This window comes from Nomascus leucogenys, chromosome 12 (assembly GCF_006542625.1).
Source record: "Nomascus leucogenys isolate Asia chromosome 12, Asia_NLE_v1, whole genome shotgun sequence".
Classification (NCBI taxonomy): Eukaryota; Metazoa; Chordata; class Mammalia; order Primates; family Hylobatidae; genus Nomascus; species Nomascus leucogenys.
The window spans coordinates 42,867,079-42,939,167 of record NC_044392.1 but is presented as its reverse complement, the minus strand read 5'-3'; the positions used below and the strand labels follow the sequence as shown (position 1 = coordinate 42,939,167).

At 36.6% G+C, this 72,089-nt stretch overlaps 4 protein-coding genes and 1 pseudogene across 4 annotated transcripts; 3 read left to right on the top strand and 2 right to left on the bottom strand.

Moving 5' to 3' along the window:
* Window positions 1–1,935: 1,935 nt before the first annotated feature.
* LOC100587358 (olfactory receptor 10K2) lies at window positions 1,936–3,549 on the bottom strand. The gene is made up of 2 exons (XM_030825013.1): window positions 2,854–3,549; window positions 1,936–1,983 (listed from the first exon to the last, which is right to left on the bottom strand). Exons 1-2 carry the CDS (start codon window positions 3,547–3,549, stop codon window positions 1,936–1,938), a joined length of 744 nt encoding a protein of 247 aa, XP_030680873.1.
* Window positions 3,550–27,710: 24,161 nt separating this feature from the next.
* LOC100603143 (olfactory receptor 10T2-like) lies at window positions 27,711–28,655 on the bottom strand. The gene has a single exon (XM_030823208.1). It carries the CDS (start codon window positions 28,653–28,655, stop codon window positions 27,711–27,713), a length of 945 nt encoding a protein of 314 aa, XP_030679068.1.
* An 8,448-nt stretch (window positions 28,656–37,103) lies between these two features.
* Window positions 37,104–38,139, top strand: LOC105740582 (annotated as a pseudogene).
* A 10,241-nt stretch (window positions 38,140–48,380) lies between these two features.
* Window positions 48,381–49,441, top strand: LOC100603491 (olfactory receptor 10K1). Its single transcript, XM_003258667.2, has one exon. The coding sequence runs from the start codon at window positions 48,455–48,457 to the stop codon at window positions 49,394–49,396; it is 942 nt and encodes a 313-aa protein (XP_003258715.1). The 5' UTR covers window positions 48,381–48,454; the 3' UTR covers window positions 49,397–49,441.
* Window positions 49,442–64,954: 15,513 nt separating this feature from the next.
* Window positions 64,955–65,962, top strand: LOC100603835 (olfactory receptor 10R2). Its single transcript, XM_003258668.1, has one exon. The coding sequence runs from the start codon at window positions 64,955–64,957 to the stop codon at window positions 65,960–65,962; it is 1,008 nt and encodes a 335-aa protein (XP_003258716.1).
* The last annotated feature ends 6,127 nt before the right edge of the window (window positions 65,963–72,089 follow it).

The following is a 72,089-nucleotide window of genomic DNA, read 5'->3' as shown; positions in this document are numbered from 1 at the left end:
ACTGAAAACACCTATTACATGGGTTGCCTTCTGTTAGTGTAAATGTGTATTTGTCCTGGCACTTGGTGACAGCTGTCTTATGAGTTCGATTGTCATTGATCTGTTCAATGTTAAAGGATGTCTTAGAAAATCAGTTGAAAGCCAATCTCATAGGCTACAAATCTAGTTTTAGTGCTGTTATAATTTTTTTGTAGCCAAGGTAACAGAAATTCCATAATTCTAACTTGGTATAACTTTTTCTCTTCCCTATAATGTATTCAAAGACATATATACATAATAGACTATGATGAATGGGAACTCAAAACATCAATTTATTATTATTGGTTGAGTTTATGCTTAAAACTCAAGTGCAGATTTCTCTATAAGCTAAACAGGCATATGTGGCCTAGTTAGAAGGCCTAAGGGATTTTACTCTCTTGCTAAAGCCAACTACAAATCTAAAAATCTTACCACTCTCCTGCAAGTTACATATGACTGGACAATAGAGATATGTGTGTACGCACACGTGTGAAAAGAGGAACAGAGAGAGCAAGATGTTCAGTTTTAACACATGGGAGTGCAGGCCCACATGGAAAAAATAAGAGGAAGGATAAAATGCCAGGAGAGTCATTTTTTATATTCATGATCTTTTAACACAAAGTGATCCTGCCCACTTGTCAGTGTTGTGGTGTCAGACCCCAAAATAATAGTATCCACAGCTCTTGGAAAGGAACAAGGTTTAAAAGACTATTTATTTAACATCAAGAGTATATCTTCCCACAGATGACGCATGGCTTAATCTTCTATTGTTAAAGGTGAATACTTATACATTCTACTCCATTAATTTAAAAAATCACAGTCTTTTCAAGAGGTCATGTGAGAGCATTATAAAAGCATTAATAAAGAAAATAGATCATGTGGACTCAGTATTAATTCTTTTACTTATTAGTAGCAAGTCATTTTATTTGTTTGAGTGTCATTTTTCTCATCTACAAAATGTCGATTATAATATATACTTCCCAGGGGTGCTCTAAAGTTTAGATGAAGTAACAGTTTTAAACTGTAGCACACGATGCAGATATAAATAATTAACACATTAAACTTAACTCATTTACTTTTCATGAATCAACTTAATAGACTGGAGGCCTGGGGTGGGCAATATGACCAAGGAAGAGACAACTTGGGGGCCACTGAAATTAATTTTGCATCGATCTGTGATTTTCAACCCCCATCAGCAGCAAGTTTCAAGCTTCAAAGAAATGGAAGAAATGCAATTGACTTACATTCTTGGCAGACGTCCTACAATAAACAGGGCCTGTGAACAAAACATTCCACTTCCTTCCCTCCTGCTTCAACCCCTAAAAGGTATATGGCATTGATGAAGAGACTGGTGGAAGAAAAGGAAAAAAACTTAGAAACAAAATAAATCAATCAGGAGACTTGTATTGACAGGTGGAGCTTGAAAAGAGTTATAATGTGAGAAATCATCAATATTGTGAAACTTCCTTTTTGCTATCACTACTGCAAAAAGGGCAGAGAATGAAAATATCAAATTCAAGTTCTGGTCTCAAATGTACATGCAAACTCTTGAGTTGCATGGAGAACAGACTGATTGTTCCATAGGCAAAGCTTTCGAGTTGGTGAATATTTAGTGAAATTGACTTAAGCTTTAGCTTGCCTTGTCTGGTCATTTTGGGTGATTTTAGGTCTTGTCATTAATCCATTCCCCTGTGAATATCTTCAGGGTATGCTGACCAAATTTAGATGTGTGCCACTGCATGCAAAATTAGAAATGATCATATTTCATTAATACACTAGAAGCATGGAAATGGATAACTTTTCATAATTTTCTAACTTGAACATTATTTGGATATATCTTATGCATCAAATATTGTAATGGCACTTAACAGTATCTCATTTAACAATTGTGATCTGATGATTTTGGAAGACTGAGGTTCAGAAAACATCTAGAAAAATCCTAGAGATAGAAGCTTCCTGAGTCCCAGAACAGAGAGTTAGGGTTGTGCCACATTTTGCAGGGTTAGTTTTCAGCCTGGCTGAGATTGGGTGACAGTATTTACTAAAGCCTAAAATTCTGAACATATATATGCTTTCCTATAATAACCATCTGTTATTTTTCACTCAATTGAAAAAAAAAACCTTCAATAGGCAATAATTCATGTGAGTGTGGCAAGCAGTTGTATTTTTCTAAATTTTATATTTGGAAATGAAGGGAAATGATCTCTGTTCCTGAACATAATGTGCAATTGCTTGATCATTTGTATTATAACTTGTGCTTTACAGTTTGGAAACAGCAGAATCAAGATTTTTTTTTTTTGAGACAGTCTTACTCTGTCACCCAGGCTGGAGTGCAGTGACACAATCTCACTGCAACCTTCTGCCTCCTGGGTTCAAGCGGTTCTCCTGTCTCAGGCTCCTGAGTAGGTGAGATTACAGGAGCCCACCACGGCATCCGGTGAATTTGTGTATTTTTTGGTAGAGACAGGATTTCACTATGTTGGCCAGGCTGGTCTTGAACTCCTGACCTCAGATGATCCACCTGCCTCAGCCTTCCAAAATGCTGGGATTACAGTCGTGAGAAACAGCGCCTGGCCAGAATCAAGATTAATTTCACGACAGGGAAATTGTTCTTCTCACAATTTTATAAAGAGCTGATTTGAACTCTTTATTTCTCAAGCTATAAATCATTGGGTTGAACAATGGAGTTATAATAGTGTAGGATACTGATATTAGAGCATCCTGGCTTGAGGAGTAGTTGGACTGAGGCCTTAAGTAGATAAAGGAGGCACAGCCATAGTGGACAGTGACAATAATGAGGTGAGATACACAGGTGGAAAAAGCTTTGCACCTACCCAATGTGGAAGGAAACTGAAGTATGACAGAGAGGATGTGAACATAGGACACCAAGATCAACAATAAGGGGATAGCCAGGACCAATGTACAGAGCATGAAGATGACAATCTGACTAAAGTGGTTATGGTGAGATGCAAGCTTGAGGACAGGAGAGATGTCACAGAAGAAGTGATGTAGTTGATTGGAGGAATAAAACGGCAGGTGAAATACCAAGGATGTGATGATCTGTGCAACAGTGAAGCCACAGGCACAGGCAGCAGCCACTAGTCCCATACACATCCCATGTCCCATGAGCACTGAGTAGCGCAGTGGGTTACAGATGGCCACGTAACGATCATAACCCATGACTGCCAGCAGGAAGGAGTGAGAGCAGCCAAGGAAGAGGAAGGAAAACATTTGGATGGCACAGCCCAGGAAAGAAATGGTCTTCTTCTGGGACAGCAGGTCAACCAGCATCTTGGGTACAATGACGAAGGTGTAGCAAATCTCAGAGCAAGAGAGGATGGCAAGGAAGAAGTACATGGGGATATGAAGGGCCCTGTCCAGCACAATGGTGGAAATGATGATTGCATTGGTGCCCAGAGTGAACAGATAGAGGAGCAGGAAGATAACAAAGAGCAGCTGCTGCAGCCTGGCCAGGGTTGAGAAGCCGAGGAAGATGAACTCTCTCACCACAGTCTGATTGACCCGCTCCATGGAGCATACATCATCAGGAGACAATTCAGGAGAGAAGAGGTCAGCACCAAAAGAAATCTCTGAAAATTAGTAGATTCACAGAAAATTGATCATCAGCATGTGTTTTCAGATTTTGAGTTCTAAACTCATCTTTTCTCCTCCCTCTTGTTTTTCCAAGACATGATGTTGCTAAAATCAGGCAAGCTTTCATCAAACTTTGAGTCTCTATAGTAGTTCCAACACCATAGCCAAACAGTTCTTGAAATGTTTCAGATTCAAATAGCCCTTCACCTCCATTCCCATGATGAGGCTGTTACTCAGATTCTTAGCCTCTCACTCTTAGATTATCTTGCAAAGCTTGTCTTTCTGGCTTTCTTGTATCCATATTCTCTCATAAAAAAATCTTTCCTGCAGTTGCAAAGTAAACCATCTGAATATACCATAGTTATCTATAACTCAATGGTTCTTAATTGTCATTCTCCTTACACCTAAACCCCCACTCTTAGTTTTAATCTCTCCATAACTTAGATGCAAATTCTCTTCAACAGTGTTTTCCTTACCTCCTGGCAGGAATTGTCAGTTATACTTTTATTATGCTGGCTCTTTCTTCTGTAGCTTTATCCTGGTCCCAAAGTGGAAAAAAATGCTCTTCTTCTTTCTATTCATTAATTTCAAGATGGAATATGTCTATACCTCCTCCAATACCTATATCAGAGTCTTTCCTCTGTTAGGGAGGACGACAGTCTTTCTTCAGGATTCTGTCCATTTTCGTCACTTCCCTTAACTCGTTCTGAAGTCACATTTTGGCTCCTTTCCCATGGCCACTGTTACATCTCTGCAACCCATCTTTCCCCTGATGACAGCCTAATCTTTTAAAATATAAATTGTATTATATTGCTTCACTCTTCAAAAATTTTACTTATGGCTATAGTATAGAGTTCAAACTCTTCATTGTTTCCAAAAGTCTTTCCTCTGGGGAAATAAACTATGTTTCTATGCTCATTTTCAAACCTTTATGGGATATATCACTATTGCCCAAATATGTTCTGTACTTCCTTGCCTCTATTCCCTGCTCATATTCGTTTGTTATTCACTTTTATTTACAGATATTTTATGGTTCTCCTGAAGCCTCCATTAAAATCTACCTTTTTGAAAGCTTCCTTGCTACCTCCTGGTGAAAGGAGTTGTTTCTTCCTCAGAACTCACATAAGACATTGATTGCCAAAATTATGTGATATTTACTTAATTTTGAAATATTCTAATGAATTGTTCTTATATCTATTTTCTCTACCAGATTTTGTGCCTTTGAGGAAAAGACGTGAATTGTATGTATCTTTACCTGAGCTCTCCTCAGCATCTAGAACCATATTAAGTACTTAACACCTTCTCAATAAATGATTGTTATATAAATAAGAGAGTTAACTTGCCACATTATCTATTTTATTCATGGGCAGCACAGACTTCTTAGAACTCACAGAGTAAGAAAATTCTCAGTGTTATTTCATACTAGGCACAAGAATTGCTCAGTATCAAGAATGCTAAGAATGTCTGCACCACATAAAACTAAGTCTGGCCCATTTAAACCTGAAAGAGAAATCTCTGTTTACAATAGAAAACTGGCACTGAAGAGAGCATCTGGTCATCAGAATTCTGTGTACCTAAGATGACTCCCAATTCCTAGTACATTTGCTGCTCTTTAGAGCATATTAGAACTCAAATAAGTGAGAGAAAAATCATAAAGATAACCTTACAATTATCCCATTAAAAAGTATATTACTAAAATTACCTTAACTAATATTAACAACAAAATTAATAACAATGCATTTTTATGTTACCTAAGAACTACCAAATCAAGAGTGTCAGATAGTACACATGTATTAAGCAGTGTGATTATAACAATGTGTCAGCTACCGGGTCTGCAATGAAGATACACATTTAAATAAGACCCAGTCCTGAGCCTCTAGTTCGTTTCAAGGGTGAGACACATTCAGAAGAAGATGTTATTAAAAATGTGGTGATTGAGATGATAGATATGCATTTGAAATTATAGGAGCACTCAGGAGACAAATCTTGTATACATTCTTGAAAAATGATATGTATTTTTTATTTATTTCTGGGTTTCTTTATATATGTTATGAAAAGGCTGAACTAAGTGTACTTGGAGAAATATCATAACACAGGCACTGTTTAGTTTCTAAAACTTTTAATCTAAATATATAAATAGGGCAAGTAAGTACATTTGCTTCTCCTTGCTTCTGGAAGAGTACAAGGATGTTTTCTGCTTGCATATTCTACTTTATATCACTCCCTTCCTCAACCCCATGAAAGGGACAAATACCCTCCTCCTCCTCTCTCTTATTCCTCTGGTTCTTCACTCAATATCTAGCACAAGGTTTTTTCTTTTTTATTGCCTAGGTGGTTGGCATATTTATTACTAATATACTATTAACTTTCAAATTCTATATTCTATATTCTCTAGTTTTTAGTACTACTAATAAATTTCTATGTATAGAATCTGAAATTTTACTCTCACAAGCACATGTAAAGTTGAGTAATGTAGGAATAAAATAGGCTTTAAATTTAGACAGATGTAGGCTTTAATCCTGACTCTGGCAAGTTCTAGTGGTAAAACCTTAATAAATTCTCTAAGGCTTATTTTCTCATTTGTACGGTAAGAATAGTTCCTGCCTCCTGGGCTATCATGAGAATTAATTCAGGTAATATATATGAAAGAGATTTGTCCCATAAATAAGGAGTGCTTAGTAAGTACTTCTGTTTTATTACTTTATTGTTGTTCTATAGGTATTGGTATTAGAAATATTTTCATTAGTGAGGTAATAAGCATTTAACTCATGGCAAGTTATTGAAACTAATTTTTCTGTATTTTCCAAGGAAGAGAAAATTTAAGAGAAATTATTCTTCCCTTGAGGCTCTCCAAACCTGACTGAAAGTAACTTGGTTTTCCATGGAGTTCTGTTTTGCTCTTGGAGGGAGGCCATATATATTTAGGCACCAATCTCAACAATTTATTGAGTTCCTAAAGACTGGAGCAGATTGTCTAACAATTCTCATGTTTTACAATTTCATGATTTCTGCTACTATCTAAGCACTATAGATATAATTATGAATAAAATCATTGCCCTTTTCTCAGAGAAGAAAGACTCAAACACCTATTCATATTATAAAACAGCCTATAAACATTATAAAACAAGTATAAACAAAATGTCCTGAAAATCTGGAGGAAAAACCCAAAATTTTAGGGAAGGCTTTGAAGAACAAGTAGTATTTGAATTTCTCCTGTAAGAATTTTAATAAAAATACTGGCTGAGTCTAAATGACATTACTTATCTAGATATTTTGATTGAACTAACTAATCTTTTTTTAATGTCAATTGGCCTTTCAGAATTAAAATGTCAGTTTACAAAGGCCCATGAAACAAGAGACACTAATTATTCTCCCTGTTCTCTTCTGTTTCCTTACAATAAACTTCATGTTTCATGTTGAGGTCACAAACTCAAAAAACTAGCAAACAAGTAGACAAAAACAAAGAAAAAATAAACTCAATTATGTTTTTTTGGGAGCATTATTCCATTTTATCAGTCTATCAATATTGCTTTTGATGTTTCCAGGAAGAAAAAATAGAACACAATTATGGCATGAGTTTATTAATCAAAATTAAGAATTATCTTGTCATAATGTAAGGCAAGTTGACATTTATTACATGCTCTGTTTGTTCTAGATTTGGTGAAAATACTGTTACATATATGCTCTCATTTGGTCCTCACAACAACCTTATGAAGTATTTATTACTTTTAATATCTTCATTATAAAGATAAGAAATTTGAGAATCAGAGTTTGGGGACTCCTCTTAAGTTCACACAGCTGGTGGAACCAACACTAGACTACAGTACAATCTGTGTGTGTGTGTGTGTGTGTGTGTGGTGAGAAAGGGAAAGCAGTATTCAACACTCTCCTTCCAGATAAAGCCATTTAAAGGAAAAGACTTCTGCTACTGTTTTGTTATGGGCTCAGTTTTCAACTTTGCTGTGTATTAGCTATAGGACTTTGATGTGTCTGAATCAATTTTTTCATCTTTATAGTAGGGTTCATTTATTCTGATGTCAGCTAAACTAACTTTTAAGATTTCTTTAAAATGGATGAGACAATGCTTTTTTTAACAGTTGAGTGGTTTCCCAGATATTATTTATGTAAGTATAACTTGGAATTGAAAAGGGGCAGATAGCGCTGGTAGTTTTGAGAAGAACATACCTTTCATACTGCTTCCTGTACCTTTGTTGGTTTTGGGAGGGATTTAATAAAATAAAGATCATTTCACTTTTCAGGACTGGGAAAGGTATGTTGCAGTAGTTCTTGTTTCTTACTCAAGAGGTCTCCAGAAAGCCAGAGTCACAGTTACAGCTGTATATGGTCTTAAAGATCTAGCTTAGTAGTTTCATCGGACAGATGCAGAAATTGAGTTTCAGAGAGTGCTATGAAGTTTCTAAGACTAGAAAGCAACTGAGTGGATGTGTTAGCAACGGAACAGAGGTCTTTTCTCTTTCAGAAGAATGTGATTGCCACAGTATTATCCTGCCTTCTGAAGATATTTATTTCATCGATAATTACTTTCTCTTTATTGGCAGCAGTTACTTATGGTGTTCTTTTCCTAAGTCTACGTCCTTGTGCTAGTGTTTTTGCCTGTTTCTGTTTTTGGTTTCCCAGAGGGCAGGGTTTCTTAGTCTTTATATCTGTCAATTATAACTATTTTCAGAGCATTTATTAAGTTCTCAGCCATATATTAGGTATTATATCTTTGTGTAGATCCTATCTAATACAGTCCTTTCTACAAAAACGTCATTATTTAAAATTTTGTAATTAAAATATTGTTGAGTGTCCTGTCAAATTAAATCAGAACCAAAAGAGTGCGTATATAAATTTAGAAAGAAAAATGAATCAGTTAATTTAAAAATATATAAAATTTATATGCACAATTTTGCAGAAAAGCACTTTAAAACTTAAATAATCCTGATTAACATTATTTGATGTACTTTAGTTGTGAGTCTCTCTTTCTGTTACTGGTAGTGTACTTGCATGGGCTCATCACCCTTCTTCTCTTACCTGCAATGTGAGTCCTGCCGGAGAATAGATGTTTACTTTCATTTCCTGTCCATTGCCCAGTTTCTCAATGTTGTAGATGCTTAGTCCAAGCAAGATGGATGTCTATTATTCATAGAGTGCTTCTATTTTCCTCTGCCTCTCTCTAAGAGAAGCCAGGGACATAAAGGCTACAAGAGACAGAATTCAAGTTGACGTGTAGAACGGAAAAAGGCCAAAATGGGTCACAGGCTACTGATCTTTACTCAGAGGTAGAGATGTGATGATGGTCTAGGGTCTTAGACCCAGACTGAAGTCAAATGTTACCAGTCTCCTGTCATTTTATGTCAATTGACTAAAGATCACAAGCCACAGCTAACAGTCACCATTAAGCAGTAGGAATTTTCATTATATTTGTTGGCAGCAAGTGGTTCTTCTGTGGGTCTCCTGATGCCATAGCCATTGCCATGGAGACATTGCACTGGGTTTAATTAACTACTGAGTTGATTGTGGAAAATAGAGGCAAGTCACTAAATGCCCAATTGCTCAAAATGGGGCCCAGACATTAGGGCTTAGGGAGCAGAAGGCTCTAAGCCATCCTCAGATGCAGCAATTTTAGAAAATGTGACTAATTTTAAGCTTATTTCTCATTTTGTTATGTTATTGAAGAGACAAAAGAGAATTTTTATGCAGGCATTTTACAATAATAGGTGTATTGTAAAACATGTTGGTTTAACTGAAAATCTTTTTGTACTCATAATTGAAAGATAGTTCTTTGTTAGGCTGAGAAGGTAAACTGGGCAATGGCTTTTTAGAGTGAAGACTGTGCTCAGAATAAGCTGGAGGAAGATTCATTTCACCGTCTTAACCCCTGAGTTGATTTTTTCTACCTTTCTACTCCGTCATCCATAAATGAATATAGTGTGCTGTTATATGTATGAGACACTAAATAAACATGTGCTGAATGTTGCGTGAATAAATGGTTGTATTCAACAATACCCCAACTACATAAATCCCTCAGCTAAATAAAAATACCATCATTCATTTTCTAATCTCCAATATTTCTGGTTTCCACTTTCCTCATTGTTCAACTGGCAATTAATATAATTTCTTTTTTTTTATTATACATTGAGTTCCGGGATACATGTGCAGAACGTGCAGGTTTGATATATAGGTACACGTGTGCCATGGTGGTTTGCCTTACCCATCAACCCATCATCTACATTAGGTATTTCTCATAATGCTATCCCTCCCCTACCCCCCAACCCCTGACAGGCCTCAATGTGTGATGTTCCTCTCCCTATGTCCATGTGTTCTCGTTGTTCAACTCCCACTTATGAGTGAGAACATGCAGTGTTTGGTTTTCTGTTCCTGTATTAGTTTACTGAGAATGGTGGTTTCCAGTTTCATCCACGACCCTACAAAGGACATAAACTCATCTTTTTATGGCTGCATAGTATTCCATGGTGTATATATGCCACATTTTCTTTATCCAGTCTATCATTGATTAGCATTTGGGTTGGTTCCAAGTCTTTGCTATTGTGAATAGTGCTGCAATAAACATACATGTGTGTGTGTCTTAATAGTAGAATGATTCGTAATCCTTTGGACATATACCCAGCAATGGGATTGCTGGGTTAAATGGTATTTCTGGTTCTAGATCCTTGAGGAATTGCCACACCATCTTCCACAATGGTTGAACTAATTTACACTCCCACCAGCAATGTAAAAGTGTTCATATTTCTCCACATCATCTCCAGCATATGTTGTTTCCTGACTTTTTAATGATCGCCATTCTAACTGGCATGAGATGGTATCTCATTGTGGTTTTGATTTGCATTTCTCTAATGACCAGTGATGATGGGCTTTTTTTCATATGTTTGTTGGCCGCATAAATGTCTTCGTTTGAGAAGTGTCTGTTTATAACCTTTGGCCACTTTTTGACGGGATTGTTTGTTTTTTTCTTGTAAATCTGTTTAAGTTCTTTGTAGATTCTGGATATTAGCCCTTTGTAAGATGGATAGATTGCAAAAATTTTCTCCCATTTTGTAGGTTGCCTGTTCACTCTGATGATAGTTTCATTTGCTGTGCAGAAGCTCTTTAGTTTAATTAGATCCCATTTGTCAATTTTGGCTCTTGTTTCCATTGCATTTGGTGTTTTAGTCATGAAGCCTTTGCATATGCCTATGTCCTGAATGGTATTGCCTAGGTTTTCTTCCAGGTTTTAATGGTTTTAGGTCTTACATTTCAGTCTTTAATCCACCTTGAGTTAATTTTTGTATAAGGTGTAAGGAAGGGATCCAGTTTCAGTTTTCTGCATATGGCTAGCCAGTTTTCCCAACACCATTTATTAAATAGGGAATCCTTTCCCCATTGCTTGTTCTTGTCAGTTTTGTTAAAGATCAGATGGTTGTAGATGTGTGGTGTTATTTCCGAGGCCACTGTTCTGTTCCATTGGTCTATATATCTGTTTTGGTACCAGTACCACACTGTTTTGGTTACTGTAGCCTTGTAATACAGTTTGAAGTCAGCGTGATTCCTCTAGCTTTGTTCTTTTTGCTTAGGATTGTCTTGGCTATACGGGCTCTTTTTCAGTTCCATATGAAAGATCAAGTAGTTTTTTCTAATTCTGTGAAGAAAGTCAATGGTAGCTTGATGGGGATAGCATTGAATCTATAAATTACTTTGGGGAGTATGGCCATATTCACAATATTGATTCTTCCTATTGATGAACATGGAATGCTTTTTCATTTGTTTGTGTCCTCTGTTATTTCCTTGAGCAGTGGTTTGTAGTTCTCCTTGAAGAGGTCCTTCACATACCTTGTAAGTTGTATTCTTAGGTATTTTATTCTCTTTGCAGCAATTGTGAATGGGAGCTCATTTATGATTTGACTCTCTGTTTATTATTAGTGTATAGGAATGCTTGTGATTTTTGCACACTGATTTTGTATCCTGAGACTTTGCTGAAGTTTCTCATCAGTTTAAGGAGATTTTGGGCTAAGACAATTGGGTTTTCTAAATATACGATCATGTCACTTGTAAACAGAGACAATTTGACTCCCTATATTCCTATTTGAATATTCTTTATTTCTTTCTCTTGCCTGATTGCCCTGGCCAGAACTTCCAATACTATGTTGAATAGCAGTGGTGAGAGAGGGAATCCTTGTCTTGTGCCGGTTTTCAAAGGGAATGCTTCCAGTTTTGCCTATTCAGTATGATATTGTCTGTGGGTTTGTCATAAATAGCTCTTATTATTTTGAGATATGATCCATCAATACCTAGTTTATTGAGAGTTTTTAGCATGAAGCGGTGTTGAATTTTGTCAAAGGTCTTTTCTGCATCTATTGAGATAATCATATGGTTTTTGTCATTGATTCTGTTTATGTGATGAATTACGTTTATTGATTTGCATATGTTGAACCAGCTTTGTATACCAGAGATGAAGCCGACTTGATTGTGGTGGTTAAGCTTTTTGATGTGTTGCTGGATTTGGTTTTCCAATATTTTATCGAGGATTTTTGCATCAATGTTCATCAGGGATATTGGCCTGAAATTTTCTTTTTTTGTTGTGTCTCTGCCAGGTTTTGGTATCAGAATGATGCTGGCCTCATAAAATGAGTTAGGGAGAGTCCCTCTTTTTTCCGTTGTTTGGAATAGTGTCAGAAGGAATGGTACCATCTCCTCTTTCTACCTCTGGTAGAATTTTGCTATGAGTCTGTCTGGTCCTGGGCTTTTTTTGGTTGGTGGGCTATTAATGACTGCCTCAATTTCAGAACTTGTTATTGGTCTATTCAGGGATTCGACTTCTTCCTAGTTTAGTCTTGGGAGGGTGTATGTTTCCAGGAATTTATCCATTTTTTCTAGATTTTCTATTTTATTTGCATAGAAGTGTTTATAGTATTCTCTGATGGTAGTTTGAATTTCTGTGGGATTAGTGGTGATACTCTCTTCATCATTTGTATTGCGTCTATTTGATTCTTCTCTCTTTTCTTTATTAGTCTTGCTAGCGGTCTGTCAATTTTGTTGATCTTTTCAAAAATCCACCTCCTTGATTCATTGATTTTTAGAAGAATTTTTCATGTATCTATCTCCTTCAGTTCTGCTTTGATCTTAGTCATTTCTTGCCTTCTGCTAGTTTTTGAATTTGTTTGATCTTGCTTCTCTAGTTCTTTTAATTGTGATGTTAGGCTGTTGATTTTAGATCTTTCCCACTTTCTCCTGTAGACATTTAGTGCTATAAATTTTCCTTTAAACACCGCTTTAGCTGTGTCCCAGAAATTCTGGTACATTGTGTCTTTGTTCTCATTGGTTACAAAGAATGTATTTATTTCTGCCTTAATTTCATTATTTACCCAGTAGTCATTCAGGAACAGGTTGTTTAGTTTCCTTGTAGTTGTGTGGTTTTGCACGAGTTTCTTTATCCTGAGTTCTCTCTTGATTGCCCTGTGGTCTGAGAGACTGTTTGTTATGAAATCTGTTCTCTTGCATTTGCTGAGGAATATTTTACTTCCAATTACGTGGTCAATTTTAGAATAAGGGCGACATGGTGCTGAAAAGAATGTATATTCTGTTGATTTGGGGTGGAGAGTTCTGTAGATGTCTATTAGGTCTGCTTGGTCTAGAGCTGAGTTTAAGCCCTGAATATCCTTGTTTATTTTCTGTCTCGTTGATCTGTCTAATATTGACTGTGGGATGTTAAAGTCTCCCAGTATTATTGTGTTGGAGTCTAAGTCTTTTTGTAGGTCTCTAAGAACTTGCTTTATGAATCTGGGTGCTCCTGTATTGGGTGCATATATATTTAGGATAGTTAGCTCTTGTTGTTGCATTGATCCCTTTACCATTATGTAATGCCCTTCTTTGTCTTTTTTGTTCTTTGTTGGTTTAAAGTTTGTTTTATCAGAGACTACGATTGCAATCTCTGCTTTTTTAGCTTTCCATTTGCTTGGTAAATATTCTTCCATCCTTTTATTTTGAGCCTATGTGTGTCTTTGCACATGAGATGGGTCTCCTGAATACAGTACATCAATAATTCTTGACTCTTTATCCAATTTGCCAGTCTGTGTCTTTTAATTGAGGGTGCTTAGCCCATTTACATTTAAGGTAAATATTGTTTTATGTGAATTTGAGTCTGTCATTATGATGCTAGCTTTTTTTTTTTTTTTTTTTTTTTTTGCTCCTTAGTTGATGCAGTTTCTCTATAGTGCCAATGGACTTTACAATTTGGTATGTTGTTGCAGTGGCTGGCACCAGTTTTTCCTTTGAATATATATTGCTTCCTTCAGGTGCTCTTGTAAGGCAGGCCTGGTGGTGACAATATCTCTCAGCATTTGCTTGTCTGTAAAGGCTTTTACTTCTCCTTTGCTTAGGAAGCTTAGTTTGGTTGGATATAAAATTCTGGGTTGAAAATTCTTTTCTTTAAGAATGTTGAATATTGGCCCCCACTCTCTTCTGGCTTGTAGGGTTTCTGCTGAGAGATCTGCTGTTTGTCTGATGGGCCTCCCTTTGTGGGTAACCCGACCTTTCTCTCTGGCTGCCCTTTACATTTTTTCCTTCATTTCGACCTTAGTGAATCTGACAATTATGTGTCTTGGGGTTGCTCTTCTCGAGGAGTATCTTTGTGGTGTTCTCTGTATTTCCTGAATTTGAATGTTGGCCTGTCTTGCTAGGTTGGGGAAGTTCTCCTGGATAATATCCTCAAGAATGTTTTCCAGCTTGGTTCCCTTCACCCTGTCACTTTCAGGTACACCAGTGAAATGTAGATTTGGTCTTTTCACATAGTCCCAGATTTTTTGGAGATTTTGTTCATTCCTTTTCATTCTTTTTTCTCTAATCTTGTCTTCATGCTTTATTTCATTAAGTTGATCTTCAATCTCTGATATCCCTTCTTCCACTTGATCAATTCATCTATTGATATTTGTGTATGCTTCACAATGTTCTCCTGCTGTGTTTTCCAGCTCCATCAGGTCACTTATGTTCTTCTCAAAACTAGTTATTCTAGTTAGCAATTGCTCTAAGCTTCTTTCAAGATTCTTAGCTTCCTTGCATTGGGTTAGAACATGCTCCTTTAGCTCAGAGGAGTTTGTTGTTACCCACCTTCTAAAGCCTACTTCTGTCAATTTGTCAAACTCATTCTCTGTCCAGTTTTTTTCCTTTGCTGGCAGGGAGTTGTGATCCTTTAGAGGAGAAGAAGCATTCGGGTTTCTGGAATTTTCAGCCTTTTTGCACTGATTTTTCCACATCTTCGTGGGTTTATCTACTTTTGGTCTTTGATGTTGGTGTCCTTTGGATGGGGTTTCTGTGTGGATGTCCTTTTTGTTGATGTTGAAGCTATTCTTTTCTGTCTGTTAGTTTTCCTTCTAATAGTCAGGCCCCTCTGTCTCAGGTCTGCTGGAGTTTGCTGGAGGTTCACTCCAGACCCTGTTTGCCTGGGTGTCACCAGCAGAGTCTGCAAAACAGCAAAGATTGTTGCTTGTTCCTTCCTCTGGAAGCTTCATCCCAGAGGGGCACCAGATACCAGCCAGAGCTGTCCTGTATGAGGTGTCTGTCAACCCCTGCTGGGAGGTGTCTCCTAGTCAGGAGCTATGGGGGTCAGGGACCCACTTGAGGAGGCAGTCTGACTCTTAGCAGAGCTCAAGGGCTCTGCTGGGAGATCTGCTGCTCTCTTCAGAGCTGGCAGGCAGGAAGGTTTCTGTCTGCTGAAGCGGTGCCCACAGCTGCCCCTTCTCCCAAGTGCTCTGTGCCAGGGAGATGGGAGTTTTATCTATAACCCTTGACTGGGGCTGCTGACTTTCTTTCAGAGATGCCCTGCCCAGAAAGGAGGAATCTAGAGAGGCAGCCTTGCTACAGTGGCTTTGCCGAGCTGTAGTGGGCTCCACCCAGTTTGAACTTGCCAATGGCTTTGTTTACACTGTGAGGGGAAAACCACCTACTCAAACCTCAGTAATGGTGGACAACCCTCCCCCTACCAAGCTCAGGTGTCCCAGGTCGACTTCAGACTGCTGTGCTGGCAGCGAGAATTTCAAGCCAGTGGATCACAGCTTGCTGGACTCCGTGGAGGTGGGATCCCCTGAGCTAGACCACTTGGCTCACTGACTTCAGCCCTTTTTCCATGGGAGTGAACAGTTCTGTCTCACTGGTGTTCCCAGTGCAAATGGGGTATGAAAAAAACAAAAACAAAAAAACTCCTGCAGTTAGCTAGGTGTCTGCCCAAACAGCTGCCCAGTTTTGTGCTTGAAACCCAGGGCCCTGGTGGTGTAGGCACCTGAGGGAATCTCATGGTCTGTGGGTTGCGAAGACTGTGGGAAAAGCATAGTATCTGGGTGGGAATGCACCCTCCCTCATGGCACAGTCCCTCAGGGCTTCCCTTGCCTAGAGGAGGGAGCTCCCCAACCCCTTGCCCTTCCCAAGTGAGGCAATGCCCCACCCTGCTTTGGCTCACCCTCTGTGGACTGCACTCACTGTCTAACAAGTCCCAATGAGATGAGCCAGGTACCTCAGTTGGAAATGCAGAAATCACCCACCTTCTGTGCTGGTCACACTGGGAGCTGTAGACTGGAGCTGTTCCTATTCAGCCATCTTGCCAGCCACCTAATTAATAAAATTTCAACATCACTTTCCATCCCTCTGTCAGTGGATCATTAAGGACCTCTAACAATACTTTGGTGCATAGTGAGAGCTCACCAATAATCTGGTTGATGAAGAAATAATGATACCAAAAACAAAAATGTTACTGAGAGCAACAAATGATGCCCATAGAAGTAAGAAGCAAGAAGAGTGGCATTTAATATACCAAAATGCTGGACATTTGGTTTTCATTATTTATTCTCAAGGTTTACTACCACTACTTACTGTAATAGTGGCCTAACTTTATTTTGGTTTGTTTTGTCTCCAGTCTCGTCTAATTGCTTCATCCTAAAGTTTCTTAGAGCAATAGGTGCCATGCACTAACTCAGGTGGTCAGGACATTGGAGTTTCTTTGTTAACATATCAGGTTCAGGATGGGCGTATGCTCCGATTCTGGACAATCAGGAACAAAAAAATTCCATCTCATGATGCTTGTTTTAACATCTGATGAAACAAATTCTCTCTTCCTCTTGACTAGATTTTATAAGCTGAAAGTGTCGAGACTACTGTGTTTAGCCTAAAAATAGAACCAAGTCACAAGAAGCAGGGCTATGAGATGCATCCAGATAATAGTTTGAACTTGGAATCAAGCTGTACCTGAAACCATTATACCACTAGTTTTCTTAGCTTACATGGGACAATAGATTTATTGCTTGCTAGTGCCAGTTTGAACTGGATTATCTGTTATTTACAACCCAAAAATTCCTAAGTAATAAGAACATATCTCATTTCAGAAAGGATTTGAGATGATTTAAAATAGGTACTATTAAGGCAAGAATAAATATATTACATAGATATGTTAACAAATTAGGGCAAAGGTAAAGTAATGATGTACTAATAAGGTAAATTTTGGAGGAATCATGACATAGAAATATATTCCATGAGGCCCAACTTATTTATTAATTTTTAGACCAAAAATTAAACAGCAAATTTCACACTAGCTAATTCAATAGACAATATAAATATGTAAAAGTCATGTTGTTCGCAGGTATAAAGCATGTGAGGAATGTGATTTCTAATAGGGAAGTGTTGGCCATATTAATGAAACCCTAAGTAATTATTGGATATCTGAGTAGAACGGAAGAAGTACTATGAAATAATGTGGCTGTACCACACCTTAAATATCAGATTTATAGCCTAAGTGAAAAGCATAGGTTTATTTATCTTGCCTCAGCCCACCCAGATCTCTGGTTTATGTGAATCATTACTCTGGATGAAGATTGTCCAGACTTTCCCCAGTACAATTCCCACTCTCCAACCTCTTCAGGGCCTCAGGAGTTCGAGATGACAAATGACAAGCCATGAGGATTTACTATGACTTATTTCCAAACATCCCAGCCCATTTACCCATATTTCCTCTAACTTCCATAAAACAGACAAAAGAGTGTGGTTCTGCAGCCCTTGAACTGAATAACTTCAACTTCTGTTATTTTGCTCCAAAGAGCATTTCAAAATCACTTGACATTTCCATACCACCCACCTTATTTTTCTCTTCTCTTCTCAATAGTTCCTTCTTTTAAAATTATGCCTGGCATTCCTTCACATCTTTGCTTGTTCTTCTTTCTTGTGGTCTGAATTTCAGAGACCTATCTCACTTCCTTGCTCTACAGGCATCTCTCCAAGAAGAACTAAAAGGATGAAAGACAAATATCCCTCTTTTGCTCAGTTTTCCTCCTTCCACATCCTCTATATTCGTCCTCCTGCACAGTCAGGATAATAAGTCTCAGCCTGAAATGGGAATAGCTGAAAAGGAGAGGAGAGGAGAGGAGAGGAGGAAATAAGTAATTCATTCTAAGTATCAGATCTCTGAAGTTCAATTTTGTCTCTGGGCTGTGGACCAGATGGCTCATAGCCAGGCCCCCAGTGTGTTTTTAGGTTGGGGGCAGGTTGTGAAAAATAACAGAAATGCCTAATGTCAGCATGAAAATGGATATTGGTATAAGTTCATTTTTCAAAATAGGAAGTAACTGACACATGATAATCGATTATAAAAATAATCAAAATCATTTTAGAAATGTATTTATTCATTTATTTGTTAGATACTTTTGCTATAAACAGAAGGTTAAAAATTTCATTAAATATGTATTTACTGAATAACTACTCTATGACTCAGATTATTCTGATAGTTCCGGGGATGTAAAGATAAATGAGATACAGTTCTTGTCTTCATGGAGTTTTAATATATTTACAGAGTATGAAACAATTAGAAAATGATAGTATTCTGTATATTAAACTAAAAATTTATATCCATAAACTAGAAATTGTCCATTATTCCTTTGCCCTTGTATTTTCAACTTAGCCTTTCAATCTGATTTTTTCCTAAATTTTAAGAAACTTTTATTATAGTGCAACATACACAAAAGTACACAAATCAAAGTCTATACCTGGATTCACAAAGTGACACACACCAATCTACAATGAAATTTAGAAGTAGAACATTACCCACTTTCTTGCCTGAGAAACCATTATTCTGAACTTCTATGATCATATGTTGGTTTTTCCAGTTTTTGAAATTTATCAGGGTGGAATTACAGAGTATATAAGATTTTTGTTTAGTTTTCTTTCACTTAAATAATGTTTGTGAGATTTACCCATGTTAGTAAATATAATAGTAAAATTTTACTGTTGTACAAAAATAAATTATATGAGTGTACTTCAATTTATTTGTTCTACCATTGATGGATATTTAGGTTATTTCCAAGTTTGGGCTATAGTGAAAAGCAGTGCTGGGAACATACTTGTACGCTTTAAGTAACATATGACTCAATTTATTTGGTATCCACTAACAGTGAAACCACTGAGTCACAGCATATTGCTGTAGATTAAATTTTTAGCCACAATTCTTTATTCCCTTCTATGTCATTTGCTATATGACTTTGCAGTTTCTCTTATGAGATGCAGAGTGTAACTTCCTACCCCTAAACTTTGAGCTTTTATGGGATTTATATTAACCAATGAAATGTGGGCAGAAGTCATAGCCGGTTTCAAACCTTGGCCAAAAGAAACATTGCAAATTTTCTGCCATCACCATGAAAAGAGCTTTTTTCCCAAGTAGCTTCTGTTCTTTAAACCTGAGCTCTAGGACGAATATATCTGATGCAAATCTAACCCCAATCTACCAAAAGGAGCCAAACCCAAGAGACATGCAGCTTGAAGGAGAGCCACTATTCTAAGCCCAGCTTAGATCTGTAAACTGACTTGTAGACACACAAGCAAATAAAAAAATTTTAAAATGTGGTTAAAAAACAAATAATGTAAAATTTACCAACTCAACCGTTTTAAGTGTAAAGTTCAGTAGTGTCAGGTATATTCCTATTACTGTAAAATAGATCTCCAGAACTTGTTCATCTTGCAAATCAGAAACTCTGCGCCTATTAAACAACTTCTCTTTTCCTAAGTGAAATAGAACAGCCACAAAAGGACAAGAAAGGACTTTAACTTGTTGTGTTTGGAAGTGGCTTGTGACACAGCAAAAGGTAAATAAAAGTATATACATGTTCTAGTATACTATTCTCTGCCAAATAGTTTTTCAAAGTGGCTGTATAAATTTACACTCATGCCAGCATTGTATGGAAATTCCAGTTGCTTCTCATTTGTAACATTTGCTATTGTAGCTCACTTTTATTTGAGAAATTCTGATGAGTATGTGCAATTAGACTTTCCTTTTCATGATATTAATGGCATTGAGCACATTTTCATGTTTACCAGCCACCTGAATTTCCTTTTTCTTGAAAGTCTTGTTTGATATTTTGTGCACTATAAGGATATTCATTTTTATTATTGATTCAAAATATTTTATATAATATCAATACTTTATTGATTACATGTACTGCAAATATTTTATATGACTTTGAAAATTTCATTTTCACTCTATTGAAGATGTCTTTTGATGAACATGTTTACCTATTGTTTAGCTGTCACTTATAAGTAAGAACATGTGGTATTTGACTTAGACTTTTGTTCTCTTTGACTTTTTAAACAAGATTACTTCTGTACTCTTTGACTTCTTGTATTTTCATATTTCATATTCCTAGGTATAGTAATTCTTTCTGCTGACATACAGAAATAGAATTTATTTTTGTATTACCAACTTTGTATAAGGCAATCATGTAAATACATTTCATTTTTAATTCTTATATTTATCTGCCTATTCTCATGTAATTTTGTTTTTGTATCTCTGTACTGTTTATGTATTTATTAAGGTATAATTGATAGAAATTATATATATATATTTCATATCCAATGTGAAGTTTTGATATACAAATACATTGTTCAATAATTGGTACAATCAAACTAATTAATATACCTGTCACCTCACGTAGTTACCTTCTTTTCATGTGTGTGTGGCAAGAATACTTACTCGGTCAACAACTTTTCAAGTATAAAATACATTATTGACCATAGTCAACATTCTGTACATTAAAGTATCTAAAGCTTATTTATCTTATAACTGAAAGTTTGTAACTTTTGACCAAAATGTTCTCATTTCCCCCACCTCCTTGCCTCTAGCAACCACCCTTCTACTCGGTTCTTATAAGTTTGAATATTTTAGATTCCACATATAAGTTAGATCATGCGGTATTTATCTTTCTGTGCCTGATTTATTGTACTTAGTGAAATGTCCTCTAGGTTCATCCATGTTGCTGTAAATGGCAGAATTTCCTTCTTTTTAAAGGCTGAATGGTATTCCATTGTATAAAAGTATATACCACATTTACTTTAGCCCTTTGTCTGTTGAAGGACATTTCATTGTTTCATATCTTAACTATTGTAAATAATGTTGCAATGAACCTGGGAATTCAGATCTCTCTTTGAGATAATGATTTTATTTTCATTGGATATATACTCAGAAGTGGGACTGCTACATCATATGGTGGTTTTATTTTTAATTTTTTGAGAACATTCTACACTGTTTCTTTAATGGCTATACCAATTTACTTTGCCACTAGCAATGTACAGGGGTTTCCTTTTTTTTGCATTCTTTCCAACACTTGTTATCTTTCGAGTTTTTGACAATAGCCATTCTAACAGGCATGAGGTAACATATCATTGTGGTCATCTGCATTTCCCGATTAGTCATGTTGAACACCATTTCATATACCTTTTGGCCATTTGTTTGTCTTCTTTGGAAAAATATGTCTACTCAGATCCTTTAGCCATTTTAAAATGACGTTGTTTATTTGTATTTCTATAGGGCGATATGAGTTCCTTATGTATTTTGGATATTAACCCTTTATCAGATGTATGGATTACAAATATTTGTTCTCCTTCTGTAGGTTGCCTTTTAATCTTGTTGAGTATTTCTTTTTCTGTGTCCTTAACAAATTAAGGATAGAAGAAATGTACCTTAGTGCAATATAGGTCATATATGGCAAGCTCACAGCTAACATTACACTCCGTAATAAAAAGCTTTTCTTCTAAGATCTGGAACAAGACAAGGTTGTCCACTCTCATCAGTTCTACTCAATATAGTGATGAAAGTCTTAGCCAGAGCAATTAGGGAAGGAAAAGAAATAAAAGTCATCCAAATCAGAAATAAAGAAGTAAAATTATTTCTGTTTGAAAATTACATAGTATTATATCTAGAAAATAAAATCTTCACCAGAAAACTATTAATATCAAAAAATGAATTCAGCAAAGTTGCAAGGTACAAAATTGACATATCTAAGTCATTCTACCAAAAAGACACATGAACTTGTATGTTCATTGCCATGCTATTCACAATAGCAAAGACATGGACTAAACCTAGATGTCTATCAGTGTTGAACTGGGTAAAGAAAATGTGGTACATATACACCATAGAATGCTATGCAGCCACAAATAGAAGGAAATAATATCCTTTGCATGATAGATGTCCTTTGCAACAACATAGATGCAGCTAGAGGTCATAATCCTAAGCAAATTAATTTAGGAACAGAAAACCAAATACTGCATGTTCTCACTTATAAGTGGGAGCTAAAATATTGAATACACATGGACATAACATGGAACAATATTCACTGAAAACTACATATCCAAACATGGAAACAATATTCACTGTAAACTACTAGAGGAGGAAGTGAAAAAGGGGGTCATGAGTTTAAAAACTTCCTATTGATTACTATGCTCACTAGCTGGGTGATGGGATCTGTACTCCAAAGCTCAGCATCACACAGTATACTTGTGTGACAAACCTGCACATGTACTACCTTTATCTAAAATTAAGAAAAAAGAAATGTTAAAAATAAGTTACATTTCTATATATTAACAGCAAACTGAGAAAAAATTAAAAATGCCATAAAAAGAATACAATATTTAAAAATAAATTTAAGGAGATTAAAAATCTATAAACTGAAATCTATAAAACATTGATGGAAAAAATTGAGGAAGAAAAAAACAAATGGAAAGACATCCTATGCTCATGAACTGGAAGAATTAATATTGTCAAAATGTCCATATTACTCAAAGTGATCCACAGATCCAATGAAACTGTTATCAAAATTCCAATGGCATTCTTCACAGAAATAGAAAAAGAATTCTGAAATTTATATGGAACCAGAAAAAGATTCTAAATAGCTAAAGAAATCTTGAGCAAAAAGAACAAAGCTGGAAGAATCACTCTTCCTGATTTCCATTTATATTATAAAGCTGTAGTAGTCAAAACTGTGTGGTACTGTCATAAAAGCAGACATATTTATCACTGAAACACAATAGAAAGCCCATAAATAAATCCAGGCATCTATGGTTAATTGATCTTTGTCAAGGGTGTGAAGAATACACAATGGGGAAAGGGCAGTCTCTTCAACAAACGGTGCTAGGAATATGAGATCTCCACATGCAAAATAATGAAAACTGACTTTTATGCTATACACAAAAAGTCAACTCAAAATTGATTAAAGGCTTAAATGTCAGGCTTAATTAAGGGCATAAGCTGTAAAACTTCTAGAAGAAAAGATAGGGAAAAGTTCCATGACATTGGCTATGGCAGTGGTGTTTTGGATACGATACCAAAAGTAAAGACAATGAAAGCAAAATTAAGAAACTGGGACTACATCAAACTAAATGGTTTCTGAACAGCAAAGAAAACAATCAGCAGTGGGGTGTGGTGGCTCACACCTGTAATCCCAGCACTTTGGGAGGCCGAGGTGGGTGGATCACCTGAGGTCAGGAGTTCAAGACCATCCAGGCCAACATGGTGAAACCTGGTCTCTACTAAAAATACAAAAATTAGCTTGGTGTGGTGTCAGGCACCTGTAATCCCAGTTATTTGGGAGGCTGAGGCAGGAGAATCACTTGAACCTAGGAGGAGGAAGTTGCTGTGAACTGAGATTGCACCATTGCACTCCAGTCTGGGCATCAAGAGTGAAACTCCATCTTCAAACAAAAAAAGAGAAGAAAACAATCAGAATATTATTAGGTAATTTCTATGTTACAAACAAACTACTACTCTTTTGTGTGTTTTCCCTATATTAAGAAATAACTAATAAAATATTGAATAGAAGCAGAGATAATGGACACTATTGTCTCATTGCTGATATTAATGGAAAAATTTCCTCTATTTCATCACTGTTTATTTATTATAGATTTTCAGAGATACTCTCAAATTAAGACAGTTCTACTATTTTCAGTTTTATGTTTTCTCAATTATATTTGCATGTTTAAATTAGAGATTTTTTCTGCATCCATTGATACAATAATATTCTATATATTCACATATAGAATTTATAATCTGTACCTATCCACTGTATGGCCTATCATCCATGTATCTATTCATGCATCTAGCAATCATCAAAAAGTCTATCAATCTATTTTTCTTTTTTTTGTTTTATATATATGGTAACTTTAACATGTAAAATATATTAAGCCAAGCCACAGCTGGATAAAACCTACTTTTTCACATCAATGAATTCAATCTGACCTGTTTTGTTTTGTTTTGTTTTGTTTTTCAGACAGTGTCTCTATCACCCAGGCTGGAATGCAGTGGTGCCTTCTCGGCTCACTGCGCCTCGACCTCCTGGAACCATGTGATCCTTCCTCCTCATTGCCCCCCAGTAGCTGAGATTACATGCATGTGCCACCACGTTCTTTCTACAGACAGGGTTTCACCATGTTGCCCAACCTGGTCTCAAACTCCTGGGCTCAAGTGATCCACCCACCTCCGCCTTCCAACATGCTGAGATTTCAGGCATGAGCCATGGCACCTGGCCCAATCTGACCTCTTCAACTTAACCTACAAAAGCCCTTCCCAATAGGTTTACATTTTCTGCCTTAACTTTATTAACTTCTGTCACTCCAGAGGTCTATTTTCAGGCACAAGAGACACTTAAATTTACTCATCTAGGCAATGAGCTCTTTCTTTGATTCTGTGTACACAATGCAAAGTGCCTGAAACACTCTTTAACTTCTTAGGTTTTACTTGTTTTTCAAGTTTAAATTTAAGTGTCACTTATTCTGAGAAGTCTTTCTCGATTCTCCACAATTCAGTTAGGTCCTTATGCTATATTCAGCCTCTGCATCACAGTTAATTATTTATTACACTGCACTGTAATTGTCTCTTTATTTGTCTGCAATATTTTTCCTTTCTTTGTCTTATTTACTCTCACTGTGCCTAGTGAGTGATACATGCCAAGTAGGTAATTGTTAGATAAATAAATGAAGAAGAACATAGACTATATTAAAACATAGAATAAGTATTTTCTCTCTTTCTTTTTTAGAGATGGATCATACGGTGTTGCCCAGGCTGGCCTTGAACTTCTGGGCTCAAGCAACCTTTCCTGTCTGAGCCTCTGGAGTAACTGGAAAAACAGGCACAGGACACCCTACCTGCTTTAGAATAAGTCTTCAATCACTATTAAATTAAATCAATATTAAAAGAACCATTAAATATGCAGAAAAAAGTCCATTCAGTTTTGTGATAATTTTTATCTACAGATAAATTAGAGAACCTTGGATTACCCAACATTTATTTTCATTAATTAATTTAAAAATGATTTTGAAAGCCTAGTATATGCCAGAGGTAGCTCTTCATTAATATCACCATCACCATCATGGTCATCCTCAAATGCAAATTCAGTACCAGTTGTGTTATTCTCTGAAAAAAATGGCAAGCCATCTAAGGATTCAGCGTTTAAAACAAATTTATGAACACTCTCACATCTGTAGCAAACAAAGAAGTATATATATCATATGCAAATCAGAGGGAAGTACATTTTACAGATGTCATGAAGCTGAAAGTTGCCTCTCACTCTCTTCAGCTTAATCTTTCGTATAGTAGAAGCAATCACAGAAACCCCAAACTGCTCTCAACAATGGGTGGTGTCAACTTTATCTCAACAAACAAAGCTCAAATCCTTGAATAAAAAACAATCTAAAATAAATGATCATGTTCTAATTTAGCTATCCTAATCAAAGAAATGTCCTAAGGAGGTTTTAATAATCATATTCCGGTAAACTAGGAATACATTAGCAATTCAGTTTTATCCTTGGGACACTCATTGCCAAACTGTTGGGTGTGGCATGTAAAAAATGCATGTAAAAAGGTAGCATTTTTTTCCAGGTAGTAAAAAAAAAAAATCCTTCTAGCATTTAGTAAATTCAACTAAGGCTTCTATCACTCTTTCATTTATTTGTTTTCTTTTTCTCCCTTCTTTCAATCCTAGCTTTTTTTCTTCTTCCTTCTCCTTATATTCTGCATTCTAGTGTCTGTCTTTATCTCTCAACATTACATATAGCATACAAATAATAATTAAAATATATCAAATACATATGTTTCAAACCGTGTGCTAAATACTCTAAGGAATTTCCCCATCTAATTCTTGCAGCAACCCTATTTTGATCATTTTCAATGTATAGTGTTTAAGTTATTGTTTCATACTTACAAGTATGTGAAGAAACCTCCTTCTAAATCCACATAATCTATTTCCCAGGCAAGAGTTATTAAACTGCATGTTGCTCAAGTGAAAAGCTAAGAAATGAAACTTTTTGATATTAACATAATTCCACTGTTTTACTGAAACACACCTTTAGCAAAAGCCACAGTAAACTCATTCAAATGTATATGATGCACCTATATTGGGTGACTGAAATTTGACCCTTTCTTTCAGTGAGGCATGAGGAAAAGAAGGGACTATGCTTTACTCTTCATTGTACTCGCTACAGTGCTTGCTTCAATGCCTTGAGTATGGTAGCAGATGCATAAACAGTGCAGGGCTCTTGAATGGTCAACTTACTTTTACACTTTATCTGTCCTAGAGTCTAACCCTAGATTATAGAATAAAGAAAGGAATATGAAAGAGAAGTAAAAAGAGAAGTAATTTTTCAATACCTTCTATCAGGCAAGCATGGAATTGTTTTACATCTATTAATTTAACTAGATTTTGCGATGGCCCACTGAGGAGGTATTAAAGGTCCTTTGTTACATAATAAATAACTAACAATAGAAGAAGTTAAACCTGGCACAAGGCTCTTAGCTGGAAAATGATCCAAATAAAGATTAAAATCCAGGTCTTTGTGACTCCAAAGTCTGTGTTTTCTATTCTATCATTGACCTCTTAGAACTTTAACACCATCCCCCTCATTTTTCTAGAAGCAAATTTATGTTTATTATTTAGAAATAATTTACTGCATATATTTCTTTTTAAACATATATATAATATATGTGTGTATATATATGCATATGTAGATCAGGGGATAGAGAAGAATCAGAAGACATGAATAGTGACATACCTCAATTTAAAGATATCTGAAGTAATTTATCTTTATTTTTGCAAGTTATTTCTATTCTTTGTATTACTATGTGCATAGAAGGTTTGTACTGTAAAGTCAAATGTGAGCTCATCTCATTGAATATTGTCATTTTATGGAAGAAGAAAATGAGGCTCAAAAAGATTAAACCATTTGCTTTAACCCATTTCCTGTTTGCCCCGAGAATTCCATAATGGCACAGAACTGCACTTTTTTTTCGTAAATGGGAAATGGGTTAAACTTTATATAAATATACACACACATGTATATATATACATTCATATATATATACACACATATGTAGGTCTGTGTATGTATATATGTTTAAAAAAGAAATAACTGCAGTAAAATAATTTCTAGAAAATATTGTTTCTTTCACTGTAAAAGGAGTATCAACAATCCGGGAATTCTCAAAAAGATAATGCAGCATTTGTAGTTTTGATCTGACAAAGCAAACACTTGTAATGTATAAAAACAATGTCACTTGTGTTACTGAAAGTTTCAATGTTCACATAATTTTCTCGAGACCAACTGGTATAACTTTTGCACTGGATATAGGCTAACATGAAAAAAATTTTTTGATATAAACAATCAAGGTCACCTAAAGTCCTTATTTCTTTTCTTTTCTCTCTCTCTCTCTCTTTTTTGTCAAGGAGTCTTAAGAAAAGTACAAATCTGTTTATAGATCTGAAGTGCTATCTAGGAAAGTTTCATGAATGTAATTTACTGCCGTATCGGCCCACTCATACAGTTTTGGAATATGAGCATCTACTCAGAACCTTTCTCAGAGCCATCTTTACTTCTTTATTTCTCAGTGTATAGACAAGGGGGTTGAGTAGTGGGGTAATCACAGTATAAGTCACTGCCACAAGCCGGTCTTTATCTGAAGAGTACAGGGATGTGGGCCTCAAGTAGATAAAGGAAGCACAGCCATAGTGGACGATGACCACTGTGAGGTGGGAAGCACAGGTGGCGAAGGCTTTGCACTGTCCTTCCACCGAGGAGATCTTGAGGATGGTGGAAACTATGAAGACGTAGGAGATGAATATCAACACAAGGGGAGCCAGCAATACCAGAATGCTGAGGAAAAAGATGACCATCTGCTTCAGGTTGGTGTCTGTGCAGCCCAGTTTTATGACAGGGGAAATGTCACAGAAAAAGTGGTTGATCCGATTGGAGGCACAGAAGGGCACACTGAACACCAGGATATTGACAATCACAGAGATCAGGAAGCCACAAAAGCTGGAGGCTAGAACCAGCTGCATGCAGGTGGCTCGGCTGACAATGAGTGTGTAGTTAAGAGGGTTGCAGATGGCAACATAGCGATCATAGCTCATCACAGCAATGAGAAAACAATTGGTACAAGCCAAGCCCACAAATAAATAGAGCTGGACCACACACCCAGAGAAAGAAATAGTTGGAATTGTGGATAGCAGGTTGGTAAGCATTTTGGGTACAATGACCAAGGTGTAGCAGGTTTCAGAGCATGAAAGGACAAAGAGGAAGAAATACATAGGAGTGTGCAAAGCCCTGTCCAGGCGAATGACCATCATGATGGTGGTGTTGGCCATCAGAGTAGTCAGGTAGACTAATAGGAAGATAAAGAAGAGAAGGATCTGCAGATCCCCCAGGTTTGAGAAGCCTATAAGGATGAACTCGGTGATCATGCTCTGGTTCTGTCTTTTCATTGGTCAGTGTAACTAGACTTAGGTAACCTGAAATTGAGAAGAGAGAGAATTTGATAAAAGCGAAATGACCCTAGAGATACTCAGTTCACATTTCTGTAAAAAGCTGATAATACTGGTCTGAAAAAATACATAACACACACCAAGTACATAGATCAGAGTATAGGGAAGGATCAAGGGACATGAATAGTGACATACCCCAATTCAAAGATATCTGAAACTATTTATTTTTATTTTTGTAAGTTATTTCCATTTTCTGTATTCCTATGTGCCTAGAAAGTTCATACCATAAAATCAAAATGTGATTTAGAACTTATCTCATTAAATAGTCTCATTTTATGGAAGAAGAAAATGAGGCTCAATAAGATTAAACCATTTGCTTACCCACATGACAGTGATAGTCCTTAAAAATCACCTATCTTTGCTAACACCTTATAAAAATCTGATTCAGAAAAACAAGCAAAACAAGTAAAAAGTGATGTACCCAGACTCTCATATACATAACTCAAATAATTCTTGTTCAGATGTAGGGAGCTATTTTAATCTACTTAAAAGTATTCAGATTCTATTTACCCATGATCAATTGTGAAGACTTTGGGATGGTCCACATATTGGGGTTTCCCTTGTCATCAGTGCATGGGAATCTGAGATTAAGAACCTAATTAAAGCTCGAATTAACCTCAGAGCATTATGATGCTTGGGCTGAGATCTCCACTCTTCTCTGGCCTATGCCTCAATTTCCATTGCCTCCACAATGTTCTAAGAAGAACTTTCATCATTATCTGTGAGAAGATCTGTGGTTTGATTGGGAGATCAAATAAATGGTAAAACCTTCATATCAGACTTAGACAATCAGATTATTTTTATTTTGGAAAAAAGATAAGAAATCTTCTAACTCAACCTGCATACAATTCTGTGAACCTCTTTATAGCAATGTAGGAAGTATTGTCCAACCTCCATAGTCAAGGACAAATTTTAAGAAGTCACTGACTTCCAGGGATAGCATTAGGAGATATACCTAATGTTAAATGATGAGTTAATGGGTGCAGCACACCAACATGGCACATGTATACATATGTAACAAAACTGCACGTTGTGCAAAACTTAAAGTATTATAATAATAAAAAAAGAAGTCACTGACTTCCAAAACAGGCTGTTGTTCCATTGCTAGATAGTTTATTTGGCTATTTCTGAGCTGAACTATGCCTCCTTGAAATAGTTACCCATTGTTCTTGATTTGTCCTCTGCAGATACTCACAATAATGTTAAATTATTTCTATGAGTGACAGCTAGCCTTTAGTTATTGAAATAAAATGATCATATATCTTTATGGATCTTATTTTCCTTCTAACTAATTATTTAATACATAGCTTATGGCAATGTTTCTGGAATTTTCTCTGTCCTCATCACCATCTTAGTTGTGTTTGTCCTCAGCATTAGGTCATGCATCTGCCCCTCAGCTCTAGACAAGCTGGTTGGCTGCAGCCAACAAACATAACTAACTCTGTCTCTTTGCTTCTACAAATAACATTACATTTTCTTTCCTATTTTTGTTACCTCTCAGAATTAATATTTATCTTTCCTACAAAACCTCAGCTCATTATTCGTCTCCTGAGAGGCTTCCCTATGTAGCTCTCAATGACTGATTCTTGTTTGAATTCACTTCTCTGTCAGTTTGCTCTGAGATCCTTGGTTAGAATGGCAGCATAGTGAGGCTGGGGGGACACAGGCTCTGGAGTCAGACTGCCTAGGTTGAGACCATGGCTCTGCCCACGTACAATGTTGGGGAAATCACTTTGGGTATCATGATTTAATCTCTAAAATGGCAATAATAATAGCATAAGCCAAAAAGTTTGTGTGAGCACCAAATGCCCACAATGAATTTCCTGATGCATAAGTGGTCAATACAGGCAAGCTGTTAAATATCTAGTCAAACCCCTCATGTTACAAATGAAGAAACAGAGGCCCAGAGAAGTAAAATATTAAGATGTAGGTTTCATAAGCTGTGAGGCAGGAACTGTATCCCAAATACCTTAAGTCTCCCATCTAGCGTTTTGTCTTTTGAATTACCTGGGTTCTAGTTTTAATATTTCCTTTGCACTGCGTGCTTATACACCAGTGACTTAGGAAATAGATCAGTGTCTTCTTTACTCTGTATGATCCCCACAAGGCTTTCTGTTCCACTCTTCCATTCACTCCTATCTCTTATTCTTCCACCTTAACCCATTATATAGTTTTCCTTATGCTAAGGTACTTTTATTAGGCAGTTTCTCCCTATTTCCTAGTTTAGGTCTATTTTAGGAATATTTTGCTGTTTACACTGTTAGTTATACTCTTCATTTACTATATCTCCCATGCTCACATGGTCAGGGTTTGTTCAGCTGCATCTTTGCCCTCTCCATATGGTCTCTGTCCTGTCTCTCACTCTAGATTCTGATGCTATGGCCCACACTTCACCAGTGCATGGTTTCCATGAGTTCTTCTGCCTCTGAATCTTTCTTTGGTATTCAGAGTATTTTTAGAGAAAATTGACAGATATTACTCATAAGAAAGAGTGGTCCTACAACTCTAGTACAAAGGAGACACTTACATCCACAGGCAGTTTTAGCACAATCCCATGTTCATTTTTTCTCATATCCCATCAAAGTCTAAAAAGGAGAGAGAAATAAGCAAATATTAAAAAAAAAAAAAGCATCGCAGAACACATTTTTCCCAGATCTTACCGGGAAAGTCCAGGGGCCATTCACTTTTAAAGATAAAAGAGAGCTCTGCCTGGTTTCTGGGCGGAAAGTAACTGTACAGCCCCAATCTTAGCAGCTCTGTGCCCTTGACGGCGCACACTCCAGCAAAATCCCTGGGTCTTATGTATTTGGGGCACCTCAGGGGATTGAGGCTTTGGAGGGAAGTTCTTCCTTGGACTCTAGGCATTACAAATGTAATATTCAACCTTAAAGAAAGAAAAAAAAAGTAGATAAATTATGTGGTTTACTTGATTGGCGTAAAAGATGAATAGCTTTAAATACTATAATTTTTTGCATTGATCATTCATTTTGGAGAAAGGTTACATTTGCTGAATAAAGTGATGACTGTTACTTTCTTAGTCATTAGCTTTTTAGATGCTAAACATAGATGGACTGTTTTAAGGGATAAAATAAATGACATCCTTGACAAATTTTTTCTTCCTTCTTAAAGTTGCTAGTTGAATTATGAAATTATTTTTTTCTGTAACTCTCTTGATTTATGAATAAGTTATACTGGCATCATAAGAGGGCACACAGTCTAACCTTTTCTACTTTCCTCTAGCTGCTCAATTTATCTCTTCAAATACATTAATCAATGTAGACTTTTGTCAGGGCATTCATTAGTTCATTAATTTCATCAATATGCATTGAGTACCTATAATGCTCCAAGCACTCTGGTGAGTGTTTTGGTGGGGAAGGTGGAACAATGTGGCTTAGTGTGTGCAAGTGGTGACGTATGGACCCATATACATCTGAGCCTCCTGAGATGCATGTGAAGATGCATATTTTGGGGCTTTACCTTAGATCTCCTAAATAAATATTTTAGGTGGAGCTTGGAATAGTTTGCAATCAGTTTAAGTAATTTATTTGATTTTCAGTAAGTTTAGAGCTACTGACTTCTTTCTGATAAAAGCTTGATGTTTAGAAGATGAGATAAAGAAATAAGTGAATAATTACAACAAGCAGAGAGGGTTAAGCTAGGGACAAGCACAGGGCACTATAGCATTACTGAGAGGAAGTACAGTTCTCACATTTAGTACCAAAATGAGTGGGTCTCAAACTCCCCTTATACCTTTTCAATCCAACAATATTTCTTTTATAAGTTTATAGGTAGAATACATGACAAAACTAGGACAAAACTCAGTAGGGAGAAATGAAAGTATACTATAAAAAACCACAATATAAATAAAGTGCTACAATATTATTTGAAGGTTGACTGTGATGAGTTAAAAATGCATATTTTATATCTCACAAAACACAAAAATTAAACAAATGTATTGCGAATAAACCAATAGAGGAGATACAACAGAATATTAATAATGACTCAAGCCAATGGAAGTCAAGAAAACAGGAAAACAGTAACAAGAAATAAATGAAACAAAGAGACATCACATAGAACAGTGGTAGATTTAAACACGCTCAAAATGAAACTTATATTGACTGTAAACTATTTACACTTCAATAAAAAGAGATTGTCTGATTTATATAAACAAAGCAATTATATATTTTCTGCAAAAGACCCACTATAAATCTTAAGTCTCAGATAACAGTAATGTTCTAGAAAAAAAGCACAAAACTCTAACTATTAGAAAGGCAGAATGACTATATTAACATGAGACAAGTGGACTTCAGCACAATAAATATTAACAGAACTAAAGATGCACATTTGCTAATAATAAAAAATTAATACAAAATTCTAATTGTCAAATATAAATATGCATTTCATAAAAAGTTAAAAGAACAGGAAGCCCAAAGTGACAAAACAGAAAAGGAAAAAGCCAAATCCAAACTATAAATATTTCTACATTTCTTCTTATGTAATTGATAAAATAAGTAGAAAAAAATTAGTAAGAATTATAAGATGCAAACAATAACAGGCTTGACATAATTACTATTTATAAAAATGCCCATAAAAATAGCACAAAATTATTTTTTATCAAGTGCACATAGGCTGTTTATAAAGGTATAGCACTTTCTTGGTAATAAAATGTATAGGTTAAGTAATTTCTATACCCAGAACAAAACAAGAACATCTGGTTTCATTACTTCGGTCTAATACTGTATGAGAATTCCTAGCCAATGTAATAAACAAAAAAAAAAGAAAAATTTATATTAAAAAGATGTAAATTTGTATTTATTCACAGAAAATGTGAATGTTTACATACAAAATCCTAAATAAACAAAGAAAAAGATTATAAAGACTAGTAAATGAATTTAGCAGGTCCAGCAATATAAAAATAATACAAGCAGTACTAGAGCTAAGAAAACAGTTTGACAGCAATACAATTATAATGAGGGACTTCAACATTTTACTGACAATATTAGACAGATCATTGAGGCAGAATATCAATAAAGAAACTCTGGATTTAAACTTGACTCTAGACCACATGGACCTAACAGATATTTACAGAACATTCTATCCAACAACTGCAGAATATACATTTTTCTCATGTGTGCATGGATCATTCTCCAAAATTGACCATATCCTTGACCATAAAGAAAGTTTTAATAATTTCAAAAATATCAAACTAATATCACATATTTTTTTGGACCTCATTAGAATAAACTTAAATGTCAATGCCAAAAGGAACTCTCAAAAGTACACAAGTACATGGAAACTAAACAATTGGTCCTGAATGACTTTTTGGTAAATAATTAAATTAAGGCAGAAGTCAAAAAAATTTCAAGGAATAAAAATAGGGACCCAACAAACCAAAAGCTCTGAGAGGCAGCAAAAACAGTGCTGAGACAAATTTAAAGCATTAAACACCCACATCAAAAAGACAGAAATATCTCAAATTGGCAATCCAATGTTGCACCTCAAGGAAATAGAAAAATGAGAAAACATCAAGCCCAAAGCTAGCAGAAGAAAAGAAATAACAAAGATCAGAGGAGAACCAAGTAAGATTCAGTCAAAAAGGACAACAGCAACAACACAACAAAAATAATACCAAGTAGCAACAACATGAAAAGTTGATTTTTTTGAAAGAATAAATAAAACTGATAGACCAATAGCTAGATTAACCAGGAAAAAAGAGAGAAGATTAAAATAAATATAATAAAAATGGTAATGGTGACATTACATCTGATATTACAGAAATACAAAAGATCATCAGAGACTACTATGACTATCTCTTTGTGCACAAACTAGAATTCCTGAAAACATACAAATTCCCAAGATTGAACCAAGAAGAAACAGAAATCCTGAACAGACTAATAATGAGCAATGAAATGAATCAGTAATAAAAAAAATCTTCCAACAGAAAAAAAGCCCAGGACCCGATGGATTAACAGTCAAATTGTACAATATGTACAAAAAAGAGCTGGTACCAATATTACCGAAACTCTTCCAAAAAATCAAGGAGAAGGGATTCTTTCCAAATTCATTGTATGAAAGCAATATTACCTTGATGCCAAAATCAGTCAAGGACAGAAAAACACAAACGATAACGACAAGTAAATATCCCTGATGAATATAGATGCAAAAATTCTTAACAAAATACTAGTAAACAAAATCCAACATCACAAGGAATGATAATTCATCACAATGAATTGAGTTTTATTCCAGGAATGCAAGGATGGTTGAATGTATGCAAATCAATAAATGTAATTCACCACTTAAGCAGACTTAAAAACAAGAAAAAAACATGATCATCTTAATAAATCCAGATAAAGCATTTGATAAAATCTGACATTCCTTTATGATAAAAACTCTTAACAAACTAGGCATCTAAGTAACATATTTCAAAATAGTAAGAGCCATATATGACAAACCCACTGCTGAAGTCATACTGAATAGGAAAAAATTAAAGCTAGTGAAGTTGAAATATTGTAAGCTAGAAAACCCTAAAGACACCTAGATTTGATAAATGACTTCAGTAAAGTTTCAGGATACAAAATCAATGTACAAAAATCAGTGGCATTTCTGATTTTTGCATGCAAGCTGATAAGCAAATCAACTCGAATTCATTTATAAAAGCTACAAAAATAAAATAGCTGGTAATACATTTAAAAAAGGAGGTAAAAATATCTACAAGAAGTATGAAACACTGATAAAAGTAATTATAGATGATACAAACTAATTAAAAAAATCCCAAGGTTATGGATTAAAATGATCAATATTGTTAAAATGATCATCATGCTAAAAGCAATCTATAGATTCAATGCAATTCCTATTAAATTACCAAGGTTTTCTTTCCAAGAATTAGAAAAACATTCTGAAGTCCATGTGAAACCATAAAGAGTCTGAACAACCAAAGCAATCCTACAAAAAGAACAAATAATGTAATGCTCCTGTATTTGTTCCGTTTTTAGAAATTTTTTTAAAAAGAACAAATCTAGAGGCATCACATTTTCTGACTTCAAATTACCCTACTAGGCCATAGTAAATAAAATGACATGATACTGGTACAAAAATAGACACATTAAGCAATGGAACAGAATACAGAACCCAGAAATAAAGCCAAATACATACAACCAACTGATGTCCAACAAAGTCAACAAACATAAACAATGGGGAAAGTACATTCTATTCAATAAATGGTGCTGGGAAAATTAGCCAGTCATATGCAGAATAATGAAAGTAGATTCCTAGCTTTCACCATATAAAAAAAATTAACTGAAGATAAAGACTTAAATGTAAAACCTGAAACTGTAAAAATCCTAGAAGAAAACCCAGAAAAATTCTTGTAGACATTGACCTAGCCAAATAATTTATGACTATGCTGTACTGGGTGGCTCATGCCTATAATCTGGGCACTTTGAGAGGTGGAAGCAGGCAGATCGCCTGAGTCCAGGAGTTCAAGACCAGCCCAGGCAACATGGTGAAATCTCTTCTCTACCTAAAAACAAACAAACAACAACAACAAAAACAGAGAAAAACCCTCAAACCAAAAATTTTTGACTAAGATCCCAAAAGCAAACATGACAAAACCAAAAATAGACATATGGGACTTAATTTAACTAAAAAGCTTCTGCACAGCAAAATAAATAATCAACAGAGTAAACAAAAAACCTACAGAATGAAAGAAAATATTTTTAAGAGACTAATACGCAGAATCTACAAGAAACTCAAACAATTCAACAAGGAAACAAAAAACAACCCCAATAAAAACTGGGCAAAAGACATGAACTGACATCTCCCGAAAGAAGACATGCAAACGTATGACAAACATAAAAAAAAAATCAACAGTACTAATCATCAGAGGAATACAAATTAAAACCTCAATGAGATATCATCTTGCACCAGTCAAAATGATTATTATTAAAAAGTCAGAAAACAACAGATATAGGCATGAATGTGAAAAGGAAATGCTTATACACTACTGGTGGCAATGTAAATAGTTCAACCTGTGTGGTAAAGAGTATGGAGATTTCTCAAAGAACTAAAAATAGAACCATCATTTAACCCAGCAATCCCACTTCCAGGAATCTACCTAAGGTGGTGGGGGGGTGGGGAAAAAAAAGCTATTTTATAAAAAAGAAAATACACCTCTATTTGAATGTTTATCACAACACTATTCACAATAGGAAAGTCATGGAATTAACCAAAGTGTCCATCAATGGTGGATTGAATTAAGAAAATGTGAGCGCCCTGGTGGAGCGGACCTGTGGTGGGTGAGGGGCCTGGCCAGAGTCTTGGTGGTGGAGCTGCGGGTCCTTCATGATGAGAGATTTGGAGACACTTCTCTCTCCTCTGTGTAGTTTATAGTTTGGTGGTGAAGAGATGGCTGACAGTGTCAAAACCTTTCTTCAGGACTTTGCCAGAAGAATCAAAGACTCCATTTGGGTATTTGTACCATCTCAAAGCTAGATGCTCAAATCCAGCAAAAGAGAGAGGAGCAGGCTTGAAGAAGGGCAACTAGTGTCTTGGCCCAGGAAAGAGCCCAGCATGTAGAGTGGAAGCAAGAGAGTGAGCCATGTATTGTCAGTAGAATTTTCCAGTGTTGTGCTTGGAATGGTGGAGTGTTCTTGTTCAGGCTCCTCCTGTTTTAACGAGTATTTATTCCTGTGCTTCAGTCAGTAACAGTCCAAATTATTGGTGATCCATCACTACATGGAGATGTTTGGTAGTGGCTGGAATTCTTCCTCAGGTCAATTTTCAATGCTCTTTGGGTGCTCCCCATGTTTGTGCTTAGCAAAGTGGTGAATGTCACTTGATTCCAGGATATAGCTGATCTGACAATTGAGGTATCAGGGAGGAAGCCTCACCCATTCCCTAGTGTCAGCAAAATAATTGCTGACATGCTCTTCAACCCTTTGCTGCAGGCTCTTTTCCTCATTCAGGGAATGTTAGTGATTCTCTTTCTCATCCATCTTGTCAGTCAGCTGGTTAGTCTCTTCCATATGTCCCTTCTCTACTCACTGCACTGCTTTGAATATCGTTGGTTCAATAAAGGAATTGAAATACACCAGCAGTTGTCTAACATAGAGAGCAATTGGCCTTACTACTGTGGGTTTGGTTTTCCCTTGGCTTTTCTCATAGCAATGCTGTCCTCATATATTATCAGTGGCTGCCTTTTCTCTATCCTCTTTCCTTTATTCATTATCAGCACCAATGAAGCAAAGACCCCTGGAAAAGTGTATCTCTTCCAGTTGTCCTCTTCTCCTTGGTGGTCTTCTTAAGTAACAGACTTTTCCACAAGACAGTCTACCTGCAGTCTGCCCTGAGCAGCTCCACTTCTGCAGAGAAGTTCCCTTTGCCTCATCCGTCTCTTGCCAAACTGAAGGCTGCTGCAAGCCACTGAGTTGCCTGCCATCCAAAGGGGATGGGCGGGATTGGAAAGAGGCTGTGGCAGCTCTTTTTCCTGTTCACCTGTCCCTGCCAAGGAAGACAGGGCCCACTCTGCCAAGGACCCTCTGCGTATTCGCTTCTCTCTGAGGAATTGGAATTTTTGTCTCTGGTGCACGTGAGGCATAATGTTCCCTTACACCACTGTGTGGATTTTTAACATCAATGAGTCTAAAAGGACCACAGGTTTTACTGCAGCTATTTTCTAGCATTTGCCAACCCCTGTCCCTGGACTGATTTGAATACTTTGTTTTTCTCTCTGTGCCATCTACCATCCCACCTTTCCATCCTGCCTTCTACCACCCTTAGATAAATGGATTTTGTAATTCCAACTGTTGTATTTTGTGGATTTGTTATTTTTGTTGTTTTGCTGCCAAGCACATACATGGGGTATGGGAGGTAAAGGAGTGTCCCAGTTGCTTCAGGTCACTCCCTTTATAGCCATTACTGTCTTGTTTCCTGTAACCCAGGTTAGGTTTTGGTCTGTCCTGCTCCACTGCAAAAAAAAAAAAAATAAGCCCGAAGAGATAAGATAGGAGGAAAGATCTCACAGCCAGATCTGCTGGGTTTTGAGGAGTGATATTTTTTCTTCCCCTTGAAGGGGGAAAAGCTATTTTCACTGGCACATTTAAAGTCCTCCAACCATGGAGAGGTACCAATTCTGGACAAGTGCCACTGTAACAACACTAAACCTGAACTTTTCAACTCCATTGTGGGTGGGAAGCGGTGAGCAGAAATGTGCTGTTGGCCACTGCCAGATCTGTTTCATATTTCAAAGGAATATTGGATGTTGAAAATAGGAACTGAAGGGGTAAATGTATTAAACATGTGATTGATTAATGTTTTCCTGTCATTTTAAGAGACTAAATGTGGGGAGTAGATGTCAAAATACTTGTACAATTTTACAATGTCACAATTAAACGTGAGCTGGTTTTCCACACACAGACACACAAAATGTATATATACACCGTGGAATACTATGCAGCCGTAACAAGAATAAAACTGTGTCCTATTTAGCAGCATGGAGGGAGCTGGAGGTCACTATCCTAAGTAAAATAATTCAGAAACAGAAAACCAAATCTCACATATTTTCACTTATAAGTGAGAGCTAAACATTGGGTACACATGGACATAAAGATGAAAATGATAGATATCAGGGACTCCAAAAAAAGGGAGGGTGGAAAGGATATGAAGTTTGGAAAATTATCTATTGGGTACAATGTTCACTATTTGGGTGATGGTTACACTGGAAGTCCAAATCCCATCAGTACACAATCTATTCATGCAACAATCCTGCATATGTGCACTTTGAAACTGCAATAAAATAAAATAAATACAAGAATAAAAGATCATAAATTTATAACAGTACAAAACTCAATTGTATTTGTTTAGAATAGCACCAAAAAGTAAAAATCAAAATTAGAAAATCTCTGTAAAATGCTCTTAAAACCATGAAATAGTTAAGTGAACTGAAAACCAAAACAAAAGTTGTTGAGAAAAATTAAAGGAGACCTGAATAAATGTAGGGGTATACCATTTTCATGGATTGAAAAACCCAAAAGAGTCAGGATGGCAATTACCCCCCAGTTTGATCTATAGTTAAACACAATCACAATATAAATCCTGGTTTGATTTTCTCTAGAAATTGTCACAATGATTATAAAATGTATATGAAAATGCAAGGAACTTCAAATAATCAAAGCAATTTAGAAACATAGAAAAACATTTAAAATATATTAGCACAGGATTTCAAGACATACTATAGAATGACATTGACTAAGTGATATTATCATAAAAATAGACATATGAATCAATGGAACAGAATGTATATTATAGAAATAGTCTTATGCAGATATGATTAATTGATTTTCAATAAAGTTGTCAAGGTAGTTTGATAAGGAGAGAATAGTTTTTCAACATACTGTTCTGGAAGTATTGGAAAACCATACAAAAAAAAATAAAACTCGATCCTTACATCACCACATACATAATTACACCTCATATAGACATTGCAACTTAAAAATGTCAAAACTGTACACATTTTAAAGAAAGCACAGGGGAAAATTTCTTCAACTTGGAGTAGACAAAGACTTATTAGACAGGAGACAGAAAACATGAATCATAAAAAGAAAAAAATGATAAATTGAACTATGTCAAAATTAAAAACCTCTGCTTTTAAAAACTTAGGCAATTTGATGGGTGTAGAACAGTGACAATACTAAAAATCACTGAACTATATACTTAAAAAGTATAGATTTTATGATGTAAAATTATAGCCCCAAAATTTATATATAAAAAGGAATGATTAATGAAATGGAAAGGTAATTCACATGCTAGGCTAACATATTTACAAAATATAAAGCTAATAAAAGGCTTGTATCTAGAATAAACATATATCTCTTATATAAAAAAAGACATAATTAAAAGATGGTCAAAGATTTGAACACACACTTCACAAAACAAGATATACAAATAGCCACAGAGCACATAGAAATGCTCAATATAATTATTCTATACCTAATGCTAAATGACGAGTTAATGGGTGCAGCATACCAAAATGGCACATGGATACATATGTAACAAACCTGCACATTGTGCACATGTACCCTAAAACTTAAAGTATAATAATAAAAAAAAGAATGCCTAATAAAACTAAAAGGAAAGATAACTATACATGTAATAAATTAAAAAACTGATAATGCCTAGAGATGGATAAGATAAGAAACCATTGGAACTTTTAAAACATTGTTGGTAGGATTGAATTATGATACAATCTCTTTGAAAAACAGCTTGGAGGTTTATAAATAGCTAAATTTGTATCTATGATGTGACAGAGTCACTCCACTCCTAGGTATGTACCAAAGATAAATGAACATATATGTCTATGCAATGACTGGGAAACTTATGTTCATAACAGTTTTATTCCTATTAGCCTCCAACTAGAAAGAATCCAAGTATCTTTCAACAGTTCGATTTATCCTTCACTGAATAAATTGCAGTGTATTCATAAAATGGAATACTATTAAGCAATAAAAAGAATGAACTGACAAATGACACAACACGAGTGAATCCCAGAAATATGCTAAGTGAAAGAAAGTAGACAAAAGTTATCATACTGTATGATTCAATTTACATGAAATTCTGGAAAAGACCAAACCATATTAACAGAAAACAGATTACTGTTTTTCTAGGACCAAGACTGAGTAGAATTGACAACAAGTGGCGAGGGGGAGATTTCTGGCATTGTAGAAATGCTTCGTAATTTGATTGGAGTGTTGTTGCTTAGTATTGCTGAAATGTACCAAACTGTACATTTAAGTTGGGAACATTTTATATGATGTAAGTTAATCCTCTATAAGGTTAATTGTTAATATTAAAAGTTTTCTAATAAAAATGAAAGACAAGGTGGAACACTTTTAATTCAAAGGTCAAACACAATTATTGAACAAAGTAGTCTCTCAAATCTATAAAGAAAAAATGTAATAGGAAAATAAAATAAATAATTTTCAAAAGTTGTATAACAGTGTCTGATAATTTTTTAAAAGTGCTTACTTCTACTATTAATCAAAGAAATGTAAATGGAAGCACGGTATCATTTTTATATTTCATCTTGGCTAGAACGTAAAAGATTAAAAGTAACATAATATACATTATGGAGAAATTGGCATCTTCACGTATTGTTAATGAAAGTATAAGTTTTATAAACTTTGTGGAGATTATGTGCCAACACAATGCATATTAAAATTTGAAATAAGAATAGATTTTCATTCAGCAATTTCATTTTGTGGGTAATGTGCAATTTTTCAAAAAACTATTTCATTTACCCAAACTCTGAGAAATTTATAAAAATTAATAAAATGGCATTTATAAAGTTATTCCAAATACATTCAAGGAAAATCAAAACTCTAGCATCTATTGCAAAGATTGAGGTAGGTTTACATATTGTTACTTTTTGAGAGTCTAGGAATATAAAATAATAGGTTTGATAGAGAAAATAGAGGCTTATGTATGTATTGGAAGATTAGGAGAATAAATGTCAGGAAATCTGCTCTTGATTTTCCGAATTGCAAGGATCACAGATGATCTTGGCTGCTTCAGTACTGATGGATGAGTCTCAGGAAATCGGAACATGAGGGGCTAAAGTCCCCATCTATCATCTGATAAGTGCTGGCGCATCACGCTGCCCCAAACAACTGGCTTCCCTCTTCTGCATCCACATATTTCATGAATGCTCCTTTTTTGTAAAACCCTTTTGGCAAGGTGATGTGGTAAACAGACATCAGGATTTCCAGAATTTTTATTCCTACATTGTGGTACAGAGAACTTAAAAGTGTAAGTATGACACTAAATATCAGTAAAATATAGTCAGCACAGGTTTACCTTTTAGATATTCACCATCCATACACATCCTTCTGTTGATGTTTAAATTTCCAAACAGTAATAATGAATATAATGCAAATACATCTCACATAAAGAGGTACCCACATTTATCTCTAAAAATGAAACAATAAATTATTATTTGATAGCCTTTTCTTTGTAGATGGAATTATAGTGTTTTGTGCCATCAACACACCTTATATATACTGGTAGGTTAAGACAAGGTGTGGGAAAATAGTCAACATGCACATATATACATAATAAAGCAAGCAGTAAAATAAAACAGCTACTGCAATCCTTGTTTCTGTAAGTAAACATGACTATCACTGATGCTTATGATTTTTAAAAATTTCACCTGTTTGTATTCTTTTGAACTCACCTAATAACCCAACATTTCTGAAGGGCTTGAACTATTAGTGACTGCCTAAATTAGGTTGTTTTAGTCTTCTATTAAATTTTGCCTTTATATATGAAGTAACAAAAAATGCCCTAGAACATCTAGATTCCAGACGTACTGTTTTCTGCCTTGGTAGTGTAGCGGCAACACCCTATTTTTCATTAAAAAACAGGATTCATTTCTGTCTGTAGATTACTGGTGCAGAAGGACAAAGTAGACTGAAGTGGCCAGGGGGCCATCTCAATCTCCATTTTTGTGTTTTCTGGTGGAAGTAACACTCCTTTGTGAAATAACACTTCTAATCCACAAAGCTCAAACTTATGCATATAAGTCATTAGGAGTAATAACAGAAGGATTCATTTCATCTCCCCTTACGTCAGTTCTCAGACTTATACATTCTTGTTATTAGAGAATGGACACAATCCTTTGGCTGCTGGTTCAGAGTATATTCTGCTTTGGGCAGACACATGGGGCTGTACTAAGTGTTGGCACAGAGCCAGTGCAGTAACTGAGCCTCAAGTAAACCGTTTCATATTCTACCAGGTCACCTCCTTCTCAGTGGTGGAATACACAGAGGCTTCCCAGTATTATTTAGTACATAATTATAATTCTCTCACTGACTTGTGAGGTCACTTCTGCCAAAGACCAAGTTCTCAAATACAAATACATTAATTTCTGAGCTCCCCCTTTCTGTCTCTATACTACTTATTTCTTCCTGCACCAATAGCATGCTCTTTTTATTACTAAAGCATAGTTTTTTTTTTTTTACTAGGAAGAATGAGGGCCTATATTACTTGCCCTTTACAAAATTGTTTTACAATTTCATGAAAATTTTGGAAATCTGATTGTCAGGGTGACTTCAAAATTTATGCAGGGATTTGGGTTGGAATTATATTGGCTTTATAGATTAGCTTGAACAAAATTCACAACTCTATATTATTTTGTCATTCTGGTAAAATGCATTCATAAGATAACACACTGATGATAGAGCTCAACTAGATTTGGTATACTTACTAAAATTTTAGGTTTTTGCAAAACATCTCAATGTTCTTAATTAGAGTTTCTAGGGGCAGCACCCTGGAAAATATAATTCAACCCTCTTTTGATTCTTAGAAACACTGAAGTTGAGTGGCATTGGACAAATACATCAGTCTTCTGATTAAAATTCAGTAAACATTTTCCACTTGGTCTGTTGCACTACAGTCTTAATTGTGGTGGGCTCTCCTTCAGAATCCATCACAACTTTCAAATGGACTCAACTTTCAAAGCATACATGGGCTAATTATGCTCATGACTTCAACTCCCCAGGCTCCTCAACTGAGGCCACCTTTGAGAAACTGGTGACATTACTTTTTCCAAAATGAACTTGACTCCTAATTAACCCCAAGACAACAGCTCCAGGGCGGTAGATCTAACCTCAGGAGTCCAGTGATTATAGTACATGCTTCTAATAACCACAGCCCATGTTGGTCATCACAACTTCTGAAGATGGTGACTTATCTGGAGAAGCTGGGAATCCTGATAGATGGAGGAGGCTAGCTCTGTTGATTCAGATGAGAATTTCTATCTCCAGGCAGCTTCCCTCTCATTTGCTGTTATTTCCTCAGGCTCTGATTTGTGGCTGTGGTGCTACTTGTCAGGAGACTCCCAAATACTGAATAGCTGCTTCTGTCTAAATTAGAAGGGAGAGAGCAATGTAAGTACTTACTGAGCAGTGGGAACATTGACCTAGCTTGGGGATTTGTGGGGACTGGACTTGAATGATGAGTAGTGTTTGAGAAAGCCTCTTTCTGTGCCCCCCATGGAGATCAGTGATGGCATTTCTGGTAAGTAGCAGAGTTAAAAAGGAGAATCAGAGGCTACCTTTCACTGAAGGTACTAACAGTGACTGGGAATGGACTTTATAATTCTCTGAATTTCGCTGGGTGTAGTGGCTCACCCCTGTAATCCCAACACTTTGGGAGGCCAAAGTGGGTGAATCACCTGAGGTCAGGAGTTTGAGACCAGCCTGGCCAACATGATGAAACCCTGTCTCTACTAAAAATAAAAAAAATTGGCCAGGCATGGTGGCATGCACCTGTTATCCCAGCTACTCGGGAGGCTGAGGCAGGAGAATTGCTTGAACCTGGGAGGCAGAGGTTGCAGTGAGCTGAGACCATGCGATTGCACTCCAGCCTGGGTGACAGAGTGAGACTCCTGTCTGAAAAAAAAAAAATCTGAATTATTCTTGAAGATCATATTGGGTCATTCTCACTCACAGCTAGATTTTATTTTCTTTTTTCTTTTCGTTCCTTCCTTCCTTTCTTCCTTATTTCCTTCCTTCCTTTCTTGCTTATTTCCTTCCTCCTTTCCTTCTTTCCTTCCTTCCTTCCTCCTCTACTTCTTTGTTCATTGGTGGACTCATGGATTAAATGAAACAGATACTCCACTTGTCTCTCATCTCTCACTCTTCTACTTCTCTTTCTGCTGTGTACTCCTGGATGTATACTTTTAGGTATAATTGAAATCTAGTACTTAAACTCCATTTTAATATGGCAATCTGGAGAAATTAAAGATTTTTATTCGTATCTAAGAAGTTAAAAATTCCACTCCTTTATTATCTGAAGCTGCCTACATAATTTCTTTCAGTTAACTGACTGATGTTTTTCTTAAAATAAATATTTGTATTTCTTAAAAGTTTTACATGTGAAACCTCTGTAGATTGCCTTCTTCTGGGGGAACCCAGCACCCTCAAGTACTTTGTTTCTATTTAAATCCAGATTACATAAAATCCCAGTGGAGCATCTGAGGAATTAGAAAAATAAAACACTGAAGTAGCATCTCCAAGGATCATAGCCTGAATTCTATTCATAGGTTCTAAAATATCACAATTAAGGGGATTTTGAGATCATCTAACTAGAGAGTCTTTGATTCTCTGAGCAAGAAAGGCTCCTAGGGGTCATAGTACTTGGATACTATCTTAGTCAAAATTCCTCTGTAAAATGTTCAGGGATCCTCTGCTTCAGTGCCTTCCACGTATCCCAACAGTTTATTCCATTACTGTTTATGCTATCCCTTTAATTAAAAAAAAAAACTAAATATTGAAGGTAGGTACCTCATCTAAAGTCACACAAGACTAGACCTGAAACCTAAATCTTTTCACATCACCCTAAAGATCTTTCATCTTCATTTTACAGCTTGAAGGTATTTTGTAGGATGAGAATTTTTATTTTCCTGGTCTTATGTCTTTCTGTCAGTACAGATGACTACACACTATGGTGGTCCCTAATGGCATCTTGAGCAAATGGGGGCTGCCTTCTCAGATGCACTATGGAGCTGAATCCATAGATCATCAAAAGGCAATTGTATCGATCACACGATTCATTTAGGCTATGGATTTATATTAATACTGTGTAAAAATCCACTGGACTAGAATCAGCTGTCCTCATGTGCCTGACCAAAAAATAATCCAAGCAATTCTCTTTGGTATCAGTTAGATAAAGGTACTCCTTCAGAATCAGAGAATTCTAGCTTCTGTGGTTTACATTATTCATCATATTCAGTCAAGAGAGGGCCTAGTGGTGGTTAGAGGTTGATTAGTTGAAAGAAGATTCAAATGAAAGTCTTTTGGGAAAGCAATGAGGCAAGGCTAAGCAATGACCGTAAGTTTAGATTTCCTCATTGTTTTGAATAGACAGGAATTCATTTGTCCAGGAGGAGGTATTATGTAGGGAAACTTTTACCTTTCTGTATATAAAAACATGTAACTAATACACACACTCATATACACAAATACAAATGGAGGTATACATGGTGTTTACTTTTTCTATGTTTACATATAATAGTAATATCTTTATAGTTATACTAACGTTATTAAAATAAGTAATTATATTAACTAAGTTTAGCACCAGTTTCTACTAAGCAAGAAAGAAAAAAAATCATCTCCAAATTCTATGAATAGATATAATGAATTTCAGGAATGCCTGATGAATTAACTTAGGGTTCAGAAAACAAAAAAAAGTTGCTATTGAATAGAAAAATGGAAAAGTAACAGCAACAAAATTCTGGTAGCAGACGCCAATAATTTCCCAAAACAAAATGATGTAGTAACTTTGGCAGAATATAAATGAAGACTGGATACCAGCAAGACATACTAGATGATTTTCTATCCAGATAGTGCTTTTTTTACTTATTAGGTTGGGTTATTGAAAAATGTTTCTGTGAAAAAAATTAGGGCTAAGATGACTTTAGAAATAATTTGTTATAGCAGTTTGCAAAATATTCTTAGTGGCAGAATGTTCAAAAGAAATCTTATTAACATAACAATATACAAAAGATACAAAGCCTATGGTTTACAGCAGGAGAGGGGAAACTGGCAAAATTCCCAAGTGTGCCATTCTCTCTCACACTCTGTAGCAAGCTCTGTCATTTCTGCAAAACTCTTATTTCTCTGAGTTTCTCCAAGTTATTTCAGCATGGAAAAGTGAAGTTGTTACAAAATGCCACAGAGTCAATCATCTCTCTTTACAACCCTGGTGACTGTTCTCTTCCTGAAAAAAGAATTTTTTTTCTTTATACTAATGCACTAATATTTTTTTTAAATTTTACTTTATTTATTTATTTTTGAGACAGATTCTCATTGTGTCACCCAGTCTGGAGTGCAGAGGCACAATCTTGGCTCACTGCAACCTCCACCTCCCGTGCTCAAGTGAATCTCATGCCTCAGCCTCCCAAGTAGCTGGGATTACAGGCGTGTGCTGCCATACCTGGCTAATTTTTGTACTTTTAGTAAAGACGAGGTTTCGCCATATTGCCCAGGCTGGTCTTGAACTCCTGCCTCAAGCAATCCACCTACCTTGGCTTCTCAAAGTGCTGGGATTACAGGTGTGAGCCACCACATCCGGCTAATGTTATTTTTTGTTTCACTGTTGACTCAATGTTTCAACTTGTGTAACGTCGAATAGTATTTCTTATCGTTCTCTTGGAGATATAAAAAGTTCCCAATAAATAGATGTGTGCTCACATCTTTACTTAGCGATCATGGAATACTTTATCTCCTTTCTCGTTTCATGGTTGGATAAACTGAGGTCCACATGATTATGTCTGAACATTATTCATTCTTTCATTCTATATTCTGATCAGCTTCAGGTAGCTGAAGTTAACGTTTTTCACTTTGGAGAGTGAGTTAACTTGGGTTTTTAGTAAGTGACAAAAACAACAATCTATAGTTACATAAGAAGGAAAACTATTAGCAAATTTCCTAATCCTTGGACAGAGAGATAACCTGTTCTTCACATTAGAGAAGGCCTCCAAACTGGCTATCAGTTATTCTTTTGCATATTTTGCCTAATTCTTCTTTTAGCAGGCATTTTAATGGTGGAATGAAGAATTCCATCAAATATCTGGAAATGGCTGCCACCTGCAAACTTTGTGTGAAATTTCCCGTACATTTCCACTCTCCTTTCTGGATCTTGGTTTCTACTTCTGTCCCTGACTCTCCTGTGTAGAAGTGCTCTCCATGGAGCGGATCAATGAGACTGTGGTGAGAGAGTTCGTCTTCCTCGGCTTCTCATCCCTGGCCAGGCTGCAGCAGCTGCTCTTTGTTATCTTCCTGCTCCTCTACCTGTTCACACTGGGCACCAATGCAATCATCATTTCCACCATTGTGCTGGACAGAGCCCTTCATACTCCCATGTACTTCTTCCTTGCCATCCTCTCTTGCTCTGAGACTTGCTACACCTTTGTCATTGTACCCAAGATGCTGGTTGACCTGCTGTCCCAGAAGAAGACCATTTCTTTCCTGGGCTGTGCCATCCAAATGTTTTCCTTCCTCTTCCTTGGCTGCTCTCACTCCTTCCTGCTGGCAGCCATGGGCTATGATCGCTACATGGCCATCTGTAACCCACTGCACTACTCAGTGCTCATGGGACATGGGGTGTGTATGGGACTAGTGGCTGCTGCCTGTGCCTGTGGCTTCACTGTCTCCCTGGTCACCACCTCCCTAGTATTTCATCTGCCCTTCCACTCCTCCAACCAGCTCCATCACTTCTTCTGTGACATCTCCCCTGTCCTTAAACTGGCATCTCAGCACTCCGGCTTCAGTCAGCTGGTCATATTCATGCTTGGTGTATTTGCCTTGGTCATTCCTCTGCTACTTATCCTAGTCTCCTACATCCGCATCATCTCTGCCATTCTAAAAATCCCTTCCTCCGTTGGAAGATACAAGACCTTCTCCACCTGTGCCTCCCATCTCATTGTGGTAACTGTTCACTACGGTTGTGCCTCTTTCATCTATTTAAGGCCCAAGACCATTTACACTTCAAGCCAAGACACTCTAATATCTGTGTCATATACCATCCTTACCCCATTGTTCAATCCAATGATTTATAGTCTGAGAAATAAGGAATTCAAATCAGCCCTACAAAGAACAATCGGCCAAACTTTATATCCTCTTAATTAAAAAGCCATTTTTTAAACTACTAATGCCTAGTACATGCCAGGCAAAATGTGTGTTTTATACATTTTTTTCATTTAATTGTCCAGCTCCAATGTAACATAAGAATATTTTACATATGACATCAGGATGATGCTGGCCTCATAAAACGTGTTAGGGAGGATTCCCTCTTTTTCTATCGACTGGAATAGTTTCAGAAGGAATGGTACCAGTTCCTCCTTGTACCTCTGGTAGAATTCGGCTGTGAATCCATGAGGTCCTGGACTCTTTTTGGTTGGTAAGCTATTGATTATTGCCACAATTTCAGAGCCTGTTATTGGTCTATCCAGAGATTCAGCTTCTTCCTGGTTTAGTCTTGGGAGGGTGTATTTGTCGAGGAATTGATCCATTTCTTCTAGATTTTCTAGTTTATTTGCTACCATCGGAGTGAACAGGCAACCTAGAAAATGGGAGAAAATTTTTGCAACCTACTCATCTGACAAAGGGCTAATATCCAGAATCTACAATGAACTCAAACGAATTTACAAGAAAAAAACAAACAACCCCATCAAAAAGTGGGCGAAGGACATGAACAGACACTTCTCAAAAGAAGACATTTATGCTGCCAAAAAACACATGCAAAAATGCTCATCATCACTGGCCATCAGAGAAATGCAAATCAAAACCACAATGAGATACCATCTCACACCAGTTAGAATGGCCATCATTAAAAAGTCAGGAAACAACAGGTGCTGGAGAGGATGTGGAGAAATAGGAACACTTTTACACTGTTGGTGGGACTGTAAACTGGTTCAAGCATTGTGGAAGTCAGTGTGGCGATTCTTCAGGGATCTAGAACTAGAAATGCCATTTGACCCAGCCATCCCATTACTGGGTATATACCCAAAGGACTATAAATCATGCTGCTATAAAGACACATGCACACGTATGTTTATTGCAGCACTATTCACAATAGCAAAGACTTGGAACCAACCCAAATGTCCAAGAACCATAGACTGGATTAAGAAAATGTGGCACATATACACCATGGAATACTATGCAGCCATAAAAAATGATGAGTTCATGTCCTTTGTAGGGACATGGATGAAACTGGAAACCATCATTCTCAGTAAACTATCCCAAGGACAAAAAACGAAACACCGCATGTTCTCACTCATAGGTGGGAATTGAACAATGAGAACACATGGACACAGGCAGGGGAACATCACACTCCGGGGACTGTTGTGGGGTGGGGGAAGGGGGGAGGGACAGCATTAGGAGATATACCTAATGCTAAATGACGAGTTAATGGGTGCAGCACACCAACATGGCACATGGATACATATGTAACAAACCTGCACATTGTGCACATGTACCCTAAAACTTAAAGTATAATAATAATAATAAAAACAAAAAAAAAGAAAGCGGTAAAGGAGAAACAAGGACTCTAACAGGCACAGAACCAGAGTGATTCATCACTTCTACTTATATTTATTTACCAAAACAGAGTCATATTGTCATAATACAACTGTAATAAATCCTGGAAAATAGAGAGAAAAAAAGAATATTTTACATATGAGAAGAATGAGGCTTACAGAAATTAAGACAGTCTGGCTTTCTACTGTCCATGATACTTTAAAAAGACTAATCAGAAATGTGAACAGAACACACAGTTCCATAACAAATTTAATTATATTTTACTGCTTTAAATATTGCTAAATTTTTTTTAAGTTTTTTTATTAATTTTTTTTTGCACACAAAACAATAAACATTTTCTAAAAGTACATACAAACAAAAAGATGCATATCAAACATATTAGGAAGGTTGCACATGGGAAGACGGGGAGTAGAAATGGGGGGTGGGAATTAAAGAAAATAAATGAGAGAGGAACTTTGTATGGATCAATGATAATAACTCAATCCTCTATTTGACAAAGAAGAAGGAGAAGGAAGAGGAAGAAAAAGAAAGTGGGATAAAGGATCAGAAAGGGAGGAAAATAGAAAAAATTAGAGTATGACTCCAGGGTAGACCTGTTTTGTTTTCGCTTGGTTGGTTGGTTGGTTTGTCAGTTGTATTTTTCATATGTTTCACCACGTTGGCCAGGCTGGTCTCGAACTCCTAGCCTCAAGTGATCAACCCACCTCGGCCTCCCAGAGTACTGGTACTACAGGCGTGAGCCACCACGTCCAGCCCCCACATTGCTTCTGGCCTCTGTGGTAGACCTCCCAGACGGGGCGGTTGGGCAGAGGCGCTCCCCACATCCCAGAAGTGGTGGCCAGGCAGAGGCGCTCCTCACTTCCCAGACAGGGCGGCCGGGCAGAGACGCTCCTCACTTCCTAGACGGGGTGGCGGCTGGGCAGAGGCTCTCCTCACTTCTTCCCAGACGGGGCAGCCAGACAGAGGCGCTCCTCACATCCCAGACGATGGGCGGCCAGGCAGAGGCGCTCCTCACCTCCCAGACGGGGCAGCCACTCAGAGGCGCTCCCCACCTCCCAGACGGGGCGGCCGGGCAGACGCGCTCCCCACCTCCCAGATGGGGCGGCCGGGCAGAGGCGCTCCTCACATCCTAGACGATGGGTGGCCGGGCAGAGGCGTTCCTCACTTCCCAGACGGGGTGGCCGGGCAGAGGCACTCCTCACTTCTTCCCAGACGGGGCGGCCGGGCAGAGGCACTCCTCACTTCTTCCCAGACGGGGTGGCCGGGCAGAGGCGCTCCTCACTTCTTCCCAGACGGGGCGGCCGGGCAGAGGCGCTCCTCACCTCCCAGACGGGGCGGCCGGGCAGAGGCGCTCCTCACTTCTTCCCAGACGGGGCGGCCAGGCAGAGTCGCTCCTCACATCCCAATCGATGGGCGGCCAGGCAGAGATGTTCCTCACTTCCTAGACGGGATGGCAGCTGGGCAGAGACGCTCCCCACCTCCCAGATGGGGCGGCGGCCTGGCAGAGGCTGCAACCCCAGCACCCTGGGAGGCCAAGGCAGGCGGCTGGGAGGCGAAGGCTGCAGCCAGCCAAGACCACGCCACCGCACTCCAGCCCGGGCAACACGGAGCACCGAGTGAGCGAGACTCCGTCTGCAGTCCCAGCACCTGGCGGGCAGACCACTCGAGGTCAGGAGCTGGAGACCAGCCTGGCCGACATGGCGAAACCGCGCCTCCAGTCAAAGGAGAAAAACCAGGGAGGGGTGGTGGCGCGCGCCGGCAATCCCAGGCAGCCCGCAGGCCGGGGCAGGAGAATCACGGGAGCCGGACACAGGGAGTCTGCAGCGAGCCGAGTGTACGCCAGCGTGGGCCACAGAGGGAAGAAAAGAAGGAAGGGAAGGGAAGGAAGGAGGGAGGGAGGGAGGGAAGGAAGGAAGGAAGGAAGGAAGGAAGGAAGGAAGGAAGGAAGGAAGGAAGGAAATATTGCTAATTTAAAAGCCAATATGAGAGCAAAGATGCATGTAAACTGGTGAGAGCTGTGTCTTGAAGTAGACAGCTTGGATACATCAGGAAAGAAAAGATGTATCCAAAAAAAAGAAAGAAAAAAGAAAAAAAAAGAAAAAAGCAGGAAATCCATCTACCCGTACTTTTCTTTTCCTAAAGACAACAGAAAACTTTGGTCCCACACATTCTGCTACAAATCTTGGTGGTCCTTTTTGTCCCCAATTCATTTCCTTAACCTACATATTGAAATATCTTTGCCTTTACTTGGGGTTGTTTTGTTCTTCCTTTGAGGTGGAGCCACTTTATGGTTCTTCTCCTGATGCACATGTATGTCCTTCACATACTAGTGTGTCTTAGCCCCCACATTTGTTCCTGAAACACCATACTAATTTGCTCTCTTCAAGGAAGCTACTAGCATTGCCTACTTGCTGAAATATCTCAAGTAATTCCGAGCAAAGGGCTTGAGTTAATATCAATAGAAGGCTAGATTCCTAGAATGACCAGAAAACTCATGGAAAACCCTCCAGTGACTCCCTTTGCCCTACAAGATAATGCCAAGAGTCCTTCATTGTCATGAATCTATCATCTAGTTTCCACCTACCTCTTCAGTATTATCATTTCTAATTTTGTTATTCTCCATTTTCTGTATGCCTTCTTGTACACTCTGAAGCTAACCAACTATTTGCTTGTTTTAAAATAAATAAATGTGATGAACAAAATAAATGTGGTCTCTGCCAGAACCTTATTGTCTGGTTCAAGATAGTCCCAGTAAACAGAAAAATGAGGGAAAATACTTTACCAGTTTAAGTTGATTCTCTGAAGAAAAAGTGCATGCAGGGGGTAGAGGAGAGAATACTAAGATAAACCTAATTTAGATCGAATAGCATAGGGTTGGTTTCCCAGAGAAACTGAGAGTTAACCTGCATGTAACCTGAAGGGTAAGTAAAAGTCTTCAGGTAAAGGGGATATCCTTTAGGACAGAAGAAACAATGTGTACAAAACCCCTGAAGCATGAACTGGATGAGTTGCAGACAAGCAAGAAGGCCTGTATAAATGCTGTTTTAAAAATGCTTTTTAATTGACAAAATTATATATATATTTATGGTGTAAAACATGATATTTTGATATACATATGTATTGTAGAATGGCTAAAGTTAATTAACATATACCTTTAGCTCATGTACTTATTTGTTTGTGGTGAGAACACTTACAAACTACTGTTAGCAATTTTCAAGTATATAATACATTATTATTAACTATAGTCACCAAGATATGCAGCAGAGCTTTTAAAATTATTTCTCCTATCTAACTGAAATTTTGTACCCTTTGATAAACATCTTCAAAACTCTCCCCTCAACTGCTCACCCGATTTCAGCCTCGGGTAACCAACATTCTACTCTCTGCTTTTATGAGTTTGACTTTTTTTAGATTCCAAATATGTGTGAGATGACGTGGTGTTTGTCTTTCTGTGCTTGGCTTATTTCACTTAGCATAATATCATCCAGGTTCGTCCATCTTATTGCAAACAGGACTTCTTTCTTTATATGGCTGAATAATATTTTATTGTGTATGTATACCACATTTTCTTATATTGGGTTGGTGCAAAAGTAATTGTGTTTTTTTTTTTTTTGCCATTACTTTCAATGGCAAAAACTGCAATAACTTTTGCACTAACCTAATACATTGGTCCATTAATAGACACTTAGGTTGATTCCACACCTTGACTATTGTGAATAATGCTACATAAACATGGGAGTGCAGCTATCTCTTTGACATTCTGACTTTATATTGATATACATCAAGTAGTGGAATTACAAGATCATATGGTAGTTATATTTCCAGTTTTTTGAGGAACCCCTTACTGAGTTCCATAATGGCTGTACTAATGTACAGCTGTCAACAGGGTGTAGGGGTTCCCTTTTCTCTAAATCCTCCCTAACACTTTACATCTTTTGTCGTTTTGATAATAGCCATTCTAACAGGTATGAGGCGGTATCTCATTGTGGTTTTAATATGCATTTTCTGATGAATAGTGGGGTTGAGCATGTTTTCATCTACCTACTGTCCATTTATATGTCTTGGGAAATGTCTATTCGGATTCTTTGCCCATTTCTAATTGGGTTATTTGTTATTTTACGATTGAGTTTTTAAGGTTCTTTACATGTTGTGAATGTTAACCCATTATCAGATATATGGTTTGCACATATTTTCTGTCATTACGTACACTGTCTCTTTATTCTTTTGATTGTTACTTTTTCTGTGCAGAAGTTTTTTAGTTTGACGTAATCCCATTTGTCTATTTTGGCTTCAATTACCTGAGCTTTTGGGGTATACATTCTTTTTCTGCTTTCTCTCTGGAATGAATTTGAACTTACTGACAGCATGGGTTTATGTATCAGACACAACTTTGTTGACCCAGTTCCTTGTATGGTGCCTGGCATAACAGAAATAACTGTTTCATGAATGGCCATCACTGTCCTGCAATTTTATGTGCCCCCCAATCTTGCTCTGCCACCTTCATGCCTTATCTTGGTGAATATTAACTCCATCCATCCTAGCAACCATGCCAAGCACATGGAAGTCATCTTCACCACTTTTTTTTTTTTTAATCCTCATACCACCCATTGTGTCCTATAGGTTCCACTGGCTAAAAGTTCCTCAATCACATTCCTTTTCTATTTTTACAGGGTCATCCTGTCTTTTCTGGATTACTGCAAAAACTTCAAGTCCTTTTGTCCCCAATCCATTCTTCACACTGCTGCCAGGGAAGTCTTAGGGTTGTTGTGATGGTTAATTAGAAAATATGTGTTGAACACTTACAACAGTTGTCTGGCATATACTGAGCACTATTTTAATGTTGATTTTTATTATCATGGTCATCATCATCTTTCTAAAATAAAAATCTAATTAAATAATGTCCCAGGTTATAAAACTTTCAGTAGTTTCTAACAGATTTGAAGGTACATATTAACTCTTTGTTAAAAATTCTACCAAAGTACTTGTTGTTCCAATAAAATACATTGGTTCATGCCCTTTACTTTTACATGTATTTTCTGAAAATTTATGATTTATTATTATTTGCCTACCCACTACTCAGATTTCAAAACTTCACCCAAACATAACCACCTCTAAGTCGTTATTGACCTCCATAATCCAATTTGTATTTATTTTCCATATTTCTTTATAGTGACGTATGCATATCTCTCATAATCCCCCATCGAAATGTGTAGCAGTCGCTGCTTTCCATGTTTCCTTCTCTGGGGCTTAATATTTTTCTTTTTTCTTTTTTCTTTTTCTTTTGAGATGGACTCTTACTCTGTCACCCAGGCTGGAGTGCAATGGTGCAATCTCAGCTCACTGCAACCTCCGCCTCCCAGGTTCAAGCGATTCTCCCACCTCAGCCTCCCGGGTAGCTGGGATTACAGGTGCCTGACACCATGCCGGGCTAATTTTTATATTTTTAGTAGAGATGGGGTTTCACCATGTTGGCCTGGCTGGTCTCGAACTCCTGACCTCAGGTGATCTGCCCACCTTGGCCTCTCAAAGTGCTGGGATTAGAGGCGTGAGCTACTGTGCCTGGCCGGAGGGTTAATTTCTTAAGGTAAAAACTACCAGTTATTTGAACTCAGATCGCCTAAACACAACACAGTTAATGACTGAAACTAAACTTTGTAATAAATAAATATACATCAGTGCTGTCTCTGGGCACTATAACTGAGTTCTCCCACACTCTGCCTCATCTCCCATATTTGCTCCTTGCTGCTGTCACTGCTGGATCTACAAGCACCTGTCAGTCCATTGCTCTGCCATTTCTCAAAATATATTCCTTCCCTTGAAATAGAGGCTTGAGTTAAGGAGTGAACATTCTTGTCTCCAGCAAAAGGGCAAAAATCAGAAACTATAGGAGGAAGCCCATGGGAGGTTTTTCTGCTGATTGTGTTGCTAGTAGCTTCTAGATTTGTAATGAGTCACTTCACCAAAGAATCTAAAATAGGAAACCAACTAATTTCCTAAGTCTATTGCCTAGTTTATCTATTTGGCAAAAAAAGCCTTGAGGAGCATTTTCCCTTTGGATCATAGTTGCTAATTGAGGGAGGGCAGAATGTGTCAGAAGCAATGCGGTCATGGCTCTCTAGGGTGCTAGATAGTAAAATTACCAAGCAGGCATTGATGCTAATGTGAACCAGAAAAAAAGCTCATTAATTATACTCATTAGGGCTGTAGCTGATCCAGCCCATACAGAAGAAGCACAATGACCACTGTTCTGGGGAGCGAAGTAGTAAGTCATTTGTTGCTGTCTTGAAAAATTTTAAGAGACTAGCAGGAAGATGTGTAATATATTGGGAACATGCTAGTTTGGGGGAATAACTTAGATTTTTCCTTAAAGGGCCTGGGCCATGATTAAGATATATGGCAACTGCATTCCTCTATACCCCAGGATTTGTATTTTAAAGAATGTGAAACTCTTTCATATTGGAGATTTGGTCTTTATTCCATAGATGGCTTGCAGAAATTAAATTATCTAAAATCTTAGGACGTATTTATGTCACTTCAAAGATGTTGGCTAGTTATGCCTTTTGTCTTATGTTTAATTCAGAAATTGTTGAGATTTTCTTCAAATTGCAGTCTACAAATACATGACAGCAAAGGATTGGAAGGTGGTAATAGGAAAAGTAGCTGGATAGGGAGATAAAATAATGCTCAGGTTGAGGTCTTAAGGTCAAGAAAAAAGAAATTAGAGATATTGCAGAATGGTCAAAAAGGCTATCCCTGGCACCAGTCTTAAGAAGGAATGAAGGAAGAAAGGAAGGAAATGTTTAATTAGGGCTTCTTATAATTCTGGGCTACATTTTTTACTTATGCTGGCCATTCATCTTTATAATATCCCATATTACAGAAGAGAAAACTAAGATTCAGGAGGATTAATGTATTTGCTCAAAGAAAATGCTGAATAAGAATGTGAATTCCATCTCTAGTGCTTTCTTCATAACATAAATTTTTATCTAGCTTCCTTGATCACTGGCTGGAAGTATCTTTACCAACTACATGAAAAATACCTACAAATTAGTTGCAATGATTTATTTAGGTATTAATTTGTTTAATTATAATTTTGTCAGATTTTGAATATTTGTTCTTGCTAGAAACTCTGATGCTGATGTGGTTAGAGAGATGTATATAAATGTTTGGTGCATGGTACAGAAACTTTTGTCAAATGAACAACATAGTCTTTGACTTCTAAGAGCTTAAATTGTACCAGGTAAGAATGATCATTGTATAGAATGATCTAAAATGTAAGAAGTCCAAGAATGTATGTTTCACAAGGGTAAAGATCTTTGCTTTGTTCACTGTTGTATCTCAAACACCAAATAAGGTGTCTCACATTTAGTAATGTATACAATAAATAGTTTTAAAATTGAAATAGTGCTTGGAAACCTGACTTACAGGGAAGTGATTTGAAAGATTAGAGGATCTGCCCTAACACAGGAGAAGGCATTGTTGTTACAAGACATGGCTCCTTGCATGTTCAATGAACTAAGAAGTTCCATATGATTAAAACATTGGGATAAAATCTAGGAATTGGAATAAATGTTCGCAGTGTTGTGAGAGATCTAACAGCCTTTTTCCTTGTCTTTCCTTCCCTTTTTCTTCCTTTCTTTACTTCCCTTTCTTTCCTTCTTTCTTTTTCCTTCCTTCCTCCCTTCCTTCCTTCCTTCCTTCCTTTCTCCCTTCTTCCTCCCTTCCTCCCTCCCTCCCTCTTTCCCTCTCTGCTTCCTTCCTTCCCTCCCTCCCTCCCCCTTCCTTCCTTCCTTCCTTCCTTCCTTCCTTCCCCCCTCCCTCCCTCCCTCTTTTCCTTCTTTCTTTCTCTTTCTTTCTTCTTTCTTTCTTTCTTTTCTTTCTTTCTTTCTTCTTTCTTTTCTTTCTTTCTTTCTTTCTTTCTCTTTCTTTCTTTCCTTTCTTTCTTTTCTTTTCTTTCTTTTCCTCTTTCTTTCTTTTCTTTTTCTTTCTTTCTTTAAAGAAAATTGGAGTTTTACAACATTTGCAGGGATTATTATAGGGTTCTGAGTAAGAAGGTACTTGGTTAAATGTAAATTTAAATGTCTCTGTGATTGCCACTTCTTCTGAGTTGAACTGTTTCAACATCCACCTTACCATTTATTCTCCTATCCTCTCCCATCTTCTCCCAGCTGTTCTCCGTGTTCGCAATGCCATGCCTTCCATTCTCAGGCACCTATATCTCTGTTGCCCAAATCACTCTGGAAAATAATCTCCTCCAATTGCCCTTCCCAAGTCAATAGGATTGGAGGTAAAAATGAAAAACAAAATGAAATAAAACAAAATCCTATAGCTTCCTACTTTGAATAAATTTGTTTCTTCTAATTTCTCCCTTCAGGCTGGATACAAGAGAAGAAAGGCAAACAAAAATAAAGAGTGTCATAAGATATTTATTCTTTTTAAAGAAATACAGATTCTCTTCAGATTCCATAGTTCTGGCTCTAGAGAGGAATCAGTCATGTAGAAAACACCAGATATGGGTTACAGGCGGCCTGGAGAGAAAAAGAAAGTTCATTCTCCAATAAAGATGTTATGAATCAGTTGGTCAGCCCATTCAGTATGTATACTATTTTCATAGTTCTGTCTGCAGAAAAAGTACCAATATATTTTAATTGACACCTAGTATGCATGTGCACATACACAAATTGAAATAAAATATTCATTTTAAATAAGGGCTATTCAGACTGGGTATGCTTTATTCTAATCTTCTCTTCTTATATCTGCTCTCCATTTAAATTTAAAAACTGCTGGGGTTGACCCCTAATTTGATTCTATAACCTCAGTGATGTAATAAACATAAAGTTTCAAAATCACTGTCTTAAAACATATTTGTCTACAAGAGAAAGAGAGCAGTTAAAAGAAAAATAATAGTAAAGAATATAATACCACTAGTTAGAGCACTTCTTATGTAGCAGGTGCTGTTCTCAGCACTTTATATAAATTAATACATTTAATATTAAACACAGCCTGTTTCATAGATGAGACAACTACAATATAGTGAAGTTAAATAAATTGTCTAAGGTTACAGTCACCCAGTGGAAGAACTGGGACCCAAAGCCAAGTTACCTTCCTGTAGATTCCATACTGACATTCATTACACCATAATACTGCCTTTCTTAAAACAAGTACTATTAGTTTGTGTTATGATTTTCAATTTTTCCTTATTAAAAATACATTTTTACATATAAATCTCTATGGGCAACTTTTAAGAAATAGAATATTGGAATAAATTAGATAAATATATTCAAGGATATTTATATATTTTGCTAAATTTCTTGGCATAAACAAAACCAAATTATAATCTTATTAGTAAATTTTTTGTTACTGCCATATAACACCACCACAGCTAATTTGATAAGTGTAAATAATATCTCTACTTTATTTGAAATACACTTCAAGTTAAAATATATTTTTAACAAAATGTTTATATGTTTGATGCATTCTATTTCTATTTTATAAACTGTATGGTTTTATCTGTTTTCTTCTTCAAAGTTTGTTATTTTCTTCATCGGCTTGTAATACATTTTTTATTAATATTAACATTTGAAGAATATTTTGGTAGTTTTCCATTTGTTGTTTGCTTTCTATTCTAATTGCATCTTTTTTGTAAATAAATATTTTATTTTATACAAATTGTCCCTTAATACTGCTTGATAATATTTCATTATTGTTTAAGTTTAGATTTTCAAATTTTCTGTCCAGTGATACAATGTTTTCTAATCCTTTACTTTTTTTGTATTTTATTAACATATAAAATAAATTTTGAATATATGCGTTGAAAATTTAAACTGATATTTAAAATGTATTAAAGATTATTAAGTTATTATTATATGTCAGAAACAGCTTAGATGACATTGAGATGTTTTATATTTTAAATATCATTAAATTTTTGTTTAGGTAAAGAATTAAGGTATAAACTTTCTTCTGATAACTGCTTTAAATTTAGCCCATATAGCACGGTGGCTCACGCTTGTAATCTCAGCACTTTGGGAGGCCAAGGCGGGCGGATCACGAGGTCAGGAGATCGAGACCACGGTGAAACCCCGTCTCTACTAAAAATACAAAAAAATTAGCCGGGCGTGGTGGCGGGCGCCTGTAGTCCCAGCTACTCGGAGAGGCTGAGGCAGGAGAATGGCATGAACCCAAGAGGCGGAGCTTGCAGTGAGCCGAGATTGCGCCACTGCACTCCAGCCTGGGCGACAGAGTGAGACTCCATCTCAAAAAAAACAAAACAAAACAAAAAAAAATTAGCCCATATAGTCTAATATATATAGCTGACATTATTTTCTAGAACTTATTTTATTTTACATTATATTTTCCCTTTGACCCAACACTTGTTTAACAGTATTTTCAAATTATCATATGGAAGAGCTTTCAAAAATATTATTTTCATATGATTTTATTTTTATTGTTACTGATCAATGGTTTTGCTCAAACGTACAGATAGGTTTTCTATATTTTTTTAAAAAATTAAAATTAAAAAATTTAAAGTAGGCTGGGCACGGTGCTCACTCCTGTAATCCCAGCACTTTGGGAGGCTGAGGTGGGCAGATCATGAGGTCAGGATATCGAGACCTTCCTGGCTAACACAGTGAAACCTGTCTCTGCTAAAAGTCCAAAAAATTAGCTGGGCGCGGTGGGAGGTGCCTGTAGTCCCAGCTACTCAGGAGGCTGAGGCAGGAGAATTGCTTGAACCTGGGAGGCGGAGCTTGCAGTGAGCCGAGATCATACCACTGCACTCCAGCCTGGGCGACAGAGTGAGACTCCATCTCAAAAAAAAAAAAAAAAAAAGAAAAGAAAAAAAATTAAAATAATTAAACTTTAAAAAATTAATGTTTTAATTAATGCTTCTTTAAATATATAGGATAAATGTGTGAGATACATTTTAGTCTTTACTGTTTTTGATCAATGTTTATGAGCACTTGGATAGTCATGAATAAGAATAAGATAAAAGGGTGATGGATCATTTCAATGTATAGATACAAGTCTTTTATTTCATAGCATTCTGAAATGCTATGTGTGAAATGGTATCTCACTGTGGTTTTTGATTTGCATTCCTCTGATGATTATTGATGAGCATTTTTCATAAGTTTCATGGCTGCTTGTGTGTCTTATTCTGAGAGGTGTCTGTTCATATCCTTTGCACATTTTAAAATGGGGTTTATTGCTTTTTGCTTGATTTGTTTAAGTTTCTTAAAGATTCTGAATATTAGGCCTTTGTCTGATGCATAGTTTGAATATTTTTTCCCATTCTGTAGGTTGTCTGGTTCAATATATGAAAATCAATAAATGTAATTCATGACATAAACAATTAGAAATGAAATTCATATGATCATTTCAATAGATGCAGAAAATTTCCAATAAAATCTAACATCCCTTCATGATAAAAACCCTCAACAGACTAGGCTTTGAGGAACATGTCTCAAAATAATAAGAGCCATCTATGACAAATCCACAGCCAACATCATATTCAACAAGCAAAAGCTGGATCTATTGTTGGGAACTGAAACAACACAAGGATACCCATTCTTACCATTCCTATTCAAAGCAAGAGAAAAAAATGAAAGGCATCCAAATAGGAAGAAAATGTCAAACTATTTGTCTCCATTGTTGATATTATTCCATATCTTGAAAACTAGCTTAAAGACTCTGCCAAAAGCCTCCTAGAACTGATAAATGACTTTAGTAAAATTTTAGGATATAAAATCAATCTAAAAAAATCAGTAGTATTTCTATACATCAATAATGTCCAGACTGAGGGTCAAATCAAGAACACAATTATATTTCAATAACCACAAAGAAGATAAAATATCTAGAAATGCACCTAATAAAAGAGGAGAAAGGTCTCTACAAGGAGAACTACAAAACACTGCTCAAAGAAATCAGAGATGACACAAATAAATGGAAAAACATTCCATGCTCATGAACTGGAATAATCAATATTGTTAAAATGGTCATAGTCTCCAAAGCAATTTACAGATTCAATGATATTCCTATCAAACTATCGATGTAATTTTATCAGAATTAGCAAAACTATTACAAAATTCATATGAAACCAAAAAAGCGCTCAAACAGCCCAAGTAACCCTAAACATAAAGAACAAAGCCAGAGAGAAGCATCACACTGCCAACTTCAAACTATACTATAATGTTACAGTAACACAAACAGCATGGTTCTGGTGCAAAAACAGACACATAGACCAAGGGAACATAATAAAAAACTTAGAAAGCAAGCTGCACACCTACAGCCATCTGATCTTCAACAAGACTGACAAAAGCAAACAGTGGAACAAGTACTCCCTATTCAATAAATGGTGCAGGGATAGCTGGCTAGCCATCTGCAGAAGAGGGAAACTGGACCCTCATCTTTCACCATATACAAAAATTAACTCAAAGTGGATTAAAAATTTAAATGTAAAACCTCAAACTCTAAAAATCCTAGATGAAAACCTGGGGAATATTATTCTCAGTATCAGCCTTGGCAAAGAATTTTTGGTTAAGTTCCCAAAAGCAATTGCAACAAAAACAAAAATTCATAAGTGGGAGCTAATTAAACTAGAGCTTCTGCACAGCAAAAGAAACTATTGAGAGAAGAGATTCTTATTTCTACTTGTTAGAACCTGAGGGGAGGTTTAGGTGCAGTAATTAGAATAAATTTCATATAAGTTAATTTTATTTAATGGGATTCTACCTGACTAAAAAGTATTCTTGTCTTCTCTCATACTAAGATTTAATTAACTGTTATTAGACAATCAAAGGTACACTACATTGCTTTCACTTTTTACTGAAGAAAAAAACTATTGTAAGTTTCAAACCCCAATTTTCATTTTTTCATAAACCATACACAAAGTTTTTCCTAAAAGCAGTTTACGTATCAGAATTCAATGACTCTACAACGGACCGTGTTTTATTTAAGGCATGTTGGACTCCATGTGTGTCTATAGATAAAGATGGTGGGTAAGGAAAGAAGAAAGGTGATAAGGATAATTCTAGTCACTTCAGAAAATACTTATTCTGCATATAAATGCAGATAATTAGTCACATCTGTCTGCTTATTTTTCTTGAATGTCTACATTATAGTTGTTCAAAGTGGGGAATAAGTGATATTAACCTAACTCAATCCATATATATTGAGCTCAACAGAACCTATCTCTCAACCTTCTGTTCAGGCATATAATATCTTCTTTTGTAAAATGCGTTTATGGTTATTTTAATTATTTTTACAAATATAACTGGGCATTACTAGAGTGGTAAACTTTAAGTTATCGGCCTGAGAATGCAAATAATCAACTTACAATTATTTCTATCAACAATCTTCAAAGAGCTGTGATGTGTTCCAGAAACACTTAAAGATCCTAGAGTAGGACTAAAATGGTGACAATTAAGTGGATCACAATGCTCCAAAGGCCTCTATTTGGTGATTAAACTAGACACATTTGGGCAATTCTGATTTCTTTTCATATAAATTTTATAATCATCTTATCAATCTTTAGAAGAAAAGCCTGCTGGGATTTGTTAAGAATTATGTTGACTACACAGACCAATTTGGTCAGAATTGCTCTTTATTTTATTACATCTTTAAACTCATGAACATGGGTGTTCTTCACTCAGTCATATATTTTATAATTTAACCCAACAATGTTTGAGAGATTTCTCTGTATATGTCTCACACTTTTTTGTTAAATCTGACACTAAGCTTTTTTATGATACTGTGAATTGAATTGTTTTCTTAATATCATTTTTAGATTGTTTGTTGCTTGTTGTAGTAGGCCAAATAATGAGCTCCCAAAAATGTCTACGTTTTAATCACCGGAACCCGAGAATATGTTAGATTATACAAGCAAGAGGAATTAAGGTTGCAGAAGGAAAGTCAACTGACAATAAAACAGAGATATCATCCTGTATTATTCTGATGGGCCTAAAGTAGTCATAAGGGTTCTTAAAATTGGGAGAGAGAATCAGAAAGCCAGAGAAAGAGATGTAACTTTGTTGACTTTGAAGATGGAAGAAGGGGACCATGAACCAATGAACATGAGAGGTAGCTAGGAACCGGAAAAGGTGAATAAAAGGCAAGATTCTTCTTTGTCATCTCCTGAAAGGAACAAAGGAGTGCATGCCCCAAATTCTTATATTCACATACCTGAATATGTTTTACTTCTTTCCCTCTTTGCAGATCTTGGCAGAAAACCTCACCATGGTCACTGAATTCCTGTTGCTGGGTTTTTCCAGCCTTGATGAAATTCAACTGGCCCTCTTTGTAGTTTTTGTTTTTCTGTATCTGGTAATTCTTAGTGGCAATGTCACCATTATCAGTGTCATCCACCTGGATAAAAGCCTTCACACACCAATGTACTTCTTCCTTGGCATTCTCTCAACATCTGAGACCTTCTACACCTTTGTCATTCTACCCAAGATGCTCATCAATCTACTTTCTGTGGCCAGGACAATCTCCTTCACCTGTTGTGCTCTTCAAATGTTCTTCTTCCTTGGTTTTGCCATTACCAACTGCCTGCTATTGGGTGTGATGGGTTATGATCGCTATGCTGCCATTTGTCACCCTCTGCATTACCCCATTCTTATGAGATGGCAGGTGTGTGGAAAACTGGCAGCTGCCTGTGCAATTGGTGGCTTCTTGGTCTCTCTTACAGTAGTAAATTTAGTTTTCAGCCTCCCTTTTTGTGGTGCCAACAAGGTCAATCATTACTTCTGTGACATCTCACCAGTCATTCGTCTGGCTTGTACCAACACAGATGTTAACGAATTTGTGATATTCATTTGTGGGGTTCTTGTACTTGTGGTTCCCTTTCTGTTTATCTGTGTTTCTTATCTCTGCATTCTGAGGACTATCCTGAAGATTCCCTCAGGTGAGGGCAGACGGAAAGCATTTTCCACCTGCGCCTCTCACCTCACTGTTGTTATTGTTCATTATGGCTGTGCTTCCTTCATCTACCTGAGGCCTACAGCAAACTATGTGTCCAACAAAGACAGGTTGGTGACAGTGACGTACACTATTGTCACTCCATTACTAAACCCCATGGTTTACAGCCTCAGAAACAAGGATGTCCAACTTGCTATCAGAAAATTGTTGGGCAAGAAAGGTTCTCTAAAACCGTATAATTGAAATATTATTACATTTTAGATTTCTCAATAAATAATGCCTTTTTATCACATGAATATTATAACTGTAACAAATTCATTGAAATAATAGGAGTCCTTAAGATGCATGTCATAAAATATGTTTTTCTCCTTACAGTCTCTTTAAATTTAATCCATAGGCTAATGTTTTTCATTTTCTTATATGGAATCTCAGGGAGCTCCTCAAATTTAAATGCCTAGTCCACTGTGATAACTGAAAATTTAAACTTAATTTAAAGCTAAAATTTCTGCCTTTTCTGGGTGTTGATTTTTGAATTGGGAGCCTTCATTGATACCAAAGAAGGTTGACTTATATATTAGCTTTTTCAGCAAATACTTTTCTCTCTACTTATTTCAGTGACTGACCTGTCAAGCATTACACGGGGGAGGGAGGGGTAGGTGGAGGGAACGTCCTGCCTGATTGCCACTGTCATGCTCTGGCAATAGTGCTTTCAGATGTTGCACACTGAGTCTTTCTTATGCAGGGAGCTTTCATGGCTGCTGAAATAATTCCTTACTCAGAACTTCTACCACATTTCCTGTGATATGGTTGAATCTGCCTCTAGCTGACAGCTTGTAAATTTTCCTCTTAATTCTGAGGTTTCAACATTTATCTGGGTCCCATGTTTTCTAAAGATCTTATTGGACAAAATGTTATTTTTAAGTGATTCCACAATGACAATTTCTCCTAAATGGTCAATATGTGATCCAAAAGAAAATTTTGACAATCCTTTCTACCCATAGTCAGTTGAAGTGCAGACATCTTTCTCTGTGTACTGGTATTTCAGGCCAGTGACGGCAGATTTCTACATTCAGATTTCTCAGGTGAGCTCAGATACCAATCCACTGTGTTCCTTTATCTCCAGCAGATATATATCAATCTCTTGAAGCAGTTTTCTACTCTTGGGGAGAGATAAAACATTAAGAAAGTCAAGAGCTTCCTCCAAAGATGGTATTTCTTCCCCTTTTTTCTCAAAATTTTTATTTTTTAAGAGTAGTTCACACATTTTATTCTCTCAGCTTTTGTGCCTCAACTGAAACTAAGAAAAACTGTGTTTTATGATATTGCTGCATGTTTTTCCTATAGCTTAAGGTGTTATGATGGTGTTTATTGGTAAACGTTTAGTTCATAAAGTTACTCTCTGTATACAGAGTCAAGTAGTTGGCCTGATGAGTGGTATAGCCATAAATAATTACCTTAATCACTTTAGATCACATTTTGCAGCACATGGTTTTTTGAGAATCTGTTATGTATCGAATATATGAAAGTCTCCTCATGCACATATAGAGGGAAAAAAAAAACTTGCTTACAATCTAAGGAGTTTACATAGTATACAAAGTCCATCCCTAAATCCAATTCATGGGAGTTCTTGTTCATGGCCAAAGTCATATAATCCATTTAAATTTGCTTTCATCATTTTACCTTTTCTTTTTACTTTTAACTGTTTGTTGTAACTTTTTTTTTACCTGATTAAAAGATTATTTATATCATCATGTCACAGAGTTTACATGTTTTATAATTTTATTCTAACAGCAATTTCCTTTTTAATATCAAATTTCAGAAAAATTTACCACAAGGTAAGCAGAGAAGCTATCCTGGTCAAGATAGCATATTTAATTAACTGGAGTATTGCTATTTTATGTCACATTCATTAAAAATTTAGGAGAAGCTACTGTGCGGTCTAACATTTGAGGTTTTTAAATACAGAATATGTATAAGTTAGGAAAACTAAATTCTATACTGTGAAAAGAAATGACAAGTAAGCAGGAAGTTTCAGAAATAAACTCCACTTAACATCTTGATCAACTTTCATAAAAAGTAGCTGATTTTTGTGTCCAACACTAATGTATAAAATATTTTCTGCAGCATGCTGACATAAGTGTGATTCAAAACATTTTTTTCTATCTTACTATATGGCTCTAGTTTCCTACCACCCTGGCATATAGGTCTCATGAATTCCTTTTTTTATTAGTAGAAACAAGGAAGAGTTAAAATTATGTTTAAAAGGTATTATAATAATAAACCGTAGAATAATACTTCTACAGAAAAATAATTTGCAGTGACAAAATGGCCTTGTTTGCCATCACCATACTGTAGCCATCATTAATTAAATAGGCAGCAGAAGATAAATCTAAATTTGCCATTCTGTGCACCACATTCTTTTACTTACAGCTTATAAAGTGGGATCCTATGGAGAATGGTCCTGTGCTGGCCTAAGAATCAAAAAATGTCTTAGTTGAAAAGATTATCTCCTTATTTGCCCAATGTCTACCCTCAAAGATTTTTTTTTTATTTTCACGTATTTCATGAAGTATTGCCTGATTTCCATTCTTCAAAACACCATAGCAATGTAAGCTTTACTTATACTTCTTACTGAGCTCTGACATATTGAGCTGACTGTGTACATATCTTATTCTCTCTAATGGACAATCAACAATGTGAAGGAAAGTAATTTATTATACCGATACATTAAATCCTCCTAAATGTCTTCTATATCCTTGACATTCAGGAGATAACTAATACATGTCTCTTAACTTTAATTGAATAAATGACTGCTTGGTCTAGCTAAGTAAAACATCTGAAACTACACATGAAAGTATAGCAATATTTATGTCCCCCATAGCAGTAATTAAAAAATAACAATGATAATTTATTTTGCTCATTAATCTCTTAAATGAGAGAGGGCTTGTAAGACTGGCTTGTCTCAACTCCATACAATGTCAACTGAGCTGCTCAACTAGAATTGAGGGACCCACTTCTATTTGGCTCATTTACATGGCTGGCAAAATGATGCTGATTTGTGGTGGAGCTGAGTCAGGGCTATAGGTTGTGAGAGTCAGTTTCTCTTCATGTGGCCCTTTCCATGGGGTTCTATCAACTTTCTCACAACATCATGACTGGTTTCAAAGACTAAATGCTCCAAGAAACAGAGGAAGCTGCTAGTCTTTTAAGGCATAATACCAGCAGGTTGTCTGCTCCTGACACGCAAAAAGACAATGATGTGATGAGCATAGGAATAGCAATGGACATTCCCTCATGAAAAAGGGAGGAAATTAGACACATCGCAGTCATTGGTCCACAGAAATTCTGAAATTCATCTGGACACATGTTGTCAGTCCTATTTTCTGGGAATGAATTCTATGACTCTTAGATCTAACCTGTGATGCTGCTTCCCCACTTTCTGATCATCCTTTTTTATCCACAAGACATAGCTACAATTTGCAGACATGTCTTTTCTCAGTCTGATACCTCCATGGAAGAAGTTGAGGGTCCAAAGTTCTATTCATTTCTGTTTGCTCTGTAGTCTTTAGCACATGTTGATAGAATGCCTTTTTAAAACTTGGTGAGTTTCTTATGTTTCAGTTTATAAATTAATTCCATTAGATAAAAGTCACATCCATATTCATTTCTTTATTATGGGTCACTTGTGAGGTAGTAGTGTTAATAACTGCTGTATGGCGATTCCCTTAAGATTTTTAAAAAGACTTACTGCTTAACTTTAAGGATTCAGGCCCTTAGGATATTTATAAATCTTGTTGGGTATAGCCTAAAATATTTCTGAGTTCTAACAAAAGGTATTACAGCTACATTCTTAAGAGGTTTACCCTGGGGCATTTGTTTCCTGATAGCACCTTGGATTTGATTTCTTCCTTGAAGCCATTTTGTACCTTGAGAGTCTTTGTTGAGAGAGACTGTGCATGAGAAACATCTTTATTTGCAAACCCAACAAGTTTTGTTTCTTTCTGTTTCCTCTAAATTCTCAGAAACTCAAGACACTTTAAAAAATTATGTACTTTTTAATTGACAAATAGTAACTGTGCATATTCCTTAGGTGCATAATAATATTTTGATACAAATGTTATAGGGATCAGATCAAGGTAATTAGCATATCATCATCTCAAACATTTATCATTTCTTCGTGCTGGGAATGTTCAACACCCTCCTTCTGGCAATTTGAATCTATATATTATCATTAACTATAGTCATCCTACAGTGGTATAGAACACTGTAACTTATTCCTTTATCTAGCTATAATTTTGTATCCTTTAGCAATTCTCCACCTATCCTTCCCTTTTCTCTACTCTTCCCTTCCTCTTGTATTCTGCTTTCTACTCTCTTTTCATATTTTATCATTGGTTGGAATTTTCTATAATCTTCCTAGAAATTTACCCAGGAAGATAATGAGATTACTAAATAGTCTATTTTCCAGGCTGTAGCATGTGGCCCTGCTGCCAAACTTTCCAGCAATGGATAATAAGTATCCATGTTTTACCTAACTATGATAACAGTTTCCTCTCTGTCCTTCAAATATTTTTCTCTCTGTGCTTCAAAGCCTTACCAAGAATTGCCTCATGATCCTTTCACCTTTTAGTAAGAGACTCCTTAAGCCCTTATGGATTATTTATACCACCAATTGCAAAATTAATGCCAAATTTTTAAATGTTGAGTATAACAGCACCCTGCCTTTAGATACCAAATTCTGTTCTCATTATTTACTGCTGCATAATCAACTATCTACAACTTTAGTTGCTTAAATGAGCTGTAATTATTTTGCATACAAGTCTGCAATTTTGGCAGGGCTCAGTGGGGACAGCTGGAGTCTGTTCTTTGTGCCATCAGGTTGGATGATTCAACTGGGGCTGAAGGATTTACTTTCAAGATTGCTCACTTATGTGCCTGTTTTATTCATGTTAGCTATTGGCTGTTTGCTCAGCTGGGGCTATTGGCCAGGAGCCTTGGTTTTTTACCATATAGATTCTCCAAGGGCTGCTTGGGCTTCCTCAAAACATGGTTACTAGGTTACAAAAGTGGATGATTCAACACTCCATAAGTAGCAGCTACAAGAGTTTAGAGACTAGGGTTAATAAACATTTATTATAATTTATTGGTCAAAGTAGTCACTCTTCCTATCTGGATTCAGGGGAAGGAGGAAGCCACCAAAAGTTCCTGTCTGGGTTAATCACTTGGGCGTTTCTCTTGTTTTCTCATCCCTGCAGCATCTTTTAAAAAAAAAAAAATTAATTTAATTTAAAGTTCTGGGATCCATGTGCAGGATGTGCAGGTTTGTTACATAGGTAAACATGTGTCATGGTGGTGTGCTGCACCTATCAACTCATCACCTAGGTATTAAGCCCAGCTGCATTAGCTATTTATCCTGATGCTCTCCCTTCCCCTGCCCGCCAACCATAGGCCCCAGTATGTGTTATTCCCCTCCCCGTGTCCATGTATTCTCATTGTTCAGCTCTGACTTATAAGTAAGAACATGCAGGACATGACTTATACAAGAGCAGTTCACGTGAGCACCGCAGAGAGACGTCCATGCGTGTCTAGCATTTGACCCATTTCCAGCCCAAGTGGATGGACTCACTGTCAGAAAGAATCGATATGTGAGCTGAAATGGGGAGAAAGCTGATGGGCTTTGTGAAAACCTACATGAAGGCACTGTCACACTTTTCTCTATAACCCAAACTGTATTCGTATACTGAGGAAATATTTACCAAATTCACATTATATTCCAGAAGCAAACCTGTTTCTAATGTATCTGAAAGATTCTGCCATTCTAATATTGTCCTCTATTCTTTATATCTTCCTCTCTTTTAGCTTTCAGAAATAGGAATGTGTAGCAGCATAAAAAAGAATACTTTTCTTCAACTTCAGAACGAAACTCTAGAGGCACTATGTAGGGAAATTCAAAGGTGATGGTTTCATTGATGTATATTTTAACACATGATGCCTGGAGAATCTCCACATCTCTGACTCCTTAGAGAATTTCTAAGAGGAAGTCAACTAATCCCCATGAATAACAGGGCTTTTTCTTTGGCCAATGAATTCTCATAGTGTATTATCATGGTTCCACATGCTAATTAGGAAAATTATGACAAGTGTTGGGCACAATGTGGTAATTAGCTCCCTGTGGAGATGGCGAGCTCACTTACCAACCAAGGCATTGAGACCATGGCTAATGTAAAAAGGAAAGGCCATTGATGACACCCATTGAGGCACTACCTGAAGTACCCATGGAGACAGGGCACAGGTAACATTTTTCTGTGGAGTAATGCTATTTTCTTATTTTGGTCTTGGGAGTTGCTGAAAGATGAAGAAGAACCCTGAG

Bases quoted from the DNA above. Each gene is read 5' to 3' on its own strand.
- LOC100603491 (XM_003258667.2), top strand. From the start codon at position 48,455: ATGGAGCGGATCAATGAGACTGTGGTGAGAGAGTTCGTCTTCCTCGGC.
- LOC100603143 (XM_030823208.1), bottom strand. From the start codon at position 28,655: ATGAAAAGACAGAACCAGAGCATGATCACCGAGTTCATCCTTATAGGC.
- LOC100603835 (XM_003258668.1), top strand. From the start codon at position 64,955: ATGCCCCAAATTCTTATATTCACATACCTGAATATGTTTTACTTCTTT.
- LOC100587358 (XM_030825013.1), bottom strand. From the start codon at position 3,549: ATGGAGCGGGTCAATCAGACTGTGGTGAGAGAGTTCATCTTCCTCGGC. The intron at 1,984-2,853 runs GGTAGGTGCAAA...ACTCTCTGTTCT, and splicing joins TTCAGTTTCCTTCCACATTG to GGGACTCAGGAAGCTTCTAT.